A 72089-nucleotide genomic window follows, 5' to 3' on the forward strand; every position below is an offset into this window, starting at 1 on the left:
CATTAAAAGTGTAGGGTGAACACCCTACCATCCAGCATGACTCATGACATGAGCAGAAAACGATTACTTCTTAACTATAATTTTATTTATATCGCAACATTATATTGTTTAAAATCGCAAAACAACACTTATGGTGAAACAAACTATTAATGTAGGTCAATTAAATTTCAAAAGACAGCTGATTTAGCAAAAGTGATATTAATATTTATTTAAAATTTTATTTACGAAAGAAAAACACTCACCTGACCAAGCAACTAAGAATCAAACACATTTCAATGTCACTTTAAAATAGTAACACGATGCAGTTTTCAATCTATAAAATGCTATACAGACATGTACTTTTAGATACTCTCTCAGACACTCTCTCAATAGCATTTGCATTAACAAGATCAGGTCGCTCTGTCATGTCACTCATAGTCATTTCATATAGAAATAGAATGTGCTTGTTTTACTATGACTATCATATTATTTCTGTTATTTTATTGTAATAATATTTATATTTGTCGGGGAATAAACTGAGTATTTTTCTCAATCACACGAATCCTATCTGATCTTTTCATTTCAACCTAACTACCCTCGTCCTTATTACTACCCCATAAAAGTGTTAATTATTTATTGTTGCGAACAACTGTTGACAAGACGGCAATTTAATCTCTCACGAAATACTATCTTGCAATGACGTCGGTAAATAAATCAGTTTTAATGCAGTTATCTGCCAAGCACGCAATCCAGTTGTATTTATTTTCACTTAAGAGCCGACAATTCTTATTTTATGTTGGCATTATAAGTTGAGATGTGTCAGGGTGCTCGCTGCGCGAATGACAATTGTCTCCCGATTTATAAAACGTAAAGCAGCGCAGTTCATAAAATGAAAAGACACTTTCGTTCGGCCGGCGACGTCGCGATTCGCAAGTCGCAAGTTTCTACTGTGCCACTACTACCAACATGTCTCTGAATTATGTTGGACTTATGCCAATAACGGAGGATACGGTTAGTTTAACTCAGGATGATTCGTCGCTGAAAATATAATAATAATATACATTCAGTTTTATCCACTACGGATTGCAATTCCGGAGAGAGTTTTTAATCCCAGCTCTACACAAGCACCAAGAAAAATTAAAAAAAATACTGTTTTAATATAATTTTTTACCATAGTAGAAAAATCACTATATTTACTAGCATTTTCTTGAGTCGTAAATACGAATTGGTTTATATTAAATTTTATTATAAACTAGCGAGTGCCCGGCATGCGTTGCAATGCCACCCAAAGAAAGATAGTGTTTGTGTTCTAATTCTGTTTATTGAAGTGCTTATGGATACACAATATTTTTTGTTTTTCCGTCTGGTGCGTACGAGAATAAATCAGAAGATTTTCCAACGCGTGAGTAGGTCACATACAGCTGTTTATGTGTGAAGCATGGATTTACAAATTTGGTATATGAATGCATACGAATAGAAAACGATAGTATAGAAGAAGAAGAATATGGTTGTACTAATTCAGAAATCTTTACGGGCGTGCGCACAACAAAGTTTCATTGCAATCGGATGAATGCTGTAGGAACGCATCCTAATAAAGGAAGATATATTAGAAGAAGAAGATGGTTGTACTAATTCAGAAACATTTGTGGGTATGCGCACAACAACTGATGAAAGTTTCATCCCAATCGGATGAATGATATAGGAACCATAAAAATAAAAGAAGATAGAATGAAGAAGAAGAATAAGAAAAAAGTGATTTTTATAATTAAGAAACCTTTTCAGGTATGCACAAATAAGTCACCAAAGTTTCATCACAATCGGATGAATGGTAAAGGAACGTATACGGGACACACAAACAAACAAACATCCACTTTTATATACAGCATGCATATTATTCTAATTGATTTGAGTTTTATACTATCTATTCTATTTGAGTATTTTTTTTTGCAATCCGGGTTTCGCCTTTCGGCATCTTCAGGCACTGTGCGTACTCACCAATGGAAAATATACACTGACATTGAAGACAGTAAATTATTATTTATATAGCAATTTAATACAATAAAATAAAGATCAGGTAAAAAACAAAGTGTTCGTAAAAACCCGTAGCAAATAACAGATATACATTATATAATATACTGTTAATAAATTCAGAAGGTAAGCACATTGAAATACCATCACTCATAGACAATGGAACTATGCAACGTGTTGAGAATTTAATAAAATTATCTGATGAATAATGTTACTAAATATAATGATATAAATTAAAAGTATTTCAAGTTATACACTTTTATATTTTTATAAAAATCGATGTTTTTTAAATAAATACTAAAAATATTAAAACTACTGAATTAATTAGTCAAAAATCTTTTAATGACACTATAGAAAACATAATAAACTAAATTTTAATAATAAATATGAATATAAAATAATATGGGATCCTTTAACAAATTCATATTTATAGCATTTTTTTTAAATTGTAAGTTTATCTTTGACTTAAAACAAAAAAAAAATTGTTTCAGATACTTGCATATTATTAATACAGTTTAAATTTTAAATTATCAAAAAATGCCCCAAATTGCAAACATCGTATTTTTCCGATAGGCGCCTCTGGAAGGAAAAGTATTCGCCTTAAAGTGATCGATTAGAACAGTAGTGTATTGTAAACATTAAATTAAGGGTTGAAAGTTAATAAAAAGATAAGTATTGGGTGGTAAATAAGGATGGCGATCAATAATATTCTGGATCTTAAATATAGAATATTATTATAGTATTGAAACATCCAATTTTTTTTTTAAATTTTGCATTTCATTTTTAGCTAGATTTGATCTAGTTCTCACCAGGCATAAGTACGCTGCTGAAATTAAATTATTGTATTATATAAAAAAAGAACATGTCCAAATCGAAATAAAACTGAGATAATTTCGGGTGCCGGACGAAATCCCGAATGCTGAAATCCCGAATGGCCGAAATCCCGAAAGCCTAAATCCCGAAAGCTGAAATCCCGAAGGCCGAAATCCCGAATGCTGAAATCCCGAAAAATAAAAAAATACAAATATCAACAATTGCGCAATTCAAGCGCATTTTTTTTTGTCTCCTGCAAAAAATTCCGCTATCTTAACACTTATCTTGAATTGCGCAAATTTTACAAGAGCGACAAAAACCCATTTTCCACAAAAATGGGTTTTTGTCTCTCTTGTAAAAATTGCGCAATTCAAGATTACGCAATTATTAATTGACGTTTGTATTTTTTTATTTTTCGGGATTTCGGCATTCGGGATTCCGGCCATTCGGGATTTCGACCATTCGGGATTTCGGCGTTCGGGATTTCGGTATTCGGGATTTCGGCTTTCGGGATTTCGGCCATTCGGGATTTCAGCGTTTGGGATTTCAGCCTTCGGGATTTCGAACCAAACCCATAATTTCATACTTAAATTTTCTCAATTCACTGTGAATTTTATATTATTTAATACACTGTAATACAACTTCTCCTAAAGGTATGCGGTTGAACTCATAAAAATATATGATTTGTCAGCATTTAGCGCAGAGGTGCAAATTATGCGCAATAGTATATTATATAGTACGTCAAAAATTTTTGTTATTACTAGAAGTCGGTATAGGGTTCAGCCGCCTTTAACATTTCTCTCCATCATCTTCTTCCTACATTGAAATACCAGTTGGAAGTGTTGGGAGTCTGGAAGTTTTTTCTACTCTATCCACCATCCATACAGTCCCAGAAGTCATGTCTAAATATACAAAAAAATATTTATATAGAAAATCCGTAAAGTAATATGAAAGAAAATTGATTTTATGAAATGCTATTTATTTGTTTTCGAATCTAATTCCGAAGGGAAATTATCCAATTGATATATCAGAAAAGCTTAAAAATAACACTCAATCTAATTTCAAAGTATATAAAGACTAGGTTATAATAATATTATTATTGACTAACAGTATGTAATACTTGTAGACACAATATATTATATTGTGTCTATGTACCTATACTTTCAAGAGCTCTTTTTTACAGTCTACAATAATTTATTACTACATTTTTCTGACTCTTTTTTATTTGATTATAATTTTTGAATACAGTTTTATCAATATAGGCACTTCAAGTAAAAACCATTGACTGGTTCTGATGATAATTCTAACCTAACCTAACCGTGTTTCTCTTTTATTACCTTTCATCAAAATGAGAAGCTTTCTTTAGAAAGAAGAATTCCTTAGAAATTGAGACCTTAATTGGGACTCGAGACCGCATGTAGTTTTTGTAACGTTCTCCTAATCTTTTCTATGTCATTGCTATATGCCGATCATGATATATCACGAAGAGTTGAGGCTTTCGAGATGTGCCTGTGTACATGATTCCCAAAAATTCCTTGAACTGATAAGAGGACAAGTTTCTACGTTTTCAAATTAATATAAAATAACTGCGAAATTTTGCATAACATATCAAAGCAAGCAATCAACAGTACTTCGGCCACATTGTGAGAAGATAAACTTTCAGCATTCCCCAACTCATTATCTAAAAAAAGATTTTGATCAGTAAACGATAACGCCGCATTCTGCGGATTTAGAACCTTTGTGATTAGTAAGAGTGTTGCTCTACCAAAATTTTCTAACCAGTTGATAATACATCATGATGGTAGTCGACCTCCAATAGGGGATGATACGGGGAAAAGAACGTTGTATTCTGCAAACCATTTTTTTTTACAAGTTTACATTTAAAATAAGTTTTAGTACTTATTTAATACAATATTTTGTGCACCCAACTAATTTTTATAATTAACTATTTTTTCGTTCAACGAATTTTGCAAGATTTAAGAATGTAACATTCTAATTATTGAACATACATAATTTTGAAAACACTTCTGAGAAAATATATTATAAATAAATATATGAAGGTTCGATTCCTGTGGGATGTCTTACTTTTTTCAAAAAGAATTTTTCTACTAGTTATAATATATTTTCTCAGAAATGTTTATGAATTTTTATAAATTTGACGAATTGGTTTTTTTCTGAATATGATCAACCAGTTTAAGTCTTTTTAAAATACATTTAATTTAAAATTATTAAAAAAAGATATAATTAAATTTTCTTACATTGTCAAATTGTCTGTGGTATAGATAATACTCTGTTATTCGATCCCACAGGAGCCACGCTGCACGGAGTAATAATACTTTTGGCCGCATTGAAAATTTTTGGCGTCGATTACAACTTAACATAAAGATAAAATGCATGGAGCTCCTCGCCGACATAATGCAATTTATTAAGTTCAATTTACTGTTATTACGTGTCCACACTACGCCACTGGTAAATATATTAACGTTATTTTATATGTAACATAACATACTATTTATATAACATAAGTATGCCAAAATACTACACAGGTACTGACTGGTAAAAATATTATATTAATATTATACAATTAGATACCTACCGTAAGTATTATATTAATATCACTGATACATATTATGTTAACTGTAATATTATATTATATTATTATTATCATTAGGCAGGTCGATCCACTGCTAGATGAATACCTCCCCCATAGTTCCTTTCACTCTTATCTGTCCCTAGTTTTCCGCTGATGTACATTTGCCGAACTTTGAGAAAACGTAGATCCAGCAAGGCATGGAAATGGCCTTGTAGTCATTTAGTACCCATGTACAATTGAGTCGCTTAGAATCATAACTCACATATTCCAAAAATCAAGTTTTGAGATAATCGCTAAAAACTGACAGAGCACTATTTTTTGTAATTAGAAGAACAGTATTGAACTCCCTAGACTATTAATGAGTGAGAGAGTCGAATAACTTTTTTTTTTTAAATATATATACCTAATTAATACTCCTAACGTTGCAGACATACAGCATACTATGAGAAATAGAGCTCCCCGATTGGTTAGGAAGGCGTTGGTGACAAAACTCTATTCTTTGAAATATACGACATATTACACCAACAATGAACTTTGTCAACGATTTTCACATGGTTTAAATTGACTTTTGATACTCAACTATTTTTCGGTATATAGATTAATTCATTTAGAATCACTTGGCATATTTAACTAAAAAACGACAAAATTGCAATATGTGAGTTATGATTCTAAGCGACTCAATTATTTATTGACTACATTAATTATTACTCAGCGACATATCCTTCTCATTACCACATTGTTCTCGTTTGCTTCAGTATTCTATTGTTTCCATGTTTTACTCAATATGCACCTTTTAATGTTTTAATATTATGTTGTACTACTTGAAGTTTTTGGATTGCACTTACTTATATTAACGATACATGTTTCACATGCATGCGTGAGCATTAATAAGTACACGTTTGTTAAACAGTTTAAGCTTAATGTGAGTTCACTTTTAAATATACTTACTAGGTATTCAAGTGTTCCCTGATAGTTTGATTTTTCTATCAATATAGTCATACATACATCTGTAAATATATTACATTGATGTCTAAGATAGACATAGATATTGACCCGCTATATTTGAACGCCGTTAATAATTAAGGTCGATTTTGCATCAGCAAAGCAATTTACTATTATATTAAATATTGTGCGATAGGATATTCAAATAGCATAAATAATAACTATTGACTATATATTATGTTTAGATAAAAATGTTTGGAAACAGTCTAGGTATAACTTTCAAACAGTTTATATACAATATTTATTAATTAATTACGAACCTATGTATTTTCACCTAGCCCCTAGACGGTTGGCAAACTCATTAGTCAACAGAGCCAAATATCAATAGTACAACGATTGAGATTTCTTTTCACAACCAAATTTCTTAAACCTAAATTATATAAGTAAGTACACTGTTTATTAACTTAATAAACTTTAGTTAAAGTTTTAAGTCTTAAACTATGGGTACACTAAATAAAACTTGATAGCATACGTAATAATGTTATGTATTGATGAAAATCAAATTGTAAGTAAGGTATCCATAAAATTAAATCATGACAATGACTGACAAACACTCAATGTGAATAATGGCCTTGCATCTCTTTGGAAAGTTTGGGTATCCAAGTCAGGTTTGTATGTTGTTGTTTTTAATTTTAAGCACGACTTCAGATTCTCATCAATACGACTTCTCATTTACTCTTGATTTTCTCTCTAGAAATTTCTTTACTAACCACAAAACTTGCTATATTAACATTATTAGAAGATTACAGAACTTGATTTTTCTTGACTCTTCTAAAGTTCCTCAACTGCTTTCTTCCTTGCAGGATATTTAGTGCGAAATGTCTCTCTAAATTTGAATGCGCTAATTTTTCCCGACAAATAATACAGGTGGTAGGTCATTTAAGTTTTGAATAAACGTCTCGGCCCATTCAAGTTCACGGTTTTCTTTGGTTCTTATTTGTAGCCATGTCAAATAGGGCAGAATGCATTTGTGGCAGAGCCGCGGTTTGCCGACCACTGCCCTAGACTGATTCATGTGGATCTTAAAAATAATAAAATGTTAAGAGTTTATATAATAATATGTGATTAAAATACTACCCGAATAATATAGTAATAATTTATTATACCAACCTATTCTGTTTTCCTTTAGCATTGTCGTGCAATTTATTATGGAGGGATTGTTTCTAAGCTGCGAGCAAAAAAATAGTCGTTTGCAGCATTCAAGGAACACGTGAGCAATTATGTTATGCACTTTTTATGGTAACCATTTCGAGTTGCAGTATTATGGCCTTGCCGATAAAATTTTCTGCACTTCACTGAAACTAAAAATTGTTCTAAGACTATTACGACTTATAATAATAATATATACCTATGTGTAGTTTATACAACACGGTCTTTCTGATGTCATGATATTATTGTGGGCATTAAACTTTTATTTTTATGTCTATATAAGGAGTAATGGACAGTTTTCTCATTTATTTAGAAGCCGCCGTGGAAAATAGTAAGGTGATTCAGATATAGAGGTATCAACGTATATAATATGTTGTACGTAGAATATTATATACTTAGTTGTAACATTACAAGTAAAATACATTTTGTTATTTATGTACAGGCGCGGTAAAAAATAAATGAACATATTGTAATGTGATACAAATCTGTTGGTATATGAAAATAATGGTGTTTTATTTTTTTAGATCGTTTCCAAAATTCGTAAGTAGGCAAAATAACAAGTAGGTAGGTGCAAGTAGTATCAAGTCAAACCTATCAAATATATCATATTATTGACAGCGTTATTATCAGACATTTTATGCAAATAGATAGGTATCAAATTAATGTTTTTTGAACTTGAACATTACTAACTATCTGTAATGTTCCACGAACAATGCATATTTTTTGATTTCAATGCTATTGTACGATATATGTTTACGGTGAAGTGTGATTTACATTATTTATAATCGTTTTATTCAACTATGCTGTGTAATACAAAATGTACAAAAAATAACAAAAAAAATATTTTGATAAAATTCTCACATCAGAGATTTAAACCGGAGCTGAACCGAAAACCGGAAAAATTGTTATTTTTTCGGAACAAAAACCGAAACGCACCGAAAAAAATATCGGTTTTTTCGGTTCGGTACATGTTCAAATACGCGCGTTAACATAGTATTACTCCCCAATTATCATATCATCCATACATAAGTATAAATTTAATTTTATTAATCACTTGAAACTGGACCAAAAACCGGAAAAACCATTATTTTTTCAGAACGAAAACAGGAAGCGAACCGATATATATATATTTTACTTGAACCGGAACGAAAACCGAACGAAAAAAAGTAACGGTTTAAAGCCCTGGTTTGTTTAAACAGCTCAACGACGATTATATTAAGAACATTAAATATTTCGTTTTCAATTTAGTGATTCGATCGACAGTATTCTATGAGTGAACGTAATGTATCTCCATCGCTGTTAAGCAGCGAAGATTAAGAAGGTGGGCACTAACTACATGATATATTTTATTTTATTTATTAACTCTTTAGTGCCAGATCCAATTGTTCACGTTAGTGTCACCCGTGTCCATATGGACACGAAATTATTGTAGTACAGTTTACTTTGGCTAATTGTTATTTTAAAATAATAATTTGGTTGATAAACGTTAATCAGTTGAAATAAGTACACTGCTTCAATTGTTCGTCATTTGAATGATCTAGCTGACATAATAAAATTAATATAAAGTGTCAAAGTGGCCATTCATTTAATAATCATAAAATGATGGACTTAAGTTAAAGGTAACCGTGGTTTTCTGATTATATTGTTTCAAAGAATAATATTTTTGTCATTGAATGCATTATAAACGTGTTCAGTTTCATGATATGTAATTACGAAATGGAATTATTTTTATTTATGTGGTGTTATTGCATTGTGAATTAATGCGTGTCCATATGGACACGCGTGCCACTTAACACTACAAATTTAAATTATGATTTGTTATCAGTGTTATCACTATACTTTTTATAAAATATATTATTCTCATTTTGTCAAAGTATTTAGTTTCTGGGATATGTCTAAGATTGAAGAAAGAGAAATGCTGGGTAATAATGCATTGAATGCACTTTATGAAGCTAGTGATAATGATAATGTCGACGAATATAATATTATTATTTATCTCACCACCGACCAGATCCTGCGGTTTTAACAGATGAGGATGGTGGAGGAACAATCGATAATTTAAATCATAGACAATTAAAAGCAGATACACAAGTGAAATCTAGGAATGCAAGAACATAGATAGACCAACCTGATATTTTATACTATAACTGGAGATTTTACACGCAATTACACTTAGCTGCACAAAATATCAATTTTACGGGAAAAATGTGGAAAACAAGAACGCTGATGGATCTTCATAGGATGGATATTCAAAACTATGTACATCAAAATCAATGGTTCTAGCAGATATACGATTTAATGGATTAAATTATTTTATTAAAAAAAATAGAAAAAAATTGACGCTGTGACTGATTTTTGAAAGAAAAAGAAACATCTGAAATCAGAACGCAGTGAAGAAAATGCAATCTTAGCTTGTGTGTAATGTGTATTGAAAACTATCATACTTTATAATAATTCTACTAATAAATAATACAATCCAAAAAAAAATTGATAACATAAATGTCACGCGTGTCCATATGGACACGGCTATTATCTCAAAACTTAAAAACTATATGAAAATTTTATTTTCACTATTCATTCTCTGTTATATTACAGATACATAAAAAATGTAAATAAACAATTTTTAAAACAAATAAAAATTCATGTCAGACCATCAACAAAATTGATGTGTCCATATGAACACATGTGCCACTAATGAGTTAATGCAAAAAAAGAGATTTAAAACAAGAATATTATTTAAAAAACGAGAAGCATATCAACACCTACATAAGAATTCGATATAATAACTCCAGAAACAATTTAAATCTCTTAGTTTTAAGATTATGTTTTTTTTACAATAATGCATGTTGTTTTTTAACTGTCTTTTAAATTCAATACAGATGAGTACTAAAAACGAGATACTAAAATTTCTGCTAGGCTGAGCGACTAATTTTTCTTTTAAAACTTTCAATATTGAATGACATTATTGACAAAAATCCTTATAATTTAGTTTTTTTCCCCATTATATGTAAATGTTATAAGTTCTTGTATAAGATTGTTTTTATAAATATAATTATTAATTAAGTATATATTAAAATAATTTATTATTTGAGATGCACGGTGATTATCATATTATAAATTATGAGAAATTTTTCAACCACTAATTACATCATGGCCCCCACAAGGGGCTGACTGGGCTTTATCCTGGAAGCCCAGCGTAGCGGGTTGATCAGATAAGTGAGATAAACGCACATCACAAATTCTCTGTAACGGTAAAAAAAGTCGCCTGTGGTGCTATTTTACTGAAAAAATATTAACGTTTTAAAATACGTAGTTGTCCGATGTAATTTTTGATTATAGTATGTCATTACTCGACAATTCAAGTGGGTGTATTGAAAAGTACAAAAAACGCTAAAAGTACACTGAATATCCTTAATTTTCGAAGGCCATTTTGGAAAACGCCACTCAAGAGCATCACACTGCCCTTAACATTAGAGATAATATGTAGGAAGAGGGCGCCAAAGATACTGGTCTAAGGTCCGCGTCAAGATGTGGGGGCCATGAAATACATCCATAAATAATTATTATAGTCTTTTCCAAAAGTTCAGTATGTCTTCTATATCAACTAAGTCTGTGCCTTAGTTAGAGCATATGGACACGATACAGAACCTTCAAGAAGCTCTTTCGCTCACCAGTCTTCTTACATATTCCCAGGTCATACCAGTATTCCGTATCTCCACCGAATACATACTGGATGATATATTATAGTATTATAGCATCCTATTATTGATGATGAAAAATAAGAGTGAAATAATAGTATATAAAGTAAAAAAGGAACCCCTGGTAGACACATAATAAAATTAAGTATGTACTATATGTGTCATAAGAAGATAATTATATATATATTACTAATTTAACAAACCATATACACTACAATAACCAAATATGTAATATATATTTTATATTTTTTATTATTCAATAATGAAGAATGCTACATTATTTTATTATAGAAAACACAAATTTTTGAAAAACCTCAGGTACATACATATTACAAAAAAACTATAAAAAAAGTTAAGCCATGTGAGACTTGAACTCACCCCTTACATTTTCCGGGTGAGTGCTTTCGTTTAAACGTAATAAAACAAAGAAATAATTTTCAATAATCATAGATGGTTCATTAGCTCAGAGGCGACAATGTGATCTTGTGTTACTGTACTTCTGTTAAGGCTATATCTCAGCTGGGGCATGGTCTAAAAAGATCGTAACTATGCGATACGCGGATTAAGTTCATGACGCGTGCCGCACGGAACATAATTTGTCATAAACATTCAACATGCGTCCATTTAGTGTTATGTTTATTATTATATTAGTAATAATAATATCGTCTCTGTTCTGGCAGAACACACTAACTGGAGAATACTAGCTTTGAGTAATTTGACTTTGAAGTTGTTAAAATGTTTAAAATGGTCTATCATGTGAGTTTATTAAGTAATCGTAAAAAGAATGACTTTAAAATAAAGACTGTTTAATTTATTAAGAAGGTTTCCAGACAGTAAACTATGAAATAACGAACATTTTGATATAACTAACTCAATATATTGTAATTTTTTCGAATTAGTGTCTTCTGCCAGAACAGTGACGATATTATATTCATTGACATCTTTTCTTTTTCGAGTACAGGCATAAAATTTTTTTAGTGATCTTTACACGATATAAGAATATATTTTACGACGCCATCACACAAAAATGACGTACTGCCACCTCGAATACGGCTCGATAATTAGCGACGTATGGGCGACGAATGCGAAATTTCGTCTCACCTATTGTTTAAAATACTCCCTCGCGCGTGAATTGTAATATTTTGATTTTGATTACCGATCTTATTCCGAAAAAGTAATAAGCCCCTGGAATTCTATATGATATATGGAAATAGTTGGAATAAAAAAATATATGATTACCGTTTTCATATCTTTACAACAAAAGGATTTAAAATATGCCGTTTGTTGTTATTTAATGAAAACAGGCATTTCGAAAAACACTGAAGATTTGATTATTAAATTAAAATTCTAAAAAGAAATATAGTTATTTATCAAGGACAGTTCATTCATTCCAAATGATCATAATTTATTGCATTTATTAGAGTATTGTCAAAAACAGCGACACCAGACACCAACACAAATTTTGTCATTAACAGCGAACCAATTGAAAGTGTGACCCATTATAAATATGTATGTACATGGGTCAATGAGAAATGGGACCAGTCTCAGGAAATAAAAACTAGAATTGAGATCGCAAGGAGCGCCTTTCTCAAAATGTAATGCCTCCTTAGCAATCGAGACCTTAACCTAGGTCTGAATGGTACGTTGTTATGTTCTCTCAATTCTTTTCTATGGTATGGAAAAATGGACGCTAAACCAAGAGATGTCCCGGAGACGAAGCTTTCGAGATGTGCCTGTATAGACGCATCCTCAAAATTCCTTGGACTGACCGGGTGACAAATGTTGAAGTTCTCAATCGAATGGAAAGGACTGAGAAGTTCTACGTAGTATCAAAACCAGGAAACTACAGTATCTCGGCCACATTATGAGAGGACAAAAGTACAGCATTCCCCAACTTGTCATTCAAGGAAAGATCAACTGTAAGCGTAGCAGAGGACGACGCCGCATTTTGTGGCTTAAGAACCTCCGTGATTGGTACGAGTGCAGCTCCACTGAACTGTTCCGGGTAGCAGACGACACAGATAAGATCGCCTTGATAGTGGCCGACCTCCACTAGGAGATGACACAATAAGAAGAAGAAGAAGAGTATTGTCTTTGTTTGGTGCATGTATATTTGTGATATTATGAATGACGATTATTAAATTTGCTGTTTCACTTATGTATGCTCTTAATATAATATGTCTCGATGCCATCCCTGATACCCTACCGCCATACGAGTGAATGAATGAACCAAACCAGGGAACATGTTATATTAATAATAATAAGGATTTAATTTAGTTTCTGCGAATTGGCAATTTAATGGTTATAGGTTCACATTAAAACAATGCGAAATAATTGTCCAGAATCGATACAATGGCGTATCTACGAACAAATACTGCTCCGTGGCGGCTACGTCTTTCAGCTCACGTAGACAGAGCGGCGTAACGCCACGCACGGAGGGACACCCCCAGAATGATACGTTCAAAATAAATAAGAGCTGCGAGTGGGATTGCAATGCTAACGTGATTCTATCGGCTATGGTTGGGGTGGCGATGGAATATGAGCAAACGGAACTAATCGATCGCTATCCTCTGGATGCTTCCACAGGGAATGGCAACGAAAAGGCCAGAAGAGAATTTATTAGTTACACTAACAGTATACAATGTATTGTCGCTAAAAATAAGTCGTGACTCAAAATGTTGTTATTATCAATTATGTTTTAAAATAAAACGTTCCAAATGTAAATATGACCTATTTTCTGACACAAAAACTCTATTAATATAAAATTTGTGAGTTAGTTAAATACAACGTTTTTCTTAGGTCGTATTCTTATTTTTCCGGTGGTTGTTTGTCCGGTACAAATCTTGCAATCGATTTTTAACTAACTTCCCAACTAGCTAGACATTTGAAACTTTTAGAATATATCAGAACACGATGCCAATGCATTTTTTTAATTCTTTTAGCCAACTTTAAGTAGAATTTAATTCATTTTAAGTTAATTCTGTTTTTTATGAAAAGTTATTTCGAAAGAAATCGGTAAAAAGTAAAACTATTATTGGTTGCTAAGCAGATAGTCCTAGCAAATAAATTATTAATATTATATACGTGCGTTACTATGGAAATCAATATGAAGTGTCAAAATGACATTTCTATCAAGTACAAATTTTTTTGATCGTTTAAGATTCGCTAGTCAAGTCAAGTTTCTATGATTCAACAGAAAATTTAAAAACGTTTTATATAAAAAGTTCTTTTTATCTTGTAATTTTTTTTATATAACTCTGTAAAATGGTTTCTGTTTCGATCATTGACTTATGACAATCTTTTTCATCATGTTGAGTATTTATTTAATGGTGACAGTCTGTCGCTGCAAAAGTAAACAATGGCAATACTAGTAGGATTTCGTTGAAATTGCAATTTTGGCGTTTTTTATAATTATAATTAATATAATGTCAAGAGTGTACCCTATAAATTTTAAGTAATCTGTCTAATTAAGGCTTTCCATGCTCTCTCAAGGCTGACTATGATTTGTACGAGAAAACTTTTCCATATTAAGATTTTCAATACCTACACGTTTTCAGTTTAGTCTAGTTATAGTCGACCTTTTCCGAAGATAAGCTTATAGCTTGAAATAGTTTTCAACGTAAATAACTCAATAAAGTGCAATTAACAAAAATAACTTGAAAAAATATTACTATCGACCGAGGTTACTAGATGGAATTTGAATTTAAATTCTAATTGATTTGAGTTTTGTAGTTATTCCATTTGTCATTTCTTGCGAAACTTTGCGCACTGGCAACGACTACTTTTCTTGATTCTTTTTATAGAGAAATTTAATAATATGTATTTGCCATTATTTGTGAGTATGAATAGTGTCTGAAAATGCCGAAAGACGAAACCCGGGTCGTAAAAATGACTCAAATAGAATAGTATAAAGTTTAAATCAATTAGAAAAATAATTGTTTCAAAACTGTTATTAGAATAGATTAATAAACATTAATATTATATTGTATTAAACATCGTTTTTTAAACTACATAAAATAACTGGGTATTATGCAATAAAATGTTCGGGTGACATTAAAACAGATTTAATTAATTTAATCATCCGTATGGCAATATTTTTGACCTATTCCTCAAACGATAATAAATGTTCAAAATGTCGACTTATATATTTTTAAATTGTAGTCCCTGAAATGAAATAAATAAATTATTTTACATATTTTGATTCTGTTTATTAAAATATATATTGAAACCGCTGATCATATTATAAAATATGACCAAATATGTTAAAAACATATTTTAAACCAGTACCCAATGTAAACATCAGTAGCCTGATGCTGAGTACCTTCGCTACACGGAAGTACGTTGGAATATGTATATGTTTTACCCAGTATCAGGTGGTAATAAAATAAAATATAAAAATATTTGTCGGAAGTTGGAATCGCACCCTTAATAATTTTAGAAATACATATTAGTAATAAAATATCGTCAATTTGTTTAGTCTAGTATTCACTTATTAACGTATATTTGTCTTACTGAGGTTAAAAATATAAATTAATAATTTAAGAAATACATAATATTAGTAATAAAATAAAATATAAAATTGTCGGAAGTTGGATTCGAACCCACGCCAACAGAAATTTTAATTCAATTTTTATAAAATTACTGCAGACTTAGACCACTCGGCCAGCGTGCTCATCGCGATGATGTGAAAAATTGTAATAAAATTAGTATCACAGTAACATTTTGCGTTACGCTCTAATTTGTACACACAATTTTAATATCACAGCGAGCGGTAAAACATATACAATATTATGTTAATAGTATTATGCAGTACAGCTTCTCATAGTGTCCGACTTCTGCGTCGATTATACCCCGAATACGACGCTCACTTTGTGTTGATTCTAGCGTCGTATCACAAGAGGAGCATCGCGACGTTCTCGGGTCCTCGACGAAATGGGGTTCCGTCCCCAGATTGGATTTGTAGCGTCGGTCGTGCGGCCTGGCCGACATGTCGCGGCTCAGCGGAATGGCCTACGAGCGCGGAAGCCTTCGACAATTCTTACGAAAACTATTTGCGCCAGTAAAAAGAATGAAGTCAATTCCTTAATATTTTTCAATTTAAATACAGTACAAACAAAAAACTGTTATTTTAATATTTACTCACAAAACATTCCGGCGAATCATATAATATATCAATAAACATTTTTTTCAATGAATAAAAATAGTTTATTAAATTATTAACAAGACAAAGTACCTACATTAAAATAAAAACTTTAACTGATCCTGACGTCGGCTATGAATCAAAGTAAGTACTTATCTCTTATTGGTACCTTGATTTACCAAATGCGAAAATGAAAGCAATTTATAAAACATTTTAGATGTATTAATATTTGTTAATTTCATCGTAATTAGATAAGACGCAGGTAGCAAAATGGTAAAACATATTGGCATGAATCCGGTGCATGCAGGTTTGATTCCTACCTGGCATCGTATTTTTTTAAAAGATTTTTTCTAAGTAAGTATATATGTGAGGTTTTTATATAATATATAATATTCATTAAATGTATATCAAGAAGATTTAATGTAGATATTATACGAAATGACGTATTCATGTAAAGGTTATAATAATGTTTAAATGTGATGAACATCATATTATATTACGTTATCTAACATTTAGTTTTTAATGAATGAATGAAATGAATTTTTTGATAAACGATTGATTTACCTACGAGATATTAGTATTATCGTATTTTTTTGTAGGTATAATATCATGACAGAGAAACATAGAAAGATAGATTAAATTATATTTTCAACACTCTCAAGTCAGCAGATCATTCTAGTTGTATATTTTCTTAAGGTTTACTAAATTTATGAGAGTTCAGTGTATATAGATTCAAATTTTAGTTCAAAAATGTATGTTCTGCTTATACATACGATAGATTATATTTCTGGGTAGCTAAGACTTAACCTGATATATCAAAATATAATATTATATTACTTCTACATCTAAGGGAAAGCTATATATAGTTGTGATCATGGCCTCCATACCCTAAAGCAGGCCCCCAGGTTATGATGTCTGGCGGAATCCATACCTATCGCTAAGGTTAAAGGCAATATGATGTTCTATAATAAGTGTCCCCTAAATGGTATTCCGCGGAGCCCCAGGGCATGTTATGAAGCACCAATAGCGACTCCTTTTTGTTGTAGCCAAGTAACATGTGACTGACTCTTTGTCATTTTTGGTAAATAGCTATTTTTATTAGTCAGAAAACACGTGAATTATCATTTAATTACCTATATAAATCATTATATGAAGTGCCAAGTTTCAAATCCTCATAAAACAGTTTTTTATTTTTTTTGAGTAAGATAAATGTATTTAGATGGATATTTTTGTTACCTATATGATGGCCAAAGATTGAACTTAAAAAAACGCCAAAAACCGTCAATGCGTATGATCAAAAATTAGAGTAAATTTCAAAACCCGCTAAAATGGTTGGGTGTGCTTTTCAAATACCCCTAAAATGGAAAGCCAATAATTATTTAGAATGCAACGAATTAAAAAATAAATACATAAAGTTCACAGATTTAATACATATGAGTTTTTCTCATTTTTCTTAAAATTCCCAAAAATGGTTTTTATCATTTTTCTCAGAAATACCTGAAATCGTTTTCGGAGGTTTTGGAACTAGGGGCTTCACATATCATATTCCATCGCATAGTCACATATTTTGAAATGTTAAAACTATAACACCTCCACAAGCGACTTTTTTACTATTCCCCTAACTCCGGGCTCCCAGGCTAGAGCCCTGTCAGCCCCTCCTTGTAAGGGTCATGGTTGTGATAACTTCGATTAGTTTAAGATAAAAGATCACTGATTAGTTGAATTATAGCTTTACGAAATTGGGTGACATACTGAAATTATTTCTTGTTTGGAAAGTAACCATTGCTTAGATATCAATAAAGGAAACGTTTGCCAGATTGAAAATGATGATTTTTTTAATTCGCGGTGGCTTTGATTGAGGTCACAGTTGTTGGGGTTTGTCATATAACCATATCTGTTGAAAGTCGGGTTGTGCAATGGGAGTAGTAAATTAAACTACAAGCAAGGGTACACCTGATTGTTGAAGACATTATGTAACGATAACGCCCAATTTTAATGGTGCTGTTAGCGCGAGTGACTTCCTGTTTCTTTCTCTGTATATAAAATCTAATAAGTTTTGCAGTAGTGAGTGAGTGGCACCTATTAAATTGTCAATTGTCTACTTTTTATGCAGGATATTATTTTATAATTATTTTATAATAATCAGAGAATTTACACTTGTTGATTATCACAATATACTATGCTTTTTTGGTTTAATAATACCGCTTTATACAGAATCCATAAAAATAACAGTATTTTATTCAAATGGCTTTAAGCTTTTTTTTAGAGTGGTATTATAGTGAATATTAATTTTCTTCAATGTCGCATTTAATAGTTTTTTTAAGTATGTTAATAATATTGTCCTAGTATGTATATATTATATTTTGTAAGCCGAATGTACAAAAGTGGTTGTAGAATATTTGTAGTGGTTTCATACGGTCTATGAAGATTAAAACTGATCTGATGATGATGATAAATTATTGTTATATATTATGTTTATACTAGTTATGTTGACATAGTGGTTTTTGTCCGGCAACTTGAAAATTGTGTTATGTTTTATTCCATCACAATCTATCGTGTCTATCTGAAGAAATGTTTCTTTTTACTGGCCATTTCTATGATGGGATTTTTTTTATTTTCAATTGTTATCCTTTCAATCAAAGGAGGATTTATTTTTTGGATCTCGATATGATTGTCATATATCTTTTGTATCTCTTTTCGAGACTGACTCCGTTCGACAACTCGAATCAAAATATATTATAGTATATTTTTATAGATAGAAAAAAAACCTTCATTGGATCACTCTTCATTTATTCCCCAATATGTAGGTATTTATTTTAAGTAGGGTAGTACTACTGATATAACAAAGTATTTTATATATAATTTTACAGTTGCTAAATTTTGAAGGTTTGCGCAATTCAAATTTAATAAAAAAAAAAAAATTCTGTTGAATCATATAAACTTGACTTGTATAGCGTAAACGATCAAAAAAAATTGTACTTGATAGAAATACTGAATAAATATAGAATACTGAAATGTCATATTGATTTCCATAGTAACGCACGTACATATTAATAATTTAGTTGCTAGGACCCCAGACCCTAGCAATCAATAGTGTTTTACTTTTAACGGATTTCTTCCGAAATAACTTTTCATACAAAACAGAATTAACTGAAAATAAATTCAATTCTACTTAAGGATAGCTAAAAGTGTTTGAAAAATGCACTGGCATCGTGTTTTGATATATTCTAAAAGTTTTAAATGTCTAGCTAGTCGTGAAGTTAGTTAAAAATCGATTGCAAGATTTGTACTGGATAAACAACCACCATACAAGAATATAACCTAATAAAAACGTTGTAAAATACAATGCAGTGAAAGAGAATTAATAATTTAATATGAAATTAAATGATTTGCGAATGATTCCTTAAAAAATAATGGAGAATATTTTGAAAAAAAACATGAAAAATATTTGGATGACTTCAATTATTATTATTAAGTATGGAAATAATACTTTGATTTAGGTAATAAATAGGTATACAATAAAATTTGTCACCGTTCAGGCAAAAGTTACCAACCCTCAAAAATCAGTTGAGTATAATGTTACCCGAAGCGTAAAATTATGTTCTTTCAGATGCAAAAGTCACCACGGTATATTAGTTAGTAAAATGTTGCTGAAATCCAAAATATTTGTTTTTCTCTGAATGACTTTCGATAAAATCTTAACATGCATAAGTCATTATAGGCGGAGAGATATTATTGAAACTATAAAAAATAAATCCTTCGTTATAAAATATATAGAAGCAAAAGTTACTATAATATAATATATGGTGACTTATGATTTGTCATTTGAAAACTTCTAATGATTGTCAGAAACAGGAAACAATAACTAAACAGGAATAGTTACTTTAGCTTGGAATAATACGATCGTTTTGGTCCAGATTATTAAAAAGTAAAAGTCACCAAACCACATTTTAGTCACTTTGGCTCCTTCAAAACCTTCCAGATATTGTATTAATTAGCATCAAAAAGTAAAAGTAACCTACAGAGTTATTAAAAAATATGTGAAAATTATTTAATGTATGCTTACACAAAACTTTAAAACAATAAAATCTGATTTTTCCTTCATCTCTAAACTTTCATATTGCGATATCTGGAAATGATGTTTTTTGGTTGGTGACTTTTGTCTGAGCTTAAACGGGACTGAAATGCTCCTTGGTAGTGTGTAAAAAAATGATGACGGGCTTTATTAAGTACATACCAATTTTATTATGGGCTTATAGGGAATCTTGTCTGTTCTTTTACAAGAGGCACATTGCTAAGTTATACATTCTACCATAAATTAACAAGAAATTAATAATTGAGTCACCATTTTATAAAATTATTAGTCTTGATAATGGTGTTACAATCAAAATAACTATCGACCTAAAATGACAATCTGTAGAATTTATTATAATTTTTATAACCATTTTGCAATTATTATTAACAAGAATTTTTATAATTGTATATACTCGTACCTACATCCTTGTTTGGGCTATTCACGTAGGTAAATTAATTATATATATTTTGATATAATTGTCATAATAAATTGATAACATATTTAATGCATACTTAACCTAATAGTAATTTACCTTTTTCCAAACTAGCCACCACTGAACAATCGTCTATCAATCAGATCTTCTGTTTCTTCTACATATCTCCATAACATTAGTCTTTGTTTCATCTAGCATCCGCCTCCATGCAGTTTTATATAAAAAAAAAACCATTTCCCTCAAATCTTGCACACCCGATGCTTATGAACCTATTTCGACGATACCCCTCCATTTTGTATGAGGTTGACAAGGTCAGCTTGAATGTCAGATTTGTCATGCATGACTCGTCCATCTTATATGCTTGGCCCAGTCATCTAAGTCGGTATAGTTTGATGACTTTACAATAACTGGGCTATCTGTATAAATCGTACAGGTGTTTGTATCGCCGCTCCTGGCCCGACTCAATGCTATCAATTTGTCCGAAGAGACCGACAGCACGCTACATTCAAATGAACCCGATAATCTTTCAGCATACCTATCTAATTGGTAATCCACCAAGTATCTGAGCGATTCACAACAATTGGATATATTAGTGTTTTGTACAAGATTAATATTAACTGTCGGTACCAATGCATTGTGACATAGTAATTAATTTCGATGAACCGACGCGACATTATGTTTTACTTAGCACAGTGTTCTTTTCTTTATTATTAGTTTTATAGAATATTAATAATTATCATTATTAATAGAAGATCAGGGCCTAACGAACATTATACATATTTCAAATTTGTGGTGATAATATGTCCCAGGATCAAACTCCCAAAATCTTTATAATTTACTATTTCTTTTATTCAACGAATAATTCACAAAATTTATCAATGTACCATTCTAAATATTGAACATACATAATTTTGAAAAACTTTTTCTGAGAAAATATATTATAACCAATAGAAAAAATCTTCTTTGAATAAAGTAAGTCACCCCGGCAGGGAATCGAACCCTGCATCTCTCGGGTTTACGCCCCATCCGCGCATTACGCGGTGACATACTAATTGCGACAAATTTTAACTATTGGCCACTTTTAATACCCACTCATCAGCGGGGGCGTAAACCCGAGAGATGCAGGGTTCGATTACCTGCCGGGGTGACTTACTTTTTTCAAAAAAGATTTTTTCTATTGGTTATAATATATTTTTTCAGAAAGTGTTTTTCAAAATTATGTATGTTCCCAAAATCTTGATTTACTTTATAATTATAAGTTGTACCATTACATTAGCATGTCTGATCTTAAGAAGATCATTTATGCGCGTCCTCATAATATATTAGTATATGGATGGTGTATGAAAAATGTATGTTAGACATTTTCTCAGATTAGGTACTTACTCTGATTCTAAACACATATTATGGAAAAACAAAATATGAATATGCCAAATCTGAAATTCGAATATGTGACCCACAAACGGTAATCAGTGATAAAATACTTATGCTTTATTTTAATATTTAATTTAATTGAAAAAGTATTATATTGGTATTTAAAATATTTTTGGCTACTTTCAATTGGGTGGAGACAGTATGCATAAATCAGATAATGGGATAATTAGTTTTGAAACTTTGATGAAATTAAGAAAATATCTTATTTTTTAAAAAATATTATTTCATAATTTAGGTACCTACTTTAAATTATTATTAAAAGTATTTTCTAAATTTCTCAATTAAACTAAACATGCATAGTGCCGCTCCATCTAATAAAGCTAACTTATCATTCACACTGAAATAAATAGGTAAATAGAGTTTAGTAGTAATTAGTGATATATGCCTTCAAAACCATAATCTTTCTAAGAAAGGTATTTGATTAACATTTTGATGTTGATCAGTGGGTGTGCCACGTTTATACGTTTGTCGAAAAAAGAAAGGGTAACATGATGACTTATTAAAAATATATATTTTTACGTAAAGACAAAATCGTTGGACTACGTAGAATAATATAGATGGTCAACTTACTTTAGACAGATAATAATGGAGATGTTTCCTGGAAGCAGCCAAGACGCACGATGCGTTGCTATGTTGGTGTTGATGGCAACTGATTTTAATTAAATTTAGAACCCAACGATTGTTTTATGTTATCTTACATTGATCCACGCCTAAGGCTAAAGGCGCCTCTGAAAACTATAAGAGCATCTCCATGATGCTGGCATTTATAAGCAGTAACTTTATATTTACGTCCATTGTTCCAGCTGAAGTAGGATAATAATTCACCAGGAAGCCGTAATCCGCAGGGCCCGTTAATAAATGCAAAATCGTACTTAAAATAAATCCGCGATCTTACCAACCAAAAAAAAAACGTCGCAATAAAGAAGATTACCTTTAATCTATAATTCGTTTTGCACGGAATCATTCCCGAGTGATCACATACTATTCCTTCACTATCAAATATCACAACCTCTATTATAATAGTTATTATTATCATATATTATGTACCTGGAATTCAGCTATATCGCTACCTAAAAGCAATGGTGAGATAAAGTGTAAGTATGACACACTTAATTATTTATGTTTTGTTTCAAAACAAAACCTAAGTGGCGGAAGCTATTGTCAGCATTTTTCAATCATAACCTAGATCAATAGTGTATTTTATGATTTATTTAATTGCGAAAATGTCTCTTGTAATATATATATATATATATACTGAATTTGTATAAATAGCAAGGACCATCCATAACTCGCCACTCATCTCGAGTCGGGTCACTCGTCACAGTCAACCGTCATTCGACGAGTACAGTCTTGCGGTCCGATTAATCTCTCAATAACATCATATTTTATAATATAACATTAATACGTCATCTTTATCATTGAATTTATTTATTCTTGTATCGATAAATAAATTCTCTCCTCGAAACTTCCAAGCAACTGCTTCACACACCTCATCATCCCTTAAGTAAAATAAGTCGATTTTGAGATATTTATACCGATCGATCTATATCCACAAAATGAATTACTGAGATTTAAAAAAAAAGAGTTATACACATTTTAAAGGAAAAATGCCAATGTTACATTTGTTAAGAAAAATTTCCTGTAACTTGAAAGCAACAGTTTTTTAATTTTTTTATTGTGAAATCATAGAAGAGAATTATTTACGGTATGGAATATTATTCAAGTAGTCGCTTTGGTTTTTCTGACATATTGTGTTAATTTTATCGATATCCCAATTATTTTTTCCATGAGTTTTACGCGTAAATCGGTCACAATTTTGCCGATAAAGTGGCTGATATTATTTATGTATATATTTATTTATATTTTAAATGGTGCATGTACTTATAAAACATATATATTTGAGGCCAGAAATCGATTCTGGCTTATCACTGTAAACTCTTGTTTTAATAAAACTCCGAAAAAATAAGTACAAATAGTTTAACTGTGTGATCTAGGAAGCCAGTTAACAAAGACAACACGGAAAATAACAAGACCAGGGAAAAAATCCCGTATTTTGCATGTAGTGTATCAGGAGGTGCCATCCTACTATAACCATTATGTTATCTTAGTTTAATCCATCTAATTCGTGTAAAAAATGTAATTATGTCACTGAAATGGTTGCCATCCACCATCAGCGCAATCCCAATTATTACATTTTAAAACATCACGTTTCGATATACCCAGAAATCGTCACTAAACCGTAATTATAAATGTATTGGTTTATCATATACCACATGAGGATTTGAAAATCCTCCAATCCGAAAACTTTGCTTAAAATAACCATTAATTATTGTATTGATTGACGACACTTGGTTTCGTCTGAAAATATCATGTAATTTTCGAACCAATACATCACAGGTTCTCAAACTTATTTCGACCACCGCACACTATGAAATTTTAAAAAAATCTAGTGCCCCCCATATTTTTTAACTTACCTTTTTACATTACCATCTGTTGCGTATCTTAAAAACAGTTATTGCAAATATATTTTTTAAACGTGCATTATTATATGGATAGGATAGATAGGGTGTGACCCTTAGACTGTGTGACCCATATCCTATTTCTGAGATCAAAGAATGTTTCAATGAGAGGAAATAAAACTCATACTTAATCATATTTATATTAACATTAAAGGAAGGCTTTCAATTTCAAACTTACCTAATGTAAATGATGAATCTGATGCATTTCGACGAGTTTGTTAATATCAGGCTCAAATCCATTGCTATCAGAAATCGTTGAACAATCGACCATAACCCAGGGTTAACCTAGATTCCGTCAGATTTTTATAGATATAATTTTTCTGCCGTCACCCCTCTAGATTTCCTTAACGCCCCCTAATTTTTGTTGAGCCTTCTACTGCCCTCCTGAAAGCCTCCAGCGCCCACAAGGGTGCGTTTTCGCCCACTTTGAGAAAGACTGCAATACATTTTTAATTTATTATCATTATTTTTTACGATTAGTAAAGTTTTCTAAAACTTATCTTATATATCTCTTGACTGTATGTTCAATTTGAAATATTAAAATTATATCAGTGCAAAATGGCGGCAAATTTGAAACAGTCAACTCTTGTTGATACGTTATAATATATTAATATATTATATGTAATATCTGCATATTATCTCAACTTCTAAGTAATGGAGAGACGCTCTTTTGGTTTTAATTTACTTATATTATACGGATGTTTGAAAATAGTTCATAATATTTATATTATGTTCAATTTGTGTTATAATTTCAAAATCATATAATATATTATAATATATTGAATATTTTACATACCTATATATTCTATTAATTAATAAAGTGTTGTTACTTAGTTGTCTCGATGTACAGCTTGTATACTCTGTCAGGACGCGCGAATGGCGTAGCGCTCGGGAGTTCCCGGCGCGTGATCGTATCTTGGCCCGGCCGGCTCTACATGTCCTTTTGAATTATTCCACGCTTCCGGTTACACACATCCTGCAGACTTTCCCGCGCAATCTTTACCTTACCCGCCATTTTTTTATACAACTCTCCCCCTTTTCTTTCCGCGCTGGACTTCACACTGACAATTTCTGCTAATGCGGCGGTGGAGAAATTGGTTATATACGTGCATTTCAACGCGGGATGAAAACTGACCAACTGAATGAAAATGTAAGAAAAAGGAAACTTAAGATTATTTTCCCATTCATATATTTGTAACCATTTTCCGAAAAGATCGCTCCAAAAATGTGATAAAACAAGTAGGTATGTAGAGTTTGTTTTTTTTAGTATCAATTTTTTTCTAAATGAACATTTTTTGGAATATAGTCTATCCACAGATGACGTTTCAGACATGAGTTCATTAAGCTCTTGATACGTGTCATATATTCGGCCAGGCAAAATTCAATCGCTTTTTTCCAATCATCGTAAATTCCCAAAAGGGCATGAAACCTTCAAATTTAAAATAATAAATATAACAACGACCAATCTTTTTGAAAAGATTGTTATTGTATCTCAAAAATAACATTTTTTTTTTCCGACCAAGTCCGATCCTAATAAGATCATATGGGCCTCCACAGACTAGAGGTTTGTACGAGAAATGGATGTTAGCCACTTGCTCAACCTATTAGCTCCATACCCTGACTCACACACAAATTAAAAAACAATATTTGTACTTGCCAGACCCAGGATTCGAACCTGAGACCCACGGCGTGATAGTCCAACGCTTAAGCCGCGCGGCCACCGTGGTTGGTAAATGGTTTTTTTTTGCAACTTACGATATTTATCATATATTAAAAAACTATTTTCTTTTATTCAAAGAAGTGATTTTGGTATGTAAAAATTATTAGCAATTGAAAGTATGTTATAACTAAAATTTGGATATATCCTGACACAAGTTATAAGGTAAATTTATTTTATATTTCGATTTAAAATACAAAAGCCGACTGCCAAGATGTAAAAAAAATTAAAAAGCGGTTCGGAGAGTATTTTAAAAACTACTAGTTAATTTCTATGCAAATAGCTTAGTTGATAAAATACATGGGCGCGAGTTTGTATCCCGATGGGCATCGTATTTTTTCAAAAAGTTTTTTTCTAGTGGTTATATATTATTAATACATCATACACCTCAAAATCCAATTAAAAAACATAATATTTAAAAAATATATATCGATGCCGACCGGGACTAAAAGACGGACGTCAATTATTACAAAAAATGGGAATAATTCGTACATAAATTTATTAATTAATTTCAGTTTGTTTAGGTACAGTTAAGGCACACATTGGCTGGGATCAAATGAATGCGTACCTAATAAATGGAGTCCCATTCACTAATAACATATGGTTTTAACGAGTATATTAATTCTGAAGTATTCCAGATTATGTATGTTCACTAACAAATGCTCTATCCTTCAATTTTGTATATTAAAAATGTTTAATTATATTTTATTTAAGTCAACTTGGATATAACACAACATAATTCCACCAGCAAACGCAACTACAACATCAACTCCCTGGAATCACGACGCACTGTCCACGACATTAAATTCCTACACCAAATCATACATAACGCCATTGACTCGATCGAAATAGTGCAGTCCAGCATATGTTTAAATGTACCCCAGAAACGCACGCTCTCTCAAAAATTATTCCATATACCTAAACATAACACTAACTACGCTAAAGATCTACCATCGTAAGTTGGCAGCCGATCGAATTTGAAACTAAAATTGTTTATCGAGGATAAATTTGTTATAAATGCCATTTAATTTTACAACATGTTTCTCGAATTATGGATTGCATAATATTTGTACAGAAATCTACTACCAATAATAAATTACTATTTTTTTGTTAGTTATGGTAAAATTCTCAATGTCATACTAGCGCCCTCGCTGAAACGCCAATTTATGATGGTAGATCTATAGTAATGCTGTATTCGTTAGAATGATGACTACGTACAATAATCTTTTCAGCGATACAGATATTTTAGGCATAAAGTCCACTAAAGCAAACTTGCGGGGCGCTCGCGCATATTCTATGTGAATCATCGAAAATACAACGTAATCAAATACGCCAGCGCACACTAGATTTGACGATGCATTGTGCTCGCGTGCCCCATGATTCATCGTTTTTTGGCTTCTCAGCGATACGAATTAACGAAAATACAACGTAGTCCATTCATTGAACACGGAAAGCAAAATCACGCTCCTTGAAGCATCGTCGATAGACGGGCGAGAAGCCATTATTTAATAACAGTGAACCCATTGTTTAGTTTGCTGCGTGTCCAATATTTCTCTGGTAGAATGTTGTCATCGTGAATATTAATTACAAGCCCCGAGAAATAATATAATATTTTTATTGCTTTGTTATGAGAGACGCTGAAATAATAATCATTTTGTGCTTCTTGGGCCCCTTATTACATAGATGAAGGGTAATGCGCGGGTGAGAGGGGGCCTACTCAGTAGTGAGCGCACCGAACGCTTTTTTGGTGGGCTTTATGCCTTACACCTAACATTTGACACATTCACAAAAACAATTTGTGATAAAACATACAAAACTAACTTCACACTACCGCAATAAATTCTAAAGCCTACTCCCACGCACTCTCACCCACATATACACACGCACGTAAACACCTAATTTCTACGTTTCTTCTCTCTCACTTTGTTTTAATTTAATAAAAATGTAATAATAAATGTGGAAACCCATTATTGGTCCTAGTATATTATGTAAAATGTTGTAATATGTACTTGCAATGTCGACTGTGAGGTTTCCCAAATAAAATAAAATAAATAAATAAAATAAATAATAACACTATTCAATAATATTACCTAGTGGTTCTCATGTGCGGCTCTGGTGACCGCATGCGGCTACCAGCACTTTACAGAATAATATTTAAAAAAATATTTATAAAATTGGTTGAATACACAATTATGACATGTATTTCTGTCCACGGTCAAATGTTTTTTATATCCAAGTAAATATTTTGCCCCTTGGCCGTATTTGGAAGAGATATGCGTAAGTTAAGATCAATAATGATTTTTTTTTACTCTTTATTTTTGACCTACATTATTTTCTCAATTTCTTTATGATACCGGCTATATTGCGCAATATTCAATATCGCAAGCCAACTAACATTTGACGGTGGAAGAGAGTGGGTGGTGGACGAAAATACGCTCGAACAGGGTTGCACAATATTTATTTGTATATATAAGTACATAAAACACATAAGTCACAGGCACAACACGAGAATTGTCATCACAATGTATAAGTCAATAAGCACAACATGAAAATAGTCAAGGCGAAAAAGTCAATAAAAAAATGATAGCCACACAAACTTTATGAAAATACTTCTGCCTGACACTGAAATTATTTATATTAACGGTAACTGACCGGGTTATAAAAAGATGCACTGATTCTAACTGGCAGAAGAAAAAATGGTCGACGGCAATGGAGGCTGGCTGGCTGTGCTGGTTACCCTCAAGGGGAGTTGACCAGACTTGCTAGGCGAGGGCTACTTGTCAAGCCGGAAACCTTCGTAAGGTGATAACCGTAACAAGACTGGCTGCTGGATGTGACCTACTAGCGTAGGCTATCCTCTGGAGTAGACTGCCTGCACTCTAGAGTGGGCTGGAGTAGACTGACCTTCCATACTTAGGGGGTATAAGCTTATCAAACTGGGATGCCAGGACGGTTTTTAGCGCCTACTCTCGTAATATCAAGTGCCTATCTGGGGTGGAAGCTTGATTGTTGGTGGTGGGACCCGGCCTCGGTGGCTTCGCGACCGAGCGAGGCCGGGTTGTTGATCTCGATGATTTGGTCTGGATGAATTAATAGTAAAAACAAACTTTTCACAGGCGTCCGTCAATTTCTTCGCACGCTTCTTGTTTCTTCTGGCTAGTCTTCTTCACTTCCGGTCACTACCATTGCCTGGAAGAGCTCCGAGTATCGCCGCTCGGAGCTCTGCTACTTGGCAGTTGGCAGGGGTGGGCTTGGGTCATGGTTCGGGCGTGTGGTCTGGAGGGCTTACTTCTTCTTCAGGAAGTAGGCGCGTTGATTTGTCAGTCGGCGGTAATCTACCTCTTTGTCAGGTTGTTCTTGGAAGTGGGCGTTGACACTCTGATCGAGCAGCAGGTCTTCTGGTCTAGCTGGGTTCTTGCCTAGTTCACTTAGGCGGTATTTCAGGGCATCTTGGTAATCGTCTAGGAAGAGGTCTACTCTCTGGTCTGCGTAGGAATTTTCGCAGTCTAGTCCGTCCTTGATTTTTTCTGTGAGTGAGATGAAGGATCTTAGGTCTTTTTCGGATTGATCGGTTTTGTGTTGTAGCAGGTCTTCGGTTCTTGCTCGGATCTCTCGTTCTTGCGCAGTTTCGGATTTTGATTCCCTGAAACTTTGGGCAAGTTTGTCTTTATCCTCTTTGTAGGATATGATTGTCTCCTGCGGATCGTCGGGCTGGTCAGGTGAGTTTTTGAGCATGTAGGAGTTGTAGCTCTTCTCGAGTTCTTCAAACATAAGGGTGGTTTCTTTGGTTGGGTTTTTGTTTGGGTCCAGGAGGCTTGGTTTCATAATTTTCAGCATTTCCCCTGCGAACTTCATCATGATTTTTTCTGTAGCTGGATCAATCTCGGGTTCTGATTCGGAATCGGATTCAGGGTCAGGAGTTTTGTCCGGTTCTGAGTGTGGAGACTCAGGAAGAACTGTTTCCGGTGTCGGGCTGGCGATGGAGTGCACTTCTTGTGGATTGTGAACTCCGATTGGTGAATGGGGGCGTTCAGCAGCGGCGGAGTTCACTTCCATTTCAGTGGAGGTCTCCTTGTGAAGTTTCGAAATGTCTGTGGTAACTTCGGTTTGCGTCTGGATTGTCGTCAATATGATGCCTTGGCGGTGTGTGATGATAATACTCTTCCTCGGTGTTTCTATGGTGATGTTGCGGTGAAGTGCGTGTTTTAGTGAGTGAATCATCCTCCCTCTGTCGTTGTTCAGGAGTTTAACCAGGACAAGGGGCATTGGATGCCGGCTCCTGCCCCGTGTCATCCTCCGGACGCTGATGATCGGGAGGCCTCTTCGAAGAAGATCGTTGGTAATGTCCTCCGTGTGCGTGCCGATCGGGAAGCCCCTGATAACAACCGATAGTTGGTTGATATCGTGTCCTGAGTGAGTGGCTGGGTGTGCCTCCTTGATCGGCGCGCTGTTGTGGTGTGATAAGGTGTGGTGGTGATTCGTGCTCCTGGTCCAAGATTGCGGTGTCGGTCGTCGTGGCGGGTTTGTATGGTTGAAGTTCTTCCTCCAGGTAGGAGGGCGGGCGGGAGGGTCTACGAGAGACGCCGACTCGGCCTGCTCCTGATATGCCGTCAGGAGCAGAAAGTGCAGCGTCATGAGGTCCCGAAGCTTGGTAGGTCGGAATGCGGCGAGTCTGGTTAACTCTACTTGGATATGCTCCATCTTGTCTTAGGTGGTTGGTCGTTTAGTCACATGCGGTGGCGGTGTGGCAAGTAGGTAACTTGCTGGTCGGCGAATTAGCGCAGGTAGGTAGCCTGCTTGAACGGTGTTTTCAAGCAAGTAGGTATATTGCTGGGTCGTCGGATTGAAGTAGGTAGATTGCTTGGTCAGCAGTGTTCTACGGTGATCTTCTGGAAGGGCGATGTCGCTTGTAGGTAGGTGGATCTCAGCTGGAGTCGGAGCGCACGGAAAGGCGACTGCTCGCGACGGGTGCTAGACCGCAAGTCGACCTTCCATAGTCCTGATCTCGATTTTTTATACCCACGGTAGGAGCATGGCGTTTTTGGAGCGGCAATAACGGGTACTAGTCATTATTTTGTAATCTCTGCGATGCGCGGACACGATACTTAGGTATGTATTTGTATAGCTTCCTATGGAACATGCTACGCGGAACGGTAATTTAATTAATTTGTTCAGCGAATTTTCGAATTCAGACAAAATAAAAATTACGTTATATAGATGACATGTTTGGCTATCTGCTGTAATTTTTATAATTATAAGGATTAAAATTTAGAAGGTTAAATTTAATTCCTAATAAAAAATAGTAGTTATGGATGAACGAAATTACTTTCATATTATAAAATTGATTTTACAGTGTCAAGGATTAAGTTAAGTATGCGCTGTACGATTTTCAATTGATTTGACCAATAATTTGATATAAAAAAATCGATTTAAAAGTTATATCTTTAAGGCACGATTTAAGTATATAAAAATGTTCGAATTATGATAATGCAATTGCTGGAAGCGATTAACCTTTGCTAGGTTTTTACGGCGTAGGTATTTTTAATTCACGATGTGTTTAAATAAGTACCTAAAATTTCCTACATGTACGTAGGTGCGTGGTGCGACCCACGTCGTCTTCTTCCTTTGCACCTAATACCTTGCAGCTTCTGTTGGAAGCCCAAGCTCTTGACTTCACGATGGTGTAAGGCGTTACTATCTTCTGATGGCTTTCATCCTTTAGGAGATGTTTAACATAGGGGTCGGCGGTTTTGCATGCCTCCGTCATGATGTCATCGCTCCTGACGTCGCGAGTTTTCACCAGATAGAATGGAGACTATTATTGTTCAATGCGCTGATTTCTTGCCAAGAGATAAAGATATCGTTTGTGTCCGTATTATGATGTTTCTGGCAAAAATGGCGGAATGTGAACGGCTGCTAGTGATAAAAAATGCTTTACCGTCGCGAGTAGGTATTTTGGTGTAAAAATGGCTGCGTTCGTCTTCGAGTAAGGAACTAACATCCATCAAAGGCGGGAGACATTGAAGAATATGAATATGAAGATATATATCCGATATCTTGGTTAGAAGTCACTGTATCTTGGATTTAGTGTGCCGCGGTTTGTAACAAAATTTGTGGTGATTTCATTAGCTGGAACTGCGTTGTCAGAGATGATCCGTACGTAACATTGCACGGGGCATCTTCTTGTATCCTCAGAATAGTCGGTTGTCATTTGCTTTAAGGTTTATCATGTCTCCAAGTTGATCTATGCCAGTGATAGTGTTGTCGCTCGGACTTTGGCGTTTATCGGCTAACCGACTCGTTGGCCTTTCTAGTCCCCGCCGGTCGTGGGTAACCGAGGTGCGGTCACTTGGCTGTGCACCGATACGAATTTCTGCGAAATGGCCGGGTCCTTTAGAGGCTGCGAAGAAAGGTGGCCGGAGGTAGGTATAGTGGACAGAATTATCGTTTTCGGTGGTGAAGCATTCATGTTAATATCTTGCAAGGTAGGTACGAGGTACAATTTTTACGGCGGCTGAAAATAACGCTTAAGGCGATGGTTTTGGCGTAGTATGTATCGAAAGTGAAAGTCGGCCATCTTTAGTTGGTAACATTTTATAACAAAATTTTAACTATTGTATTTTATCTTTTAATATATTTGTAACAATATAATCACTGTTTTACTTCTGTTTAATATTTGTTGAATACTACTTAGTTTAATATTTTACAATCACGGAATAGGTAGTGGAGTTTTATATAATTTTTATTATTACAACGTTTTTCTTAGGTCGTATTTATATTTTTCCGGTGGTGTCCTGTACAAATCTTGCAATCGATCTTTAACTAACTTCCCGACTAGCTAAACATTTGAAACTTTTAGAATATATCAGAACACGTTGCCAATGCATTTTTTAATACTTTTAGCCATCTTTAAGTAGAATTGAATTCATTTTTGTATGAAAAGTTATTTCGATACTATTATTGGCTGCTAGGGGGTCCTAGCAACTAAATTATTATAAATAATATATACCTGCGTTACTATGGAAATCAATATGAAATGACATTTCATTATTCAGTATTTCTATCAAGTACAAATTTTTTTGATCGTTTAAGCTAGTCAAGTGAAGTTAATATGATTCAACAGTAAATTTAAAAACGTTGTATTTAAAAAGTTCTTTTTATCTTGTAATTATTTATCTTTTTTTATTATATTATAGGAACATATAAGTTAGTTATGGATATATTACTAATAATAGTATATTTTCAAGGCTAGATAATTTCAGAACATTTACTTTCTTCGACTGACTATCTTCTGGTAAAAAGGCGTCGAGTTTAGTTTGTTTATAGGAAAATTATTCACGTGGTGTTTTCAGGAGTCATATATTTTCTACCCCCGCTAACGCCTTATTTTTTTTCTTTTCTCATTTTTCCCAGGTTGCTCATCGTTCACTGCTTGACTTTGTTCAAACCGCGAGAGTGGAAGCGTCATTTTATTTGATAAAAATTGTATTAAAGTCGGATTTTGATTTCAAATCAACACGACTAACCGAGTTCATAAAACGATATATACTATTTTGATAGAAATAAAAATTCAAATTTTATCACTCAAATGTTGTGAACATACACCCTGTCTTAAATTGTTTCAAATATATATTATTTTAAACTAATATTATTAATTTATATATTGTGTAAGTCAGTGGCGAAGACTCTATACGAGGCAATTATTTAAAGTCAACCTTCTTAAGAAAAATATGTTTTAATTGCATATTGACATAATATTTATATACCCACTTGATTATTTTATATTCTTTAAAAATAATTTAAATTTTCAACGATAGATATCGTATATGTGTCAATTTATTATACAGATTATAAAACAATCACCAAAGGTTTGAAAAAATATACCGCATCGCGCCATCAGTCTTGACGTAAATACATGTCGATTATTTGTCAAGAAATTATGATATTTTTTCGTATGGACTATACGTAACCTCAGTAAGTCTATCGAATTGTATGAAACATGGTAGGCTTCTATCACAGAGCCTAAAACCTTCACGCATAATATTGTTGTCATAACTGCACTTTGTACAAAATAATTAACAATTAGATAATTTAAAAAAAAATATTTCTATAGCGTTTAATCGCATAATAATAAAATATAAGTAGGTTTTAATAAAAAGAAATTTTATCTAATGATTTTTGATGTGTATATTTAATGTTTTTTTATTATTGTAAAATACGTAATTAAAACTCATCACTCAATTTTATGTCATCACTGTGTTTTTGAAGTTTCATTGAATTAGTGTGTCATCATTCATCTTCTTCTTGGCCGTGCACTCATGGCTGAGGATCGTGACCACATTTAAATTTCGCCATCCTTTGAGTGACCAAGACTTTCCACCCTTCTCGATCTTCCGCTTCTCTCAAGGCAGAATGGATGGTGCCCAGTCAGCTCTTTCACTTGGTCGCTCCATCGCGAAGACGCTCTTCCTATGCTTTGCCTTCCCTGGAGGCTACCTAAAACTACCAGTCTTTCCAGGTTGTCCGGTCCGCGCCTGACAATATGTCCAAAAAACTGCAGAATTCTTCTCAGACATATCGTCGAGAGCCGTTCCTTTATCTTCGGTCTCTGGATGATTGACTGGTTCATCCTGTGCTCCGTCCAAGAAATTTGAAGCATTCGACGCCAATACCACATCTCAAAGGCATCAATTGCCTTCCGTTCTCTTGCCTTCAGAGTCCACGACTCGACTCCGTATAGAAATATCGAGAATACTAATGTTTGCACAAGCATCATTTTTGAAATTCTCCGATCCTTCCATATAGTGTCATCATTAGTGTGTACTTATTTATTAGTAGTGATATCGTATTATCATCTTAATTCTCGAAAGTAAACCTGACAAGTGTGCTCTTTTTGTCAGATCTCCACAGCCTACTTCTTTCTAAAAGTGACCCTTCGCCACTGGTGTGGGTGATTTGTCAATTGACTCAGTGTATTTATTACAAATAATTCAGAATACACACGTTAGTCAATTAAATATTACTCATGATTATACAATATCTATAATATGTGATTTTCACTAGATCCCATAGTCCCACTAGCTTGCGTCCAAGGAGTTTAAAAAAGATTGTAATAAAGTAATATCTACCTTCAATTTTGTAATAAAGTTAAGAAATGGGGTTTTCGGTACCAATAGCAATAAGTTATTAATGCAGTTTTAATGTTGAACTTGGTTAGGTATAGGCATAGAAGGTATAGAATCATCAAAGCATGATCCTGGACATTCCTTATTATTTAAATAATGTTGAAGCCTTATTATCTTTTATATTTATTTTAAACATTTGATGACTGCATAAAGTATTTTTATTATATACAATAGTATTCTTTTAAACCTCTCGCTCTAATGTTTTAGAATATAGTCATATTTCAGTACGTCCATGTCAAATGGTGTTAAAATTTTTATATTTATTAATTTTTAAAAGCATTTATAAAACCATTAGTAAAATTTATGTCGGCATTATTATAGTGAAATATTTACAATAAAAACTATATTGATAATCTCTGTGATCCCAAATTTGACAAGAATTAGGCATTTTATTATTCTTAAAATGGGCAAGATTTACACATTTAAAGATAATTTACTGATTATAAGCTGTCTTTGACCAATTAATTGTGATAAACATGGTTAACATGATTGGTTTGCTTTATAATAATTATTGACCTAAGAATAAGGTAGTATTTTGTTGAAATACGCCATTTCTATTGGCATTTCCCAGTGGCTAAGCTACAACATACGGCCGTAGCCATAAATTATCAAACGATAAATGAAGTAGGGAGTAAGATCATGTTAACGCGCGTGTTTGAACATGTACCTAACCGATTTTTTTTTTAAAACGGTACATGTTCAAACACGCGTGGTACTATACCCTGGGCTGTTAAGCCACTTATAGGGATTTCATAGCCAAGATATTTTTTTTCTGAATACCGATAATTATCGAATAACATGAATACAATATTTATTTGTAACTAGTTCCTATCTAAAATGTAAAGTTAAACTATTTTTATCAATGTGTATCCATATAAAATTATTATTAATATTAGGCGGGGTTCCCGACATTTTTTTAATTTTTAAGGATTCCTGAAAACACAAGAAGGTTGCGATTTCTGTATGTATTATATAAGTTGTTTTATCTTTGTTCCCTAGGTGGAGTATATGGCCAGGACATGACAATAATATGTCGTGGCCATAAATTTTGTATAGTACGAGGGTGGGTCAATAAGTCCTTAGAAAAGCCGACAAGTGGCACGACTAGTACTGCAAGCGGTTTGTTTTCATGCAGCGGCACTACCGATTCAGTATGCTGCGAAGTTTCAATCAGATTGGTCGGGTTGTTGTGTGTTTCTCGTACATTTAAAAAAAAATTTGCTTGTGGAAAATGGAAAAATGGAAAATGGAGAAAATTGAGTTTAGAGCTGTTATTAAACATTTTAATATAAAAGGGTTAACAACAAAGGAAATAAAAAATGAGTTGGATTTTGTTCACGGCATATCTGCTCCTTCACTTGCAACTATTTATAACTGGTTAAATGAATTTAAACGTGGTCGTACATCAACAAAGGATGAACCACGCTCAGGACGTCCTGTAGAGGTGACTACACCAGAAATGATCAATAAAATCCACGATATGGTGTTAAGTGACCGAAGATTAAAGTTGAGTGAGATAATTGAGGTTACAGGGATCTCAAAAGGTAGCGTCATTTCTATTTTACATGACAAATTGGGCATGAAAAATATTTCTGCAAGATGGGTGCCGCGTTTGCTCACAGTCGACAATAAACGCAGTAGGGTGGTGGCCTCTAAAGCCCTGTTGTCGCTCATGCAACGCAATCCGGATGAATTTTTTCGTCGCTTTGTGACTGTAGATGAAACATGGATACACCACTATACTCCCGAGACGAAAGAACAGTCAAAGCAGTGGATTGCGAAGGCAAACCATGTCCAAAGAAGGCGAAAACCGTAAAATCAGCTGGTAAGGTTATGGCTACTGTATTTTGGGATGCACGTGAAATTATTTTCGTTGACTATTTGGAAAAAGGAAAAACAATAACAGGGGATTATTATGCATCTTTATTGGACCAGCTAAAAAACAAAATTGAAGAAAAACGGCCTCATTTAAACAGGAAAAAAATCCTCTTTCATCAGGACAATGCCCGTGTTCACACATGTTTACGATCAATGGCTAAAATTGAAGAATTGAAGTTCGAATTGGTCGACCACCCACCGTATTCGCCAGATTTAGCCCCCAGTGACTTTTTCCTTTTCCCAAACTTAAAAAAATGGCTAAGTGGACAACGTTTTTTTTCAAATGAAGAAGTCATCGATCGGACAAATGCTTATTTTGAGGACCTTCCGAAAACTTATTTTTCTGACGGTTTAAAAAAAATTGAGAAACGTCTAACCAAGTGTATTGAGCTCCAAGGAAATTATGTTGAGAAATAAAAAAAAAATACAAAAATAAAACCTGTTTTAATGCTTTTTTCTAAGGAATTATTGACCCACCCTCGTACCATGGAACTACCACCAGATTACTCATTGACCAAATGCACCTTCTTTTCACACTACTTACTATATTTTGTTGTATTTTCTCATTTAAAATTAAATGTCTACATAATCAGTTCTCTCCGTTAGGTTAGGTTAAATTTATTATTAGTTTTATGACGACTTTATTTATAAAATCTGAATACAATAATTGTAAATTATTTAGGGTGAGCGTCAACTCTAAAGCATCTGATTTCAATCCGACATCTTGCAACATGATAATTACATGTGTGTTTTATCGAAAGCATAGGCTGAATTAATTGAAAGAGTGGGTAGTTAATAATTATAGTTCTTTGTAAAAAGTTCTATTACATTACTTTCACTCCGTGGCGACTCATATTATTAGATATGCTCTCTTAGGAGCAAATATGGTACTATACTTTAATAATTTTTATTTTAGGTAAAATTATGAAGTAAGAGATTTAATGAATTTTCATGGTTATAACCATATATGTGTCGCTAGATTTCAAAATCAGCCAAGTCCATAAGAGATGAATAGGAGAAAACAGCTTTTTGTTTTCTCAAATACACAGTCACAAGGGTGGAAGTTTATAATATTATTTCGAGTATATAATATTTAAAATTAATAAATTCCACATTTTGATAATGCAGAAATGTTAGAAAGCAGTAGTTCTTCAGTAATTTACAAAAACGAAAAAATACCTAAAGGTGGACTTGGCTGATTTTGAAATGTAGCAATACATATAAACCATAAAACTTAATTTTAGTATCTGCGTAACATCATAATATTATATAAGTATTCGTGGTCTATAATACGGTACAATATGAAGTTTTAACAGGTACCTACATAATAATAAATATACTGACTGGTACATGTACCTATAATAAATAATATATTTTATATCCAAATACCTATATAAATTACTAATGGTATCTCTCGAATGAGTCAAGATCACATGTAATGCTTTTTTTGTTTTTTAACGTGTAAATATTTTACAGAAAACCTGTTTTTCTTTTGCCAATGACTATTGTAGTGGTTCTCCTTTTACTTTATCATTAATTCGATATTAATAGTTTTCTTAATTATACTAGTAACTTTGAAATAGTCATTAAAAAAGTACTCCTAAACGATCCGAGACCGGCGTGAGGCATTGGCTTCTCATACGGGGGGGTCTGGGTTCGATTTCCGGTGAGGTCACAATACATTTATGTGATTTTCTTAAAACCTTGCTAGTTATGTTATTATTTAACTTATACGACTGTTATTTGATGGTATGGCCTTAATTGTAGTATTTAAAAAAATAAGAATAATCTCCTATATATTATTATCCTAAGAGATTTTGGAAAATTCACCAACAGCTCATTTAAGCGACATTTTATTGTTATTTTTACATCTTCACTTCAAAATGTGCGCTACCGATTCATCTACCGTTTGAATTGACCACATTTCAGAAATTTTCAATGATTTTACAGGTACGTGACGTTTATAACTGATATTTTCTCATACAGCGTATACAATTCGCCATACTTCTTTTAACATACAGCAGAATGACGTCTTCGTCGCTTAAGACCTTCTAATCTTTTATTTGACAAACAAATTCGATTATTTTTATTCAAATATCGTAATGTAGGCATTGGCGCACTTTTTTCCGGTGAAAAACCCATAATCTTGCTACAATTCAGTACGTAAATAAAAATCTGACAGGTGTGTCCGCCACTGGCCGTCATATCATAGATAACGTGATATTCCAAATTTGATTTTTTTAAATACTTCTTTGTGGCTGTTCACCCACTATTTTTGTTATTGAATAATTACCTAGGCTACTAATTTCCATACTAAAAAAGTTGCCATTGCAAACAATGAAAGAAATTAATACGAATTGTTATAGTTATCAAAATGTGTGATATTGTATAATATCTACCTATTTTTTTCGTCCCTATCATCATCAATCTTGACCTATACACGGCTGGATGAAGGCCTCCTCAGCCTTATTCTACTCCTTACTTACACATGAATTGTTATATTTATCAAAATCAGTGATATAATATTATTATCTACCTATCTATATATAATGCCATTATTATCACGAGCCTCATTAAATCCACTGCTGGATGAAGGCCTCTCTACGTTGATTGTATTCTTGACAGTATTGAATTTCTAATGTTATTTATCTACATATTCATATCGTCATCATAATCATCATCATCAACTAGGATCAATCCACTACTGGATGAAGGGTTCCGCAACCTGATTCTACTACTATCGGTTTAACGAATTTGTGATATTATACCTATTTCTATCATTCTTATATCATCGACCTGAACCAATCCACTGCTAGATAATGGCCTCCCTAGCCCGGTTCTACTCCTTTCTGTCATATGAATTGCTGTATTTATCAAAATCGGTGATATTATATTTAAAAACATATTCATATCGTCATCATCATCATCAACCAGGATCCATCCACTACTTAATAAAGACCTCCCTAGCCTGATTCTACTCCTTTTGTCATATGAATGTATGTATTTATCAAAATCTGTGATATTATATGTATCTACACATTCATATCGTCATCATCATCATCATCATCATTATCATATACCTGAACCAATCCACTGCTTAATAAAGACCCCCTTAGCCTAATTCTCCTCCTTTCTGTCATATGAATTTCTGTATTTATCAAAATCGGTGATATTATATTTATCTACATATTCATATCGTCATCATCATCATCATCATCGACGTGAACCAATCCACTGCTTAATAAGGACCTCCCTAGCCAGATTCTACTCCTTTCTGTCATATGAATTTCTGTATTTATCAAAATCGGTGACATTATATTTATTTAAATATTCATATCGTCATCATCATCATCAACCAGGATCCATCCACTGCTTAATAAAGACCTCCCTAGCTTGATTCTACTCCTTTTGTCATATGAATGTATGTATTTATCAAAATCTGTGATATTATATGTATCTACACATTCATATCGTCATCATCATCATCATCATTATCATATACCTGAACCAATCCACTGCTTAATAAAGACCCCCTTAGCCTAATTCTCCTCCTTTCTGTAATATGAATTTCTGTATTTATCAAAATCGGTGATATTATATTTATCTACATATTCATATCGTCATCAACATCATCATCATCGACCTGAACCAATCCACTGCTTAATAAAGACCTCCCTAGCCAGATTCTACTTCTTTCTGTCATATGAATTGCTGTATTTATCAAAATCGGTGATATTATATTTATCTACATATTCATATCGTCATCATCATCATCATTGACCTAAACCAATCCACTGCTTAATAAAGACCTCCCTAGCTTGATTCTACTCCTTTCTGTCATATGAATTGCTGTATTTATCAAAATCGGTGATATTATATTTATTTACATATTCATATCGTCATTATCATCATTATCATCATCATCATCATCGACCTGAACCAATCCACTGCTTAATAAAGACCTCCCTAGCCAGATTCTACTCCTTTCTGTCATATGAATTTCTGTATTTATCAAAATCGGTGATATTATATTTATTTACATATTCATATCGTCATCATCATCATCATTGACCTCAACCAATCCACTACTTAAAGACCTCCTTAGCCTGATTCTACTCCTTTCTGTCATATGCATTGCTGTATTTATCAAAATCGGTGATATTATATTTATCTACATATTCATATGGTCATTATCATTATCATCATCATTGACCTGAACCAATCCACTGCTTAATAAAGACCTCCCTAGCCAGATTCTACTTCTTTCTGTCATATGAATTGCTGTATTTATCAAAATCGGTGATATTATATTTATCTACATATTCATATCGTCATCATCATTATCATCGACTTAAACCAATCCACTGCTTAATAAAGACCTCCCTAGCTTGATTCTACTCCTTTCTGTCATATGAATTGCTGTATTTATCAAAATCGGTGATATTATATTTATTTACATATTCATATCGTCATTATCATCATTATCATCATCATCATCATCGACCTGAACCAATCCACTGCTTAATAAAGACCTCCCTAGCCAGATTCTACTCCTTTCTGTCATATGAATTTCTGTATTTATCAAAATCGGTGATATTATATTTATTTACATATTCATATCGTCATCATCATCATCATTGACCTCAACCAATCTACTACTTAAAGACCTCCTTAGCCTGATTCTACTCCTTTCTGTCATATGCATTGCTGTATTTATCAAAATCGGTGATATTATATTTATCTACATATTCATATGGTCATTATCATTATCATCATCATTGACCTGAACCAATCCACTGCTTAATAAAGACCTCCCTAGCCAGATTCTACTTCTTTCTGTCATATGAATTGCTGTATTTATCAAAATCGGTGATATTATATTTATCTACATATTCATATCGTCATCATCATCATCATCGACCTAAACCAATCCACTGCTTAATAAAGACCTCCCTAGCTTGATTCTACTCCTTTCTGTCATATGAATTGCTGTATTTATCAAAATCGGTGATATTATATTTATTTACATATTCATATCGTCATTATCATCATTATCATCATCATCATCATCGACCTGAACCAATCCACTGCTTAATAAAGACCTCCTTAGCCTGATTCTACTCCTTTCTGTCATATGAATTGCTGTATTTATCAAAATCGGTGATATTATATTTATTTACATATTCATATCGTCATTATCATCATTATCATCATCATCTTTATCGACCTGAAACAATCCACTGCTTAATAAAGACCTCGCTAGCCTGATTCTACTCTTTTCTGTCATATGAATTTCTGTATTTATCAAAATCGGTGATATTATATTTATTTACATATTCATATCGTCATCATCATCATCATCAACCAGAATCAATCCACTGCTGGATGGAGGGTTCCGCAACCTGATTCTACTACTATATTATACCTATTTCTATCTTCCTTATCATCATTGACCTGAACCCATCTACTGCTGGATAAAGGCCTCCCATGCCTGGATTCTACTCCTTTCTGTCATTTGAATTGCTGTATTTATCAAAATCGGTGATATTATATTATATCTATTTATATTTCCATTAACATTGTGAGCCTGAATCAATCCACCGGTGGATGAAGGCCTTTCTTAAGTTGTTTAAATTTCTGTCGGTCATATGAATTGCTATATTTATCAAAATTGCTGATATTATATTAACCCATTCATAATATCGTCATTATCATCATCAACCGAAATTAATCCACTGCTGGATGAAGGTTATCTCAACCTAATTCGACTTTTCTTGGTCATATAAACTGCAATATTTTTTTAAATTTGTGATTTTATATACCTACCCATTTATATCGTCATTATCGTCATCAACCTGTATCAATCCACTGCTGGATGAAGGCCTCTTTAAGCTGATTCCACATCTTTAGGTCTTATAAATTCCTATTCTTATCAGATATAATATGTATTGCTTCATTATTTATCAACATTTGTGTCGATATGAATGTCCCGCACCGGGAAACTATATTGTTTAAGGTTAATTTTTAAATCAAAATATGATTTTTAAAATATTATTCTATGACTCCAAGCATTTATTTTTTATAGACAATGAAACAAAATAATGTTTAAATTTATTTTTTATGCTGCTAACTTTTTCTATTATGTACATGGGACCCGTAAGATATTAATATTCGCGTTATATTGGATCGCTATTTATGATAATCACAATTGAGATGTATAATTACTTATCATATTTAAATGCACATACCTACACATATATTGTATTAAAATTAAAATAACAGTGGGAGCAATCGGCGATTGACAGCTGTTCTGCTAAACCTAGCAGCCTGAAATGGTGTCAGATGATATTGAGAAGGCCAGACTCCAGAATAGACTACGCACATGACTCCAAATTTGTATTTGCAGTGACGACATGCATATCGTAAAACTGACAAATCAGATAAATTTTCAATTGTCTGACGTGAATGAAAATCCATCCCGAAGGGAAAACTATGGCGCCGTCTATACACACTTTACAATTATTATATTAAAATCCAACACCAAGTCACTATGATGAAAAGCTGTCTGCAAGACCTAGCGAGACAGACTGGCGAGAGCCAGCTGGCTCAGCTAGTAAAGAATAATTCAGTGCTAAAAATAACTAATTGTTAAAGTGGATATATTAAGAGTAGGCCTTTGACTTAATCAAAAACATAAAACAGATAACTATGTATTTTTTTCATTGTTCTGATGGGTATGTCAAAATCAATTAATTCGTGACTTATGGTTACATTAGGTATCGTTATTGTTTTTATTTTTTGTCATATTTACTGTAAGTTCAAATAATTACATCTCATAGTTTAATATAAGATCAATACTAGCAAAATAAAAATATGAAATTAAGTACAATATCATTATAATTGTAATATTATATTTTTAATCATAATATGGCGATAGTTCAAAACGAAAAAAAAACAGAACCACAAAAATAAAATCACGGGAGTAGACATGTAACAATCATACCACTCAGTATAAAATGAGTGACAAACTTTAATAATATGTACCTTTGCTTTGTTGTCAAAACAATCATTACAATCAATATCATATCTTTACAGAATAATAAGTACTCAAAAATTATGTTTGAACCTAGCTTACTTAAAAATAACCAGAATGGACTTGGTTCACTATGCTTGTGAAACACTCATATACAAGTAGGGTATGTGATGATTTGTTAATTGCAACAATACCTTTTGTAATATGTACTGTATTTGTAGAAATTGGAAGGACAATCCATGAAACCTCACTCATTCATCGAGTCCATCACGCGATACACTACTATCATCACGAGGCCTTCACTCAATATAGTCAATCTTCATTCTACTCGAGTCAAGTCTCTCAGTTCATTAATATAAACAATCCCTTAATTACATCGATCTCACCACCTACATCCGTATCCGCGAATATAATCTCACCCCGTCCGTCATCTTTGTTATTGTATTCTTGTAACGATAAACAAATTCTCTCCTTCAAACATCCAAGTAACCACAACCTTTTCTTTCTTCCACCTCATCAATCCTCATATTATAACAAATGACAGTGAGACCGGCAAGGCAGCAATTCATGAAAAAGCTTCCAGTTTGGCCTGGTGTATGGCTGAAACTCGACAGGGGAAGAAATACATGTTGTATGACTCATTCAGTATGATCTAGATCTCACTACTTTTGCAAACTATTTCACCTCTAGAATACGTACACCTGTTGGGTATTTCCCGAGAAAATCTCAATCTCGAGATTCGGGATTTCCCAAAATGATGAAATTTTGAATTCTCGAGATTTGGGATTTCGAGAAAAGAATTCTCGGAAATTCTCGAGAAATACGGAAATTTCAAAAAAACTTGTAAAAATCCTAAAATCTGTGTAAAAACAGACAAATTCCAAAAAAATATGTTTTTTTTTATTTATGTAAGAAGACAAACAAATAAGAAGTAATAAAATAAAAATAATTTTAAACATTACTTATTAAAATAGAATTTCAAAAAAACACAGACCGCCAATCGCTGCGTCTGACAATCGGGTACGCTTATGAGACACAAAATTCCCTGATATTGCAAAAATATCGCTCATAATGATTCGACGTTGGCTTAATTGTGTTAAAAGCCCCGATCAGTTTTTGAACGTTTTGTGTTTTCTGTCCACTTTTTTGATATAGAAAATTGTTTTTTCAATTATTATTTTATAATAAAGAAACCCGAATCCCGAGAAAAGATTCTCGAGATCCGGGATTTCCCGAAATGTTAAAAATTTCCATTTTCGAGATTCGGGATAGAAAATCCCGAAAATTTCTCAAGAATTCCCGTCGGTAAATTCCTACGTACACCAAGTTTGGTTCAAACATACGCTCATTTTAATAAGACCGTAAAACTTTATAACGTATATACCTAGTCATCACTTAGGATTTATTTTAAACATTCAATGAAAATAGGTTTTCTACTACTAGTTATTTATAATATTAGTTAAGTTATTCAGAGACTTACAGAAAAATGAAAGCATAACTTTATTTATTTTCATTTTTTTTGTGTTTATAAAAAACAGGAAATTTTATTATAATTTTGACACCTCGGAAGTTTTATAGAATATTATAATCTTTAAAAAATGACATTTAATCGATGTATAATTGACTAAATGATTATATATATGGGTTTCATAATTTCTCATTCACCTATCAGCAGTTTTCTGCTTAGGAACTAGTATTTTGTGAAAATAATGCTTACATTTTACCATTGGTTGCCCCAGTAACACGTCCCTACCGCCTACAATATCGGAACTGCAACGAAGCATACCCGCTCGAAGAACGGAATTTGGCTTTGATGACGGAATCTGTATCGCGTGTGATCCCATCCTACATCAAGAAAAGATGTGTGAAGATTATGACGCGGATATTTTTCACGTGGTTGTACCAGTGTAAAATTTTAAAGTATATTTACAATTTAGTGAGAATAATTATAGGTATAAGAATCAACCATTGTAGGTCAATTTTCTTTATTTAATTCAGAGCAGACTAAACTCACTAGCAAGTCAGAGTCACCTGTCGAGGTGAAGTGGAATTAGCATTCACACAGTAACTCTGTATGATGCCGCAGGCTAGGAGCAAAAAAAATGCACGCCACTGGGAAAAAAATGCCAGCGTATTTATTTCCACAGGCCTTGCTTATTGTGTATTAGTATTTTTTCTGAACGCTGTTGACGAATAATTTTAAAAATAAAAGCTGAATTTTATTGATGCGTTGCACTGCATCTAAATAAATTATGTGAATGATTTTTTTTTTCGGAACGCCAGTTAAAAGTGTTAAAATTTAATTAAAAAAATATTGAGCTGGTTATAATATTGATATTATGAGTTTAAAATATCAACGCTAAATGACGGTAAACAACGATGTAATTTATATTAACCCAATGAAATTTTTCACAAAATATTTGTTTGCTCGAAAATAACAGCCTCATTATTTCTGCCTAATTAAAACAGGTAGGTACACAGGTCTTTAAAAAATGCGATGTGCAAATGAGAAGGCTACATTACAAGAATGTCAATAAACAAATGAACTAAATACGTAATGTTTTGAAAACAACAAACAAACAAACATAATCTAGATGATATCATGTTTAAGGCTTTCATGGTTGTTTTTTATCGTAGTAGATTTTTGGGTTTCCACCGTGTGTCCTTCTTCCTTCTTTACTCGATGTTTCCAAATGCATGGAAATCCATCATTTTGAAATCCATAGAAACCCTGAAAATATTAATAGGAATGATGGATTACGGTTACAAACGTCATGGCTTCCGGCACTATCAGCAAAATCCAATATTCGAGCTGGTCGTAACGATTGACAGATTACTCTGAGCAATGTTTGCTCTTAGCTAATCGGATTCCTTTTGACATTCTTAGAGCAACGTTTACATTCACATACATACACTACATTTTCATCATAAAACATAATATTATCATCTCTTGATTATGGCCTCTGCAACGAGACCAGAACGTCGAGTGAAGAAGGACACACGGTGGAAACCCAAAAATGTACTACGATAAGAATGTAGATTCATTAATTTGTAGGTGAACAAATGAAAAGGCTATTAAAACTATACTAAAATAATTCTATGAATATGCAAAATCTAGTATTTTAATATAATAAACATTTTATTCACCTCTAGATTGAAAACAATATTGACGTACATAATATATTATATTTTGAGTAATTAGTAGACTAAGCTGCATTAATAACAATACAATAGACATGATGTAGAGTTAATTATTTCAAATGAAAAAATATTTTAATTTATATGTGATTCACACAAAAGTTATATTATGATAATAATTAAATGTTCGGTAATAACTAATTAATTCCCGATTTAATAATTACATTCATTCAAAGATTTTTTTCCAGTAAACGAATTATTATTATTGCATGATGGAATTTAATGCAAACAAATGAATTTGCAGGAAATATTTAAAATGTTAACAATTTATAAAGCGAATAATATGGTCTTTTCTGAAAATATACTAAATACAAAATTAGTGTGGCTAGTTTTAATTTTAATAATGGAAACAAAAATTAAACACATGAATGATCGTAATTTGAAAATGCAGTTTCATTATTACTATTTGTAACAAAATAAAAATCACGCATCCGTTAATATTCTAGTATGATTTTGTATTATTTTTGAAAATTTATGTTTCATAAATTTGTGTTTTGAAAGTATTGTTAAGTGAAGTAAAATTAGAGATGCTCCCGTCAATATAATAATATTAATAATTGAGAAACGAAAATATATTATTAAAACAACATGCAAACTTATTATTATAATATAACATGATGTCTAAGATATAGAGAATTAACAAAACAAAAATATAACAGTTCCTCAAAACCATTAATTCACAAAAAAAAAAATGAATTGATAAGAAGAAATATATATATTTTATTAGAATATTTGATTTAATTTAGAAACAATCATTTCTATATGCTTTCCTTTAATGTTAAAGAAATGTTCGATTACTGTTTCGGTTACAGTGAAAAAATCAAATGAGTTTCGGTTTCTGAATTCGGTTCTATCAAGTCAAAAATACACGACCCGGTTCAAAGACTCATTTATTGTTTTTTAAAAAACATTACTACTTATATACGTAACCAACGTTGTAGGTAACCCATTTAAACTTTAATTATTCAATTATTACAAAACTCTAAAAGTAGGTGTGGCTTAATATATTTTTTGCCTATCTGGAGCATATTATGTACGCCATTATATATTATGTAGGCTTCCAACTAAAACAATAATAAAAAATATGTAAAACATTGAGTTTTAGTGTCGCTTCATAGTTAAAGATTTCAGTCGCGGTTTTGGTTCCAAAATAATTAAGGGGTTCTCAAGGCTTTGTAATTCGGTTCTATTTTCAACTCTGGTTCTAAGTGAACCGATATTTCTTTCGTTCAAAGATTCCGTAAAGTTTTCTTAACGTATTATTAATAAATTGTTAATGAACGTAAATTTTAATGAATTAGACAATGAACTTTGTAGCACTCCATGATTAATTTGGCATGTTTCAAGGTGACATCTGTCAAGTGTAAACGATCTAACCTTAACAAAATAAATATATCGCTAAATTCAAATCATACACTTAAAATTAGGTCACCCTCTATTAAATAGGCACTAATTTACCTATTTATATTTTTGTGTAATATAATATAATAGCATTACCATGAATCTTGTCTTATAGAGACAAAAATCAATTACAATTATCACATGGATTATTTCGACTACGATTGAGTGTATTGACAAAACAAAGAAAATATTATTTTATTACAACGTTTTTCTTAATTCGTATTCTTATTTTTCCGGTACAAATCTTGCAATCGATTTTAACTAACTTTCCGACTAGCTAGACATTTGAAACTTTTAGAATATATCAGAACACGATGCCAATGCATTTGTTACTTCAAGTACTTCAAGTCGTACAAGTAATAATTTTCATAAGACAGGTGTGATGTTGCATCGTGTCATCTATTATGCGGTTGAGATATTTGGTAGTAATATTATTGTAGTCCCAGTATAAGAAAGTCAAGACCCGCCAACGGTTGTGCCATAAATTATGAAAATTATAGATAAGAAGAAGATCGACCCATCTATGGGAGGTCCTCCTCGTTCAGAGAACGAGTTTATATGAAAAAATAATTACAAGATAAAAACAACTTTTTATACACAACGTTTTTAAATTCTGCTGAACCATATAAACTTGACTTGACTAGCTTAAACGATCAAAAAAAATGTACTTGACATGTCATATTAATTTCCACAGTAACGCACGTATATATTAATAATTTAGTTGCTAGGACCCCAGATCCCTAGCAACAAATAATGGTGTCTAAATAACTTTTCATACAAAACAGAATTAACTGAAAATGAATTCAATTCTACTTAAAGATAGCTAAAAGTATTAAGAAATGCATTGGCATCGTGTTCTGATATATTCTAAAAGTTTCAAATGTCTAGCTGGTCGGGAAGTTAGTTAAAAATCGATTGCAAAATTTGTACCAGACAAAGAACCACCGGACAAATAAGAATACGAGCTAAGAAAAACGTTGTAAATAAGGACCCGGCGAAGGCATGTCGGTTTCAGTTCTTGAGGTTCTCTAATAATTATGGGATCGCTTGTGAGTTTGGTACTTTTCTCCGTTCTCATTTTCCAAATCTCATAGATATATGGATATACGAATCGGGAAGACAAGAGATCTTACAACACACTTTTTAGTCGTTTTGGTATGCAATAGTTTTGCTATTAATTCTTTGGCATATAAAGGATCTTTGACATATATCTACTGATATATAAATAAAATACGAATTTGGCACGTTTTGTAAAGCGGTTAGTATTGCGTTTCGTCGTTTAGGCGGTAACGATTCGTTGTAAAGTACTAGTCGAATTAGCGCTAACCGTCATTTTGAAAAAGATACCAGTCATAATGGCCTAACTCGTAATGAAAATACGAGGCGGTTAGGCTGTAACTGCAGCGCATAGTGCGCATGCGCGACTCGGCGTTCCAGGTTGATACAGTTTTGAAAACCACCGTTATTAGGCAGGAAACTGTTCTTTTGTCCGCAATTTACTTAATTGAAAATAGTTTTAGCGCAGCAGTTAGCCCAACTGCGCTATGCTATACAGTGGCGGGTATATGCCAGTTACAATCATTCAATGAACTATTTTTTTTATTCAACAAATAATTCACAAGATATGGATTGTAACATACATAATTTGAAAACATCTCATGTATTGCTCACTAGAAAAAAACTCTTTCGATACAAACACCGATAGTCAACATTATTAACGCAATTTTATAAATATTTCCATTTAAGAACTACTAGTTAAATTCATAGTAATTAGGTAGGATTCCCATAGCTTAACTGTAACTTTTCGAGCACACTGGTGGAAATCTAGTATGTAGTTAAAAGATTTTTTATAGTGGATATTACACTTTGTACTTTTCCTACACTTTCAGTTACATTCATTATTGTTGAGAATGCACTATAATGTGGCGACCCACATTAATGACCAACCTTGTTTGTAATAGCATTAAAGCAAAAAACAAGCACAAGGTCTCACCATTTTCCTAAGTTCAATACCATGTCCCGTACTTGTGATTCAATACGTGCAATATGTATCAATATTAAAAGATGCGAAAGGGTCGCAACGACGAAATAATCCGTAGTTATAGCTTGATCTTTGTCACTTAGAACTGACATCTATAAGTACATGCATTTATTGATTTATGACGCGACCGTACAAGTGCACTATCAAGATTAGGCGAAGACACTAATTCTATAAACTGAAAAGTCGAGACCGTTTACTTATGGTCAGATGCCACGTTTCCCAGTCATACAGAGTCACAGTTATTGTAAAACTTGCATATTAAATTTGGTACCTCTCAAAGTATTGCGGTGACCTCCATATTATGGCTTTCAGATAGTTCCATCATACATGTGAGGAGAAAACATTCAATCGAATGACTACCATTATCGGCAATTGCGGTCCATCTAGCTGTCCGACCTGGTCGCCACAAAGGCCAATTTAATAACATTAAAAAAAATGTGGCGTCTTCTTCATATAGTTGTTGTGTGTCCGTATTATTTTAACTTTGTTATTTGTATTATTATATATACCAAAGATGGCGAACCTATGGCACGCGAGATGATTTTGCATGACACTCGAATATTTCATTTTGAAGAGAGAAAAAATACCTAAGTAGGTATAACAATTTAAAAAAAAAAAATTTATAAAAAGGTTTATATTTACTTAAATAAAATAAACATAAGTAGGTATACTGAAATATCATATTGAAAATAATGATGATATAGTCATGCGTATTTTATTCGGTTTTTGATATTATTTTTACCAATCGGTGCGCAAACGGAATTGACGAAATTCGTGCATAAATGACAGATCGCATTGTATTAAAAAATAACACGCAAACACTCTTTCAAGAATAATCATTACGTTTAATGTAATATATAATTGCATAGCTGGTCGGAGCTTAGGAATGCGCAATTGAAAATATAAAATATTCCACATTATGAACTTAATTATCGGCAGTCATTCAAATATAAAAGCGGTTTGTTATTTTCTCTTAAACATAATCGCTAAAAATGGACAACCGTGAGTGATAGAGGTTTAAATGCTTCCATTATCTCTTTGATTTTTTTTAAAACAAGGAAAAATATTCAAAGAATAAAAGATATGCCTTCGGCTAGAAATACAATGAAAGATAGAATCTTAAGAAATCAATGTTAAATTTTAAACTTTTGTTAATAGCTACAAAACCTGTAAAAATATTTTTTGCCATAAAAAACTGCATGGCATGTCAAACAGTCGAAAATTATTATTTGGGAAATTTTTGCCAAAAGGTTTGCCAATCCTGTTATATACCATTAAATTTATTTATATTATGTTAATTCTCTGTATTTTTATTTCATATGGCAGTTTTAATTAAATTATGTCAATCGGTAAATTCAGTTAAAGCTCACTTGAGAGCGTGGCGGCCTTAGTTTTGGGTATCTGCTCCTGAAACATTACCAGGCGTAAAAAAACTGCCGATGTTTTCCACCAATCGTTGTGTCTCATGGTACTTTTGATTAGGATCGAGTGTGGTGCGAGGCTGGAGGGGTTTGTTTGTGTTGTTGACAATCGTGGTATTTTAAAACTTGATCACTGGAACGGATTAACACATTGTGAGTGATGTAAGGAGAAAAAATTATGTGGATTTTTATTTAAAATGTGTTTTTTAAAAACACGCCACTGCATCCGTATATGTCCAAAATAGTGATAACATGTGTACGCGCCTTAATGTAACCGGTTAAAGTTTGAATATGATTCCAGGGCGGATTTAGCTGAGCTGGCAAAATGCTGCTTCGATACATGCAATAAAGATCATTCCAACTGCAATTTAACTGCGTTCCAGCTCGAGCTCTGCCGCATAGTCATGCTTAAGTAATTTATTTAATATTTTTTCGCCGCTCCCTGTTTATTGCCAGTTTTATTGATTTCGCTTAAAATTTAAGTGGCGGACTCGATTCGGTTTATATTCTACAATTCGAGGGATTAGTATGTAGGTACTGAATTTATAATACAAGTCATATTAATATTTATAGCCTATGAAAGATAATACACTGAATATCAGCGTTTCTAAAACTTTTTTTATAATGGAAGACGTAATAATTTTATTTTCCACAATAATTCTAAGGAAGGAGAATATGAATAAACATTAATTATTGTTTCGTCCACATCCAGTTTTACCATATATGTAATATAAGTACCTAGGTATATAATAATGTATTACCTTACATAATATTTGTCTTCATTTATCTGTAACACAATATAAAAGAAAAAATGAGAATATGAGTAGGAGAGAGCGAGACAAAGATAAAACGTAATAAAAGGTGTAAGAAAAGATACACGAAAACGTAAAATCTAAATTTAAAAAGCTGTAATCAAAGTAAATTTGTACCGTGTAGTGATAGGATACTCTCATAATAGTTTGAGATATACTTACAGTATAGTACTAGTACCTATATCAAATATATAGAAAGTATTTAACGACATATTTGTAACGGCTCGTCTTACGTGAGCGACATCGGCGAAGCGATAAGCGGCGCGCGCAACTCAAACGTATAACCGTATAAACGTACAACCAAAAAAATACTGTACACGAACATTTTCACATAGGGTTATACGTTTGAGTTGGCGTGCCGCTGTATGCTTCGCGCGACCTCGCCCGCGTAAAACGCCCCGTTACAGATTGACGGAAAGGTACGATAGTAATAGATTAAATGTATTTTTGATCAAAATAATTTATGTTACAGAACTAAGCCACATCTAAAGATGTTTACAGGTGGCACTGCCACCTGATATTTTCTGCAAGAAGATTAATTATTACATGTCCCAGCCACGTGTATTCCGGATGCCGCCAAAGAGTGCAGCACTTCGTACCCTTGTGGCACAGCCTCAAGGGTTCCGTCGCCGTGGCCGGCCCTCCCTCACCCTGCAGCGATGCTACAAAAGCGACCTACGTGCTGCAGGTCTGACATGGCGGGAGGCACAGGAGTTGGCGATGGACCGAGGGAAGTAGCGCCAACTTGTGCTTGCCCTATGCCCCAATGTTGGGACGTGACAAGGTGAAAGAAAGAAGGAGGAGAAGAATAATTAATATTTACATAAATGTCTACATTATTTTATGGCTTACGGAAACTTAATGTTCGTGAAAAATTGAGCATCGCCTAAAATGTAAGACACGTGTTTTTTATTATTTCATTGTTTACCAAATGGTTGTTGCACTATCTATGTTTGGTGTTGTCCTTCTGATGATGGAGAGGTCGAATATGTATGCAGGAGCGAGTTTTATTAGCAGCGTAATGGTTGGTACAATAGTATGTTACAGCAGTTCATGTTACAATGCTAAACTTATGATAGGTGCGGATCCGAGGTCCGCACCTCGGTAAAATTAGATGTTGGGCGAAGTGATAGAGACTGCGATGGTAACAGACTGGAAACGTATCTTCGAGTGACATTTTGATAAATCATTCTTCGTAATTTATACAGTCGAAAGTAATACATAAACATTATATTCTAGTACATAATTATCTTGAACGAGTCAGCGGTTTAAATTCGAGTAGCTGTGAATGTTATTTATTATTACAGTCATAATATAATATGAGACTATGGGAAAGGATTATTCGACTAATTTTCCATTGCGATACCGTATTTCATATCGCCAATCAATCTGCTGATCCAGCTAAACAGTAAACTTGTTTACCGTTATATGAGTCACTGAGAAATTATTATTGCGGTCGAATAATTTGATGCATTAAAAATAGATATTTGATCGCTAATATACTGACAGCTACATATGTAGTAAATGATAAAACTTAACTGGTGTAAATTGAATACGTGTATTAATTAAGGCGCTAAGTACCAAAATAATAAAAACTGACATTTTTATAGAAAAATGTTCTACATACCAACGCCAATAACTTCAACTATAGTCTAAGTGCCTCAAGCAAGTCAAAAAAATACAGCAAAATAATTAAACCTGTCGACGTTGTAAGTCCGTTGGCGTGTTTTATTTATAATGGTGTAAGTAGCACTGCAGTGTTCAACGGCATTCAATATAAAATAGCTGACGATGGTGTGTTGACACTAATTGCGAGTTCTTAATACCTAAAATTATTGAAGCTGCCGTGATTGCTTCACACTGTAAAACTACATTTTTCAAAAGGTCTGCTTCATGAAATTTTACTGCAATGACTCGGTATTTTGTAACTACAGGCGATACTACTTTTTGGTACTTAGAGCTTTATTTAATACACGTATTCAATTATTCTATAAGGTGTAAACAAAGGAGATATTTTATAATACGTAATGTTATTTTTGCTTAAAAGAAAGTTGTCAATACACAATAATTAATTAATTGTTGTTAATACATACCTCAGTGGCTTGGTAATAGTTTTTTCTTTAAAAGCTAAAAAAATATAATTATAATCTTTGCGATCCATTATTAGGTAGGAACTAATAATTTATATTAATGTATTCTGTCAGCTTAGGACAGGGGCTCTTTACCCGTAGTACGTACGAGATGATATTTCAGGCAACTTTTCCATAAGGACAAGAGATCGGAATAATTCGTACTGGATTGCAATTAGCAAGAAAATTCTATACATATTTTGACAAAATGACCAGAAACATGAACCAGAAGGAACAAAGAAGTCATTAAACTTAATATTATTTATTGGAAATATGTAATTTCACGGTTAATACTTTTTTAAAAATGCTTAATGTATTTTTTGAATAATATGTTTTATTTAAAGTTAACAAAATAAAAGAAATTAATATGCATTTATTTAAAGACTGGTTTTTTAGTTAAATGTTTTCACTGGTAAAACTGCATCTGATTTAAATTGTATTTAAAAAAAAATACATTCACCTTCAATAATTAAAGTAATATGACTTTTTTAATTGGTACGAACGGGGGGGGGGGGGGGGTAAGGGTGCCGGTAATGGAAAATATTGGGAAATATGGCTGGAATATTTCGCACCGTGAGTGTAAAACCAAGGCATCTGCAAAAGACTTATTTTGGATATAATTAGGGTTTGTAGCCATCGTTTTCTTAGGAAAAATAGAGTTTCTAAAAAAAAACATAATATTTGGTTTATATCTACATTATATTATTGCATGTTCTTTCAGTTACTTCACTTTTACATTATCAAGTTCACGACTTTTGCAGTTGTTTTGCATTTAATCTCGAAATTGAAAAGTTTACAGATGCATTGGTTTTACACTCACGGTGTGATTTGATTATTCTTAACATGGCATTATAGTTAGATTTTTTTAAAAGTGTTTGTCTGTATAAATGGTTAGTAAGTACCTAGTCGTTTTTCGTTTTTATGTCACAATGGCCATTTCAACGGGAGTAAACAAGAATATATTATTATTTATAATATAATAAATCGATCATTATAAAGCTATGTGAATTGAGTGAATTTTTATATTACCTAAATATACGAAGCCTTACCACCAAAAATGACATTAACATACAAATTTGTACGCTTTGATCAACAAATATTCTGCAAGACCATTAAGAGCGTACTTCAGTGAAACGGCAAATAATTTTCAACATTAGGTGCGACGAAATTTCGCACTCGTGGCCGATCGGAGACCGAAAGTAGAGATGTGGGCACGTCGATTTGTTTTGTCATAGCGTCGGATGAAAATATTCTTAAATTGTGTAAAGATGGCTAAAAAACTTTACGTTTATATTTAAAAAAGAAAACATGCCAATGAATATACTGTTATTATTAGTAATATAACAATAAACATAACATCAAATGGGCGCATGTTGGATTTTTATTACAAATTATATTTCGTTCGGCACGCGTCATTTGCACAATCCGCGCTTCGCCTAGCCACGATCTTTTTAGACCATGCCTCAACTGAAGTATAGCCATGTAAGATTAATAAACTATTTCTTTTATTCAACGAAAAAGACACAATATTTAAGAATGTAACATTCTATATACTATATACTATACACAATAGAAAAAATCATGTTGTAGAAAAAAAACACCAGACTGGGAGATACAAGTTTAAGTTCCGTCGGGTGTCGTATTTTTTTCTACAAAATGATTATTTCTAGTGTGTATATTATGTATGAGATGTTTTCAAATTAAGATTGCTCGGCAGTTTTGTATTAGCATTCCTTACTTACTACATTTTTTCTCTACATAAGTACATCATGTCATAAGTCAAGTAAATTTAGTCACAATTTGAGTGTATGGTGATCTCAGTCTTGGGTAACTTCTCTAAAAACATTCCCATACATAAAAAAATAATGCTTCACATCTAAACGTAAGGTCCTGTGAAACGCCCGATTAAGACCGGGTGTGGTATGGGGCAGTGTGGTTTGGTGGGGCGATTACTTCAATGTTCATGTTAGTTAAATATATTAAGTCAATGTATACTTGAGTACATGGCGACCTCAGTTTTGGGTAACTGCTTCTTAGATATTCCCAATCCATGAATAAATACGACTTATGTTTTACATTCAAACATAGGGTGATTTAATACATCCGGTTAAAAGTATATGTGTTATGGGGCCATTATCTTCAATGATCATTAAATAATAATTGTTCACGATTATAATATCATGGTCTGGAGTAGTTTTTATTGGATTTTAGGTTACGTAACCTGTAATTTCTATGAATAGTTGATGATGAATATATAAATTATTGTGGTTACCATCTTTCAATAAAATAGTGTATAAAAATATATTATGGTATTTCCGCATAAAAGATAGTACGTGTTGACTGCGAATTTTTTTGTCTCTAGCGACGATTTTTTTAGGTCTTCCAAGCTGCCAATCGAATTTTTCCTTTCAAAATCAAATATGAGAGGTATTTGTAGGACTTCTAAGCTACTAATCGGATATTTTCCTTTCAGAATGAAATATATAGGGTTTATTTTCTCATGTCAGAGATCGTGTCAATATATAAGCGATACATATCATTTTTAACATGGATACATGCTTTTACCTTGACCTCCCGGGCGGATTCGTTAAGAAAAATCACATAGGCGTAACGAAAAATAATGTCACAAAAGTAGCGCGGCGCTTCGGGGATGACGTGTAAACCCGCGCCCTATAATTTATTTTGATAATTCTATAAGTATAAACAAATTTCAAGCTATTCTATAAATTTTCTTACTTTAGCAGAGACAAGTCGTTTATTTTTGTAGTCTTGATAATGTGCATGAGCAGTTTTTATTAGGTATATAAGGTAAGTTCTCTTCGTCAAGATGGTTTTCCAATATTCTTTCTGAGAATAATGTAGTCATACAATTAATAATTTAAAAATATATTTCCACCTTCAACACCGTTTTACAACATTTTTTATGATAAATGTAGAGTTGTCACTTCATCACTTTGCACTCCGTAATATATATTACCTATTTTTTATTAATACATATATTATTAAAATAGGTGAATATCATTTTATCTAATTTAATGCGAGGTAATTAGTCGAAGAGACGTATCAGTGCAGTAAAAAAGTGCAAAGTTATAAAGCGTATACTCTGAACTGCTGAAAAATAAATAGTCGCATATAATTATTCCATAGCAACAGAGATTGGCATTTTTTTTCTTTCTAATTTGGAAACCAACATTTAGAGAATCAGTAGGCAAAGCATGTATCCACGTTTAATAATTTTAGCCGTCAGGGCTTAAGTAACCATCGTCTGAGGGGAATGTGACAACTGTATGCCAGGTCAATTGGACGCCGCACTGTCGTAGACACGTATACAGAACGTAGACGAGGAATTTTTACCAGTTTCTATCTACCCACTACTTAGTAGTTTTAATTCATTTTAAGATTGAGAATTACCATGCCTAAGGCTTTATATAAAAACAAAAAACTCTTTTTTCGTTGGAACTTAAACATATGCACAATTAAATCATTATTTACGTGGGCATATTTAAATTCACACCAACTATTAAAGCAAAATATAATAATTTAAATATAAATAATAATATTAAATATATTTTTAAAAGTACCTATAAGTACCTAACGTCTATTTATTTTCGAATTGCGTGGGGTCCAGTTGTCCCGGCGCCAAATCATCCGAGTCCCTATGTGAGGTACCTAGAGGGGGAAGGCGGAGCCTTAACATCACTTTATTTTTTTATAATATGACTTTTCATAATTCTAAAATTTCAATTTTTCCAACAGACATATAATAATATATAGTACAGAAATTCAAAATAATAGTAATTTAATATACCTTGCACATCAGAGCCAGAAAGTTTTAAATAAAGTTTTTACGTAAATTATCATAGTATTTGTCAGGTAAAATTCATAACAGAAACAAGATTTTTTTAAAACAACACGTTAATATTTACACTAACATTGTGTGCACATTTTTTCAAAACTACACTTTTCCAAAAGTGTTCCTTTTTTGTAGATAACATAGTTTAGCTCTCAGGTACATAATATATTATGATACATAGATACTATGTAAAACAAAATTATAGTAAAAATAATAGAGAAGTGATTAGCAGAACAGTAGAATTACCATTAACGGTAAATACCTCAATATTCTCCATTTTGCAGATGACATTGTTGTGAATGATCCAGAAGACTTTCAGAACAGTATGCAGGAGCTTGCAAATGAAAGCTGCAAAGCAGGATAAATCTCTCGAATACAAAAGTAATGTTAAAATGCTTTTCTGAACCAAAAGTGATCGTCATTAATGGCACTCAAATTGAGCGGGTCTACAATTACGTCTATCTCGGGCATCAAATGTCAATAATTAATTGAGCCAAACTTACATTAAGTGAATTTGGTTGCGTGAATAATATTTTCAAAAGTGACCTACTTTATCTTAAGGGGGGACATGCTCAGCGTAGGTCAAAATGGAGCTTTTGTTCTATTTCCAAAGCATGATCCTGGACATACCTTAAACGTTGTAGATAATCTATTTATAAAATTTTAAAGCCTTATTATCCATTATATTTATTTTAAACATTTGATGACTGCATAAAGTATTTTTATTACATAAAATTGTATTCTTTTAAACCTCTCGCTCTAATGTTTTAGAATATAGTCATATTTCAGTACATAAATGTGCAGTGGTTTAAAAAAAAAACTGCCAACGCTTAAGAATCATGGAATTATAATGTAAGAGATTTCAAAAATGGTGTAAGAGATATCAAATGTGGCATGGAAAGATGCATGTTGGGCATAACGTGGGAAGATCACAAAAGCAACCAATGGATGCGATAGACTTTACGAAGGAGATGAATGGAAATGAGCTGGACATGCCGCTTGGCAAGTGGACAATTACTGGACAGATGCCGGCATACAGTGGTACCCGAGGAGCATTAAACGCCTACAGTAATGCAATGGGCTCGGGTCGAAATCTCGAAGGCCGAAATCCCGAATGCTGAAATCCTGAATGGCCGAAATCCCGAATGGTCGGAATCCCGAAAAATAAAAAAAATACAAACAGTAATAATTGCGCAATCTTAACACTTATCCTGAATTGCGCCAATTTTACAGAGACAAAAAAATATTTTTTTTGTGAATAACTGGGTTTTGTCTCTCTTGTAAAATTTGCGCAATTCAATATAAGTGTTCTGTTACTGTTTGTATTTTTTTATTTTTCGAGATTTCGGCATTCGGGATTTTGACCTTCGGAATATCGGCTTTCAGGATTTAGGCTTTCAGGATTTCGGCCATTCGGGATTTCAGCATTCGGGATTTCGGCCTTCGGGATTTCGTCCGGCACCCGGATGCAATAAAACCTACTGGATAGACGAAGTCATAAAGTTTGATGTACGTAGAGGGCACTAGGGGAGACATTCGTCCAGCATTGGATCTTTTCCGGGCGACGATGATGATGATGATGATGATTTAATGCATTATAGTTGGTATGGTACACTTATAATATATCACGGATGGTTTTCTTGTCATTTAAGAGAAAGATCCTTCTCGTTGAAGAGTTGCACGGAAGTTGAAATGTGACCGCATTTGCGAGCATTAAGAACGCACATAACGTCTTTCATGAATACGCAAACGACTACCATTTTCATTATGAGGGTCAACTCAAATATAAATTCGAGCACTTACAACGAAAGTTAACCGAAAAGTTAAGTGTACTTTTATTTCTGAAATTTGTAAAGATGATGAAGTCATTCAGAGATAATTTTTTTATGTTTTCTTTTTCTTCTTACTCTTGGTCGGAAGATCAAGGCACTTTTACTGAAGACCACAACCTATAATAACGGTTCATAAGAAGCTGGGATAAAGGTCAGAGTCTTGGTCAGAATTTATAGTATGTATATGACAGTGGCGAAGGCTCCATACTAAGCGATTATTTAAAGCTTACCTTCTATTTTCAAGTATTTAATTTATATAAATAAATATCTATATTGTAGGACATTGTAGGTTATAATAAAAATATTGATTGCCATCTATCGTCGTTATTTATAAGTAGAGCTTTTAATTTAGTCATGTTTCGAATCAAAAATAAATGACGGAACGTCCATCGTGAGTGCTATTTTTAGAATTATTTCAACGATAATCCAAGCCGAATTTTCTACCGAAATTCAGTTGCCAACTTCATGCATGTCTGGGTTTTTGTTCGAGACTCAGAAGCGTTAACAGACAAGCTTATTCTTCGAAATGTTGATTTGTTTATTGTATTTGCTTATCTTTAAAAGCAAATAATAAATAATAAGGATAATTAAAAAAAATAATAACTATTGTGTTCGATCACATATAATTTATAAATTGTTATTAAAAATAAATATTGTATTGTGGTTACTTCAGTCATAGACAAACATAACATGCTATTCACAGTTTATGTCATTTTGACATGTCAAAGCGGTGGTAAAGGTTTATTTTATAATACAAAATTCATTGTGTTACTGTGAATGTGGATAAATTATCTCATATTGTACCGAAATCATTCGCCAGTGCTTTAAATATATAAGTATTTATTAAATCGTGTAGTGTCCCGGTAGAAAATGTGCGAACGATTGCATTTAAAAATTATCAAAGCTTGACCTTCCAAGGGTTCATTTAGATTTGAATACAGCAAAAAAACTTATATTAGACATTTTCACAACAATTTATAAATGATAAATATTTGTTTTTAACTGGCAGTTATACATTAAACAAACTTTTTTGTTGGCGATGCGTATTGTTTGGTAAAGAAAATATGCGTGGAATTCTACTGCCATAAGTGATTTAAATAATTTGACAAATTCAGCGGTGAAACCCATGACCAGTGTGTCATTGTCATTAGTGTGCACCTATTCATAAGTAGTAATATCGTAAGTATTATCTTCTTATTTCCCGTAAGTTACCTGACAAGTGTGCTCTTTTTCTCTGATCTCCACAGCTTACCTCTTTCCAAAAGTCACCCTTCGCCACTGGTATATGATGATATTATGATAAGAGTGAAGGTGACAGATAAAAAAAAAGCAATTACAAGAAAAAAAAATATTTTTAACTTATGACAAGAGTTAAGTAATATATTAATTACGTTCGACTGCACACTCATACGGGTGTACTGACAAACGGCTCCCACTTCCGGATAGCCTCTAGTGCATGGGTGTCTACTTGTGGCCCGCGGAGCATATGCACACATTTTTTTCTTTTAGTGTATATAAAACCACCAAAAGAACATACCATCGTGCGTAGTTCGTATCATATCCAATATATGGAAGTATCTCAGTACATTGATTCAACTATCGTAACAATTTCTTCTATGGTATATTCGTGTTAACAAACAATTACAATGTTAGCTTATTTTAAAAAGCGCGCACGCCGATCTTGCATGGATAGCCGTTAGCGTGAATGCGGGATGCGGGGCGGGATGCGTCGTGCGACCGCCAGTCTGTGGCACTGGCAAGCACGCAACACCGTCAGACGTATGGTCGCTTCCATTGTGTGCATTATCGCCATATTGTGTCTCGTGAGATTTTGCGATCGACTTTTAAATACACATTGATAAGAGTACAAGTTGCTAGAACAATGGCGTCAAGTAGTAAAGACGTTGGATCAAAGAAGAGAAGAGTCACAGAAGAACTGAGAAGTTTTCACGACAGATGGACTATAAACTATTTTTTCGTGTAATTTAAATAAAAGGCAATATGCTTGATATGCAATAATTCTGTTTCTGTCTTGAAAGTACGAGGGGCAATTTCGACAAGACCAAGTAAATGGATTAAAAAGAAAACTTTCTGCACAACATCGGATATTTACTAGAGCGGCTTAAGAGTCAACATGCTATGTAAAAGCTAGTTATGCAGTAGCCATGATACTAGCAAAAAAATCGAAACCATATTTAGATGGTGAAATGGTTAAGGAATGTTTGGAGAGTGTCGTTGAAATGCTGTGCCCAGAAAAGAAAACGAATTTCTCAAAAATAAGCCTGTCTCGTCAAACTATTACTAGGTGTGTGGACGACATTGGAAAACATATTGAAGATAATTTGAAAAATCGAGCATCCAAGTTCATATTTTATGCTCTAGCATTGGATGAAAGCACAGACCTAACAGATACCGCCCAAGTGGCGATTTTTATCAGGGGCGTTGATGTCCATTTTAACAAAATAGAAGAATTAGCGGCACTGTAGCCACTTAAGGACACTACATGCTCACGAGATTTGTTAGGAGCTGTTACATCGACATTGAATCGCTTTTCGTTACAACTCAACAACCTATCGGGCGTAACAACAGATGGTGCTCTAGTAATGGTTGGGAAACACGAAGGTTTAGTAAAATTGATTGAAAATGAGGCCTGCAAAGTTGGTAATACTTCGATGCTAAATTTTAATTGCATTATTCACCAGGAGAATTTATGTTCCAAGTCCCTTAAAATGAATCATGTCATGAAGGTGGTCATCAAAACAGTGAACTTTATTAAGTCGAAGGGGTTGAATCACCGTCAGTTCCAAGAGTTTCTCAAGTCTTCGGATTCAGAGTATAATGACATTACATTTTATGCAGAAATAAGATGGCTGACCCGTGCCAAAATGTTGAAAAGAGTGTTTGATTTGAAGCAAGAAATACAATCATTCTTCGCAAGCAAGTCAAAAAGTATCCCAGAATTTGAAGACAAGAAGTGGGTTAGCGACTTTGCATTTCTGGTCGATATAGTTAGCCACCTAAATGTTATTAATACTCGTCTACAAGGGAAAGATCAACTAATTAATAACATGTATGATCTTATTTCCGCATTTTAAATGAAACTTGGGCTTTGGGAACAACAGTTAAGGACAAAAATCTTTACTCACTTTCCTACATTCTTATTGCAGCCAGACGTCACACAAATGGCGGCGGATAAATACCCTTCATTAATATCCGATTTGAAACTGGAATTTGAAAACCGATTTAAAGATTTTAAAAAACATCGTGTGCTTTTTGATGCATTGGCAACGCCATTCTCCATAGACGTGAATTTATTGCCAGGAATTTTACAACTGAAACACTGTGAAATGTGTTGTGATGCATAGTTAAAGGAGAAATTCAATCAGGTTGGTTTGGAAGAGTTTTACAAAACATATTTGGACAAGGAGAAATAACCTGCATTTTACAAACACGCTGTATCGATGATTTCGCTATTATTGGAAACACTTACACGCGTGAACAGCTTTTTAGTCGAATAAAGCATATTAAATCTCAAATGAGAACATGAATCACTGATGAGCATTTGTAAAACTGTTTGCGTGTCGCAACAACATCGATGCACTTAATTCTGACAAACAAAATCAGACGTCTCACTAAAATTTATTATATTTTGTTTATTTTTTATTATTTTTTTTTTGTATTGCATAACTCTAATCAAATAAATATTTTTGATTCTCATTTTTGTTATATCTTCTTAAAAAAACAATATATTTCTTGTTTGCTTTAAATAATAAAAGAAATTTTGTTGTATGGCCCGGTAGGAAATCTCATTTCTAAAATCTGGCCCGGCCGCTGAAAAGGTTGGCCACCCATGCTCTAGTGTGATTGTTTTTTTTTGTATTATGTAAGTATTTTTTTTTCTAGCCTGATTATCTGAATTAATTATAATATATTTTTTATTTATCTTCTACTCAGCTCACTACACTTAAAAGTACGTGATAGGAAAAATCACCTTGTACCCACTCACCATAACCTCACTATGAATATATAAAAACGTAATTAATCGTCTATGACATATAATGGAAGATATCTCCATTAATTTCAGTTACAGATAATTGAATGTGATGTAAAGATGCTAATAATATTAATATAAGAAAAACAAATATGCTATGTATAAAAAATAGTGATAATAATATAGACCAGCCACAGTTTAATAATAGTGCTCAATTCATCATCAGTAAAGTTATAATCAAGTAAATTTTAGGTACAAATAATATCTCCATTATTAGTATAACTATCCTTGAAAGTACCTAGCCATATAGTTACACTTTGAGATTACTGCATGACAATATTTTTTCAACGGTTATCCATTCGCCAAGCTATATTTCTAGACCATTAAATTTTCACCAGTTTAGTGGCATCTATCATAAAATAGCATTCTCGTATCTTCTTTTTTATCCACAAACAGCTCTTCTTCTAACCTCGATGTTCAACACAGTGCTACTTTACATTTTTGAAACTAAAATATGTTATACTTACAGATATTTTTGACAAATGATCAAATATAAACGATTGTCATAAATTTATGGATTTTTAAATTATATTTTATTCACGAATAATTCAAAAGATTTAAGAATGTAACATTGAGATTTTTTCTTGTCGTTATATATTTCTTAGAAGTGTTTTAAAATAAATTAATAAAAAAAATGCATTCTTAAAAAATAGTTTATTAAATTATTAGCAAATGCAAGTATGCTTATTATTATTCCGATACCTATTAGTAATCCTAGGTAATTTAATACTTTGATTTAAAATACAAAAGGTGATTGCCAAACGTATGAAATTTAGAAAGAGCATCATAGAGTTAACTATACAAATATTAGTTAACTTCATCGCCATTAGATAAGATACCTATGTGGTCAGAATAAATGTGCGCGAATTCCGGGGATGCAGGTTTGAAGCCTGCTGGGTGTTGTATTAGTTTCAAAAAAAATTTTTTCAAATGGTTATATATTTCTCAAATGTATTTTATAATTATGTATATAATATTATATAACAATAAATACTTATATGAAAAAGTCACACTAATGCTATCATGTTTGTATAAATGAGTTGGCAATTAATGCCACAGATATCTATATTATTAAGGTCAAAAAAATTATAACACTTCCTACATAACAAAAAACAAAACTTGTCCTTGCAGAGTATATAAATATATTACCGGAAAAATTATCATACTTTATTATTTTTCCGTATCTAGAAAACGATTAAAAGGGCATTTGATCGAAAAATATATTTAACCAACAATAATTGACATGAATACAAAAAAAGTGAGTTACATAACGGGTGTTTTTTTAGATGTTTGTTTTACAAATTGGCAACACTTTTTCCAGCGACAGCAAATTTGACAGCTGACAGCAGGTTTGTGGTCAATTTGGTTTGCTATTTTACCATGAATTGACTTACGCCAAAACTATGGTTGCAAATTGTACAAATCTATTTAGAAAATCATGGTTCAGTTCGCGAAACATACCGTGCACTAAGGCCCGTTTCAGACGGGACACCGGTGTCGCGCTCTTATATAATAAGGAGGCTATTGTATTCGAATAAAAGGGCCTTTGTATTATGTTTTTGAACATTTGTCATTTTGTCCATTGTGCGGTCAACATAATCGTCCATCATGAGGCTCATTTTTAGTTGAATGGCTACGTCAATAAGCAAAATTTCCGCATTTGGAGTGAATAAAATCCACAAGCCATTATTAATAAGACGTCATTATATATAGAAAAAGTCACTCTTTGGTGTGTTTTATGAGCTGGTGGAATCATTGTTCCATATTTCTTCAAAAATGATGCCGGCCAAAACGTTACAGTCAATAGAGAGCTCTATAGATCCACGATTACTAACTGTTTCGTTATCCAATTAAATGGCATTTATGTGAAAGAGCTGTGGTTTCAACAAGACGGCGCAATATGCCACATAGCGCGCGCCACAATAAATTTGGTGAAGAAAACATTCGATGAACGCATAATTTCGTGTTATGGACCTGTGAATTGGCCTCCAAGGTCGTGTGATTTAACACCTTTAGATTATTTTTTGTGGGAATATGTGAAGTCGTTAGTCTAGTATGCCGATAAATCAGAGATGATAGACAACTTTGAAGCCAATATTCGCCGCGTTATTGCCCCCACTGCTCGAAAAAGTGGTCGAAAATTAGACTTCCAGATTGCGCTTTCTTCGACCCAGCCGTGGCACCCATATGCCCGAAACCATATTTAAACACTAATGGCATAAAATTATCTTTCGAATAAAGCCGATAACTTGTCCATTACCATAATTTTTATGTGTTTTATTTCATTTTAAAGTTCTACACCTGTAAAAAAACACTCTTTAGTTAAATATGGACTTTTTGTGGCAAATTTAAAATTAATTTTCTTGTTTTTTGTATTATATTGTTACAGTACAAATTATCAGTTTTAGTGCCTATATTTGGTTTTATCAATATATCCGAAGATAAAAAAATAACTCCAATGATCTCAGTAGGTAATTCAGGACTAGTAACTAAATGCAGTATTATTTTGAAAAACAAGAATATTAAATTATTTATATTAGGTTATATTAAAATTTAATAATCCTACGTACAATTTAATGAAAATCATTTTTATCGCAGGAGAAAAGTATTAATATAAATCTAAAAAATGATACCTAGGTTAAAATATATTCTGTGCAGTCGGGTTGTTTATTTATCTGATTGCTTTCAGCACCCCCGTGGTGTCACGTGACATCAAATCTCCTTGAATGAAACGTTCCACCAAAGGAGACGTTAGATATTATGGATAATGCTATTTTATAAAGATGCTATCAAATAAAAATCACGTAACATAAATGAAATAATTACAAGATAAAAAGAACTTTTTATATATAAGGTTTTTAAATTCTGTTGAACCATATAAACTTGACTTGACTAGCTTAAACGATCAAAAAAAATTGTACTTAACATGTCATATTGATTTAAATAGTAGCGCACGTATATATTAATAATTTAGTTGCTAGGACCTCAGAGCCCTAGCATCTGATAATGGTGTCGAAATAACTTTTCATACAAAACAGAATTAACTGTATATGAATTCAATTCTAATTAAAGATGGTTAAAAGTTTTAAAAAATGCATTGGCATCGTGTTCTGATATATTATAAAAGTTTCAAATGTCTAGCTAGTCGGGAAGTTAGTTAAAATCGATTGCAAGATTTGTACCGGACAAAGAACTACCGGACAAATAAGAATACGAGATAAGAAAAACGTTGTATAATTAGTAATTTTCCGTAGAAATATGATATTAATTTTTGTTTTTTTTTTATTTACTTTGTTATGAAGATATATAAATATTTTTCCAAAAAGTTTAGGGGAAAGGTGTACAAATTGGCATAGTGGGGTAAATGGACTTTTGCTCTACTGCCGAAATGGTGCGGTCGAACATGATGCAACTTGCTCAGGGACAATCCATGACACGTGATTTACATACTAATCTATATTTAGTTCACACATAAAAGCTGTACAAGAAAGTCATGCAGTGGAAATGATAAAGTGAAATTCAATGAAAAAAAAATGATAAAGGGCGGCATTCGAGTTTGAACTTTACCTAAGGACATCACTATAGATAGTCCTAATAACGTTTTTATAATTAAAAAAATTGAGTCCATTTTTGGTCTTGGTAAGATGCGACGTTTAACTTGTATAGGAAAATATGTAGCGTACTGATATAATGTATTTTGAAAGGATTCTATATAATGAAATTTTGATCATTTATGAAATGAAATTCTATAAATGGTGCCGGACGAAATCCCGATGGCCGAAATCCCGAAAAATAAAAAAATACAAACAATAATAATTGCGCAATCTCTCTCAATATTTATCTTGAATTGCGCAATTTTTGCAAGAGAGACAAAAACCCATTTTTCCACAAAAAAAGGTTGTCTCTCTTGTAAAATTTGCGGAATTCAAGATATTGCGTAATTATTGATTATATTTTTTTATTTTTCGGGATTTCGGCCTTCGGGTATCCGGCCATTTGGGATTTTAGCGTTCGGGATTTCGGTATTCGGGATTTCGGCCTTCGGGACTTCGGCTTTCGAAATTTAGGCTTTCGGGATTTCGGCCATTCGGGATTTCGACCCAAATCCAATGAGAAATATATCTAAAGAAGAAGTATGATATGGTGTGATATGACATGAATAATTTCGTACGTAAAAATAACAAGTCTGGCGTCACCCCTAGTTGGCCAGGAATACGTGATGAATAAGGCAGAAACAGGTTCTATGTGTGATAAATAGCAGGCATGTCGTCGTTTAGCGGGGTGAATCGCGGCGAGTGATAAGTACAAAGCGGCCATATATATTCAACTTAATCCTAATGATACATTAAAAAGTGCTGAATTCTTGGTACTCCCCGAAGTTGCGCGAAGATAATTATTTTATTGTGCATGTATGGGCAGGGAGGGTTTTTGTGAGGAGGGTCATTAGTGGCCGCTAACGACCGAAGCGCGGGGCATGAATTTGGGAGCAGCAATTAACATTCTGGCACAACTGTATACCTATCTCTATGTAAGGTGGCGGAGAGTGACATTCGCAACAAAGGGCTTAACCCCATTGTGTCTGAACTAAGTTGCACTTGCAACTCTCCAATTGAAATTATTATGCTACTTGCCAAATAAGTTTCACCCCTTAGCATAAATGTAGCCTGTATAAGAATTTAGGGTGCAGAATTCGTCTATTTTTCAAGCTCTGTAAAAGTAAATCTTGAATACAGTGGGCCAAAAGTCACGCACTGGTTGAAATATTTAATAACCTTTTTTGTTACATTTTTTTAATTAACAGAGATAATTATTTATATTATATAATATATATATAAATTACACGATGAATTTATAAATAGGTAAAAATTATTAATAATAATAATAAAACAGTAAAATAAAATATCAGTGATAAAAGGTAATGTTGTTTTTATTTAATAAAACGCATTTTTTTTTCTCAGATTAACTCAGTTGAAAATGTCCCACTGAGGCGGACGAAACTGGTCCTAATCTATTGATTAAAAGTGGAATAAGTACCTACTACAAAAAAATTGCGATTAAATAAAAACAACAATACAATGCAGTTCCACCATGAATTGACAGTTAACAAAATAAAAGAAATGTGATTAAAGGTGTAAAATTAAATGATATAAGTACCTACATATTATTATGTAGTTATAAGCTAAAAACTAATATTTATATGTTAGATTTCCCTATGTATATAAATGTCTCTTGCAGTCTCCTGGATACATTGAGAGTACCCAAAACAGCAATTGCATCATATCTTTCGATTTATAGACTTATTTGCTCTTTCAGGTACTCAGTTGAACGGAACTCACCTGTTTTATCAGTCAAGTGACGAACTAATTTCAGTCACCGTCATCAAATCAGATGGCTTATAAAGTTCAAATGTCTCTAAACCCAGGGAACGATAGCTTAATAATTTAATTTTAATTGAGTTTACGACTGAACAGTGTGCACAAATTGTGAAACTTTAATATTAAAACTAAGGATCAATAATTTTTAGATTAAATGGCATATCGTCGTCATTAATACGGTGAGATATATTCTCCAAGCGAATGAATGATGATTATATAGACGTTTGATCGGTCATTTTGAGTGAAAATGTTCAGTAAGCGACTTTCCACGAATTGGCGAACCTCGTTCCGTTAGAAATGAAGCCATAGCCGAGCATGTAAGTGTTGAAGGAGACCTTGAACCTTTTCCTGCTTAAAATATAGCTAGTGCAAAAACGACAGATTCCGCCGCCCCTACCATGCTGGAAATCGGAAATTTATTTGCTGGTCTCCCGACCGGTAAGGTAAGGTAAGGTCATATTTCCAGACTGTTGGAGGAGTGATCCCCAAAGCTGGCAGTCGATCTTCTTGTGATCGTAAATCATACCATCCTATTACGCTTCTCCCTATAATGAGAAAAATTTTGGAGAGATTGATGAGCAGCAGGATGTAGTCTCACTTTTCGGAGAACTGCGCAATCTCAGATAGACAATTTGGGCTTAGACCCCGGAAATCTACTGAGGATGCGATCCGATTTGTGATTGAGTCAGTGGAGAATTCTAATAAGAACCTCATTGCCGGGATCTCTCTTGACATCGTGGGCGCATTTGATAGCGCTTGGTGGCCTTTGGTTCTGACAAAGCTTCGACTGAGACAGATCCCTGGGGAACTTTTTGCTTTAGTTCAAAGCTATTTTAGTAACAGGGAGATAGTCTATGACTCCAGTTCCACATTCATTCACAGGAGAACAACATGGGGTACCGCCAAGGTTCTGTCCTGGGTTCCTTACTGTGGAATATCCAGTTTGACGACATTCTGTTACTGCCACTGTTGCCTAGATGCACGATTGTGGCCTACGCTGATGTACCCTCCTTCTTGTGGGTGCAACAAACAGGGGAGGGCTTGAGCGGATAGCTACGGATGCGTTGGGTAGAATTAATACTTGAATGGTGCAAACAAAACAAGTAGGCATTTGCTCCTAGTAAAACTGAAGCTCTCCTTCTGAAAGGAAGCTCCAGGGTTCAATTCGCAGAAAGGCACCCACAATTCGTATGGGTCTAACCACGGTACATTTTTCGGAGAGAATTAAGTACGATAGCGTAATTTTTGACGATCAGTTGTCTTTTATCGAACACACCAAGACGGATGCTTTGAAGGCTAACAT

The sequence above is a fragment of the Rhyacophila brunnea genome, unplaced genomic scaffold (genome assembly GCF_057557595.1).
Source record: "Rhyacophila brunnea isolate RB1 unplaced genomic scaffold, BYU_Rbru_1.0 scaffold_1, whole genome shotgun sequence".
NCBI classification, from domain to species: domain Eukaryota; kingdom Metazoa; phylum Arthropoda; class Insecta; order Trichoptera; family Rhyacophilidae; genus Rhyacophila; species Rhyacophila brunnea.